The 60,948-nt window shown below is 47.7% G+C and overlaps 1 protein-coding gene and 2 pseudogenes across 6 annotated transcripts; 1 reads left to right on the forward strand and 2 right to left on the reverse strand.

The window, feature by feature from the left end:
• Positions 1–12,064: 12,064 nt before the first annotated feature.
• On the reverse strand, positions 12,065–12,418 carry LOC308530641 (selenoprotein H-like; annotated as a pseudogene). The gene has a single exon. The product of its transcript is annotated as a selenoprotein H-like (transcript).
• Positions 12,419–19,396: 6,978 nt separating this feature from the next.
• Positions 19,397–20,442, reverse strand: LOC308530642 (cytochrome b-c1 complex subunit 2, mitochondrial-like; annotated as a pseudogene). Its single transcript has one exon. The product of its transcript is annotated as a cytochrome b-c1 complex subunit 2, mitochondrial-like (transcript).
• Positions 20,443–30,930: 10,488 nt separating this feature from the next.
• Positions 30,931–60,626, forward strand: IGFL1 (IGF like family member 1). 4 transcript variants are annotated; one of them, XM_081108498.1, is made up of 6 exons: positions 30,931–31,199; positions 35,133–35,259; positions 58,850–59,007; positions 59,566–59,619; positions 59,729–59,990; positions 60,268–60,626. In XM_081108498.1, the coding sequence occupies exons 3-6, from the start codon at positions 58,983–58,985 to the stop codon at positions 60,275–60,277; spliced, it is 351 nt and encodes a 116-aa protein (XP_080964624.1). In that variant the 5' UTR covers positions 30,931–31,199; positions 35,133–35,259; positions 58,850–58,982; the 3' UTR covers positions 60,278–60,626. The 4 variants fall into 4 exon arrangements, with proteins under 4 accessions (XP_080964624.1, XP_080964623.1, XP_080964622.1 ...); XM_081108499.1 differs by lacking the exons at positions 30,931–31,199; positions 35,133–35,259 and adding an exon at positions 56,590–56,836 and having other exon boundaries at positions 60,268–60,624; XM_081108496.1 differs by lacking the exons at positions 58,850–59,007; positions 59,566–59,619; positions 59,729–59,990; positions 60,268–60,626 and adding exons at positions 31,606–31,707; positions 38,601–41,038 and having other exon boundaries at positions 30,953–31,199.
• Positions 60,627–60,948: the final 322 nt, after the last annotated feature.

Here is a 60,948-nt window from a genome sequence, read left to right on the forward strand (position 1 = left end):
TGAAGGGTCCCGGGTTTGATTCCGGTCAAGGGCGTATGCACAGGTTGCGGGCTCGATCCCCAGTAATGGGGTGTGCAGGAGGCAGCCAATCAATGATTCTCTCTCATCATGGATGTTTCTATCTCTCCCTCTCCCTTCCTCTCTGAAATCAATAAAAATGTATTTTTTTTAAAAAAAAAAAAGTCAATTGCCTATTCACGTGAGGGTCTATTTGTAGAATCTCAGTTCCATTATGTTTTTGGTCATCATTAGGCCAGTCCACACTGCTCTCACCTATGGTAGCTTTAGAGTGAGTTTTAAAATGGGGACGTTTACATTCTGCAACGTTTTCTTCTTTTTTAAGCTTTTGTTAGCTATTTTGGGCCCCTACATTTCCTGATGAATTAGTATAGTATCGGGTAGCCACTTTCTGCAGGATAGAGAGCTGGCTTTTGATAGGGATTATGGTAAATCTGTAGATCAATTTGTAGTTACTTCCATTTTAACAGTATTAAATCACCTGATCCAGGAACATGGAAAAATAGTATTATTTCATAAAATATGTCACATGACATCATTTAAATAGCCTTTTGTGTGGTAAGAATGTAATAAACTATTCCCAGTTCTCGTTTTCTGTTGTGGTCAAGAAGGTGTTAATATGTAAATTAATTTAGGACATAAATCACCTTGTCCAGGATAGTTGCATTGTATGTTCCCGAGTCTTCACTCTGCTCTGTATTTTCCTCCAATTCACTCTCAGGGAAGTTCTTGTGATGACCTCTGTCCCCAGAGCCTGTCCTGGGATCCAGCTGTTAGGTTGCGTTCTAGGTTCCTGCTTATTCTTTGGCTCCTCCTCCTTGTTGAGGCAGCTTCACTCCACTTTCCCAGCTCACCGACAGGCTGAGAGGATCTGGGGGAAACGTTTAAGGTCATTGTCCACCCGTGTTCTGGTGTATCACTGTCACCTCCCAATTGTGTGTCCCTAAGTCACTCCTAGAGGAGGGAGTTGGGATCTCTCTTTACTGAGACCTGGGGCTGAGTTCAGGTTGTGGTGAGAGTCCGCATCAGCTGAACCTGTGCATAATGTGGCCACTTCCAAGAAACTTGCCCAAGGCCGGGACACCCATTCACCCCAGTGCCCCACCTGGGGCCTCCCCCACCCCGCCTGGTATGTAATTGTAGCAGGTGAATCAGAAAAGGAAACCCGGGGTTTCCACCTGTCACAGGCTTCCCCAGCCTGCATTCCTGACCTGCTTGGAGCAGAGATGACATTCCTCACATTCTTGTCTGTCCCCAGGGAGGGGCTCCCTGAAGCCAGGTGGAAAGAACACCCCAGTCCTGCCAGGAGGAGGCTCAGCCTGTTCAGCTGCTGGGCCACAGGAGGCAGGGGAATGACTCATTTCCTTCTGTGCTTCTCTATGGTTTTGCTGAATATGGTCCAGTGTTTTTAATATACATTTTTTATTGATTTCAAAGAGAAAAGGAGAGGGAGAGAGAGAGATAGAAACATCAATGATGACAGAGAATCATTGATTGCCTGCCCCCTGCATGCTGGATGGAGCCCACAACCGGAAATGTGCCCTGACCAGGAATCACACCATGACCTCCTGGTTCAGAGGTGGACACTCAACCACTGACCCACACCGGCCGGGCCAGTCCAAAGGTTTTTAAATAAAAAAATGTCAGTCTTTTCAGTTTGACAGTGTTGTCTCGGGCATGTCTGAGTCAGCATGGAGCACGTTCCTCCTGCCAGAGAACGGATCAGCCGCCACCCCTGTACTAGAGCCCCTGGAGCTGACATGGGGTGAGTGTTTCTGTTTGCTGGCAGGAGCCCGTTAAGCAGGAAAGGATGTGGGGAGCCCCTCCAGGTGGTGATCAGGAAAGCCCTGCTGCCGGGACTGCCCTCGGCCAGAAGCCCAGAAGCACCTCCCTGCAGCAGCAAGCACAGGGCAGGCCTGAGCCCTGGGAGTCCCCCTGCATTCCTGACATGCTTGGAGCAGAGATGACATTCCTCACATTCTTGCCTGTTCCCAGGGAGGGGCCCCCTGAAGCCAGGTGGAAAGAACACCCCAATGTTGCCAGGAGGGAGGCTCAGCCTGTGTAGCTGCTGGGCCCCAGGGAAGCCAGCCGGGAAGCCTGTGACAGGCGGGAACCCGGTTTCCTTCTCTGACTCACCTTCCAGAAGCACAGTCCTGCCAGCAGCACCTGGAGCTGGGGGGACGTCTCACCTGGGGTGTGTCCAGCAGAGCCTCACACCGGGCGGCTCCCCTTTCCGGAGGGGCTGGGCCTGGGCCTGAGGGAGACCCTGGGTGGTGCTGGGTGTGTGAGTCCAGCCCAGACCGTGCCTGGGACTGCACAGGGCCTCGCGCCAGGGTCTTCCTTCCACAGAGGGAGCTGGGCAGAGGGTGTCAATACCTCCTATTTCCCACAAGACCCCGAGTGTCCTCTGGTCTTTGGAAGGTACAGTGCCCCCAACTACTGGGCCCTTGGCTGTGGCCATGGCAGTGCTGTCCCTGACATCACAGAGCTTAAGTCCAGTAGAGGTGGCCGACTGGCCCCAGATGGGGACCACTGACACTGGGCAGAGGAAGCTGCTATAGAACTTTTGTTAGTGGTGGTGTTAAGCTCAGATTTCAGGATCCCCAAAAGACCACCAGGGAGCCAGCCGAGTCCGATGCAAAAGCAAAAGAGTCTTTATTCGAGCTAGCTCGAGCTCCCCATCCACCACACTCGCTGATGCAGCGGCAGGAGGCAGAGAGAGAGAGCTCTGTGGGGAGAGGGGTTTTATAGGGGGGTTGGAGTAAGGGGAGGAGAGAGGACTGTGGGCCCTGCCGATTGGCCAGGCCCAAGTCTGGGTCTTGTTACACAGGGTGTGGTTGTGTCTATGGCACACACTTCCCTTGATTATCATTGGTTAATTTAAAGAAATCCTAGGTGTGGCTAGCAGAGGCTTGGGCTTCTGGGAAGAAGCTCCTTGCTGAGCACATGGCTAATGGCTGCTGCCCAAAAATGGAGGATACAGGCTAAGATGGAGGGCGTAGCCCTCGTCCTTTCAGTGGTGGTGGCTTTGGGTGCCTAATGACCCTGGCTGGATGCAGGGAAACCCCTCAGGCAGGAAAGTATATGAATATCAGGAGGAATGACACAGCACTAATTTATGCACGATGAGGTTTGTTATGCTCACAGGAGACAACAATAGGACTCCCCAAAGGAGAAGGGCTCTGGTTTCCTCTGAAGTGAAGTAAAGGAGAAGCATGGTGCGGGGGGGTGGGGGGGGAGAGCATTGTGGGGGGGTGTTACCATTGGCTTCTATTTTGGCTGGGAGTTGGGCAGGTCTTGCTTTTTATGGTTGAACTTCCCTTGGGGTGAGGGGAGGCAGCCCAGAGGGCTTCCTAAGGGCTGACCCAGATGTAGGGCTGAAGGAGGGGGCATGGGCCCTGAAAGCTGCCAATCAAACATCCAGCAGGGAGTCTGCCTCTTGATTCCAGGGAGTGAAAGGGGCTCTGTAAAGAGTGTTTGTTATTCCCTTTTTGATATCCCTGTATGAATCTGAGCTCGCTCTCAAAATGGTCTATATAGTGACAAGTAGGCCTGGGGGGGTGTGGGGGGGGGTGGCTCTAGATAGTATTTCTTCCAGGTGTCTATTATTTGTCTGCCAAAGATCATTTCCTCTTATTCTTCTTTTAATCCTCACGCAAAAATATTTTTTCCATGCATTTTTTTTTTTTACAGAGACTGGGTTGGGGGGGGGGGAGATAAACACGGATGTGAGAGAGACACATGGATTGGTTGCCTCCAGCAGGCGCCCTCTGACCTGGAATGGAACCCCAGACCCTTCCTCTGGGTGCCGATGCTCTAACCACTGAGAGAAACAAGCCAGGGCTTCTTATTTTTAAGATTTTATTTGAGACACACTGACTCCATGTGCCAGGGAACGAAATCTCAAATGCTCTTATTTTGAAACACACTGCACTAGAAGGAAGAGAGGCCCACGTCCTCTTCTTGTTGTTGTTGTTGTTGATTTTGTTAATACTCACCCGAGGATATTTGTCCACTGACTTTTAGAGAGAGTGGAAGGGAGGGAAGGAGACAGAGAGGAAAACATCAATATGAGAGCGACCCATCGATCTGTTGCCTTCCGCCCATGGGATCGAGCCTACAACCGTGGTGCACGCCCTTGGCAGGAATCAAACCCGAGACCCTTCAGTCCACAGACTGCGGCTCTGTCCACTGAGCCAAACAGGTGGGGCCACGTCCTCTCTGACGGTGCAGAGTTGGACCCACATTCCCATAGAAACAAGACAACTGCTTAGGTACAGTCCACAGAATAAAATCAGTTAACTGAGCAGTGTTGATGGGAATCTATGCACATTTAAAGTGAATTCAAACACTTTTTTTTATACTCACTGGAGGATATTCTTCCATTGATTTTTAGAGAGAGTGGAAGAGAGAGGGAAAGACAGAGAGAAACATTGACGTGAGATGAATACATCAATAGGATGCCTCCTGCACCTGCCCCGACCAGGTTCCTGGCCAGGGAGGAGCCTGCAACTGAAGTACGTGCTCTTGACCAAAATCAAACCCGGGACCTTTAGGTCCTCTAGCTGACGCTCTGTCCATTGAGCCAAAGCGGCCAGGGCCCAAATACTTTTTATTTCCTAATAAAGTCTTTTAAATTGTTCCCCTTTTTAGTAGTCCTCTTTTTTTGTGTGACTTTTTTACAGCAAAATTGCCTTAAGGCCAATTAGTTAGGGGGCAAAAATATTTGCAGTAAAAAACGGTTGCAGCAAGATGTCTGTGCAGAAACACCAGGCACGTCATTTCTTGACGCCACGGGAGGAGACAGAGGGAGGGTTCAAACCTGGGCCCTCCGACCCCAAGGCCTCAGGCTGGTGAGTGAGAGGCTCTCAGTGTCCACACCTCCTGGGACCAGCCACTGCCCTCCAACCATCAGAGCCCCCTGACCTCCTGCCCTGGCCCAGAGTCTGACTCAGCTGTTCTGGGAGACCAGGCTCCAGGCTCGGCAACTCCAGCTCCAAACATGCCCCAGGGGACAGGCTGCTCTCTCACCTGGCTCCCTGCTCCACCTCACCCTCTTCCTGGCACACACCCCGGCTGGTGCCAAGCCTGCTCCCAGCCTCCCCAGGGGAGTTGGCTTGCATTTAGAACCACCAAGGTTCTCAGCATCCTCATTCCCTTTGGATTCTGAAAGAATTGTCAGCTAATGAGGTGGCCACAGAGGGGGCAGGAGAGTGTGTGGGGTCCCAGTGAGGGGGCGGTGTCTGGGGAAAGAGATACCCTTGGGGCAGCAGGACATGGGAGCCATGGAGGGTTCTGTGAGTGTCTGTGGGCCCACTGATAGAAGGGGGTGTCTGAGGGGCTGCCGGATGGGGGTGAGGAATGCAGGGGTGGGCAGGGAGGCTGGCGGGTGTTAGAGGGCATCAGGTTTATGCTGGCCTTAGGAAACAGATTCCATTTTCTGCGACAGTTCGTATAAGATTGCTGCTTGGTTATTGGTGCCCTGGGTTCTTGCAATCTTCCAGGATAGACATCAAGGGAGGTCACCCAAAACCGATACAGACAAAGGTTTATTTAAGCTTCTGCACCAGGAAGTCAGCACTACAAAGGGAGAGGAGACAGGCTGCTTCCCATCAGAGCCTGGGGAGAATGGTGAAGAGGCTGAGGCGGGAAAAGTGCCTGCAAGTATGCAGAGCAGGGGCTGTGGGCCCTGGAACTACATGCTTCTTCTTGCCTGGCGCGTCCTATTAGCATGTTAGAGCCCCACCCAGGGTGTGTGTTTTAGTATTTAAATGAGGGACGGTCACCAAAAGGACAGTGTTTGTTGCATGATGAGCTGAGCCCTGAAGTGGATCCTGTAGAGGGCAGGCTCCTTCAGGTCAGTCCCTGGTTGGCTGTTTGTCCTAAGGGGAGAGCGGGCCTGAGGGGAGCAGCCTGCCTGCCTCAGTGTTATTCTTAAGCCTTTGTAAGAGTTCACCGATGAGGCCAGTGGGCCTGGAGTTTTCTTGATGAGAAGTATTTAAACGTGGCCTGAATGTCCTATCCCCTATTTAAGAAACTATAGACATTTTTTTTTTTTCTTAATCCTCAACCCAAGGAGAGTGTGAGCAGGAGAAAGAGAGACATGGATGTGAGAGACCCATCCATTGGTTGCCTCCTGCACCAATGGTGATGGAGCCAGCAGCCCAGGTACATTCCCTGGACCAGGAAATTGGCATTTCTTCCTGCCTTCTGCCCCTCACTGGCTTCCCCTTTTGTCCAGGACGAATAGGCTGAGCCTCCCTCCTGGCAACAGGACACGGTATTGGTCTCCAGAAGGCTCTCCCCGGGGAAAGCAGGAGTTGGGTGGAGAACCAGCTGAGGGGGAAAGAGGCCGGTGAGCAGGATGTCACTGAGGAGGGGGGGGGCTGGGACTCCAGGGCCACATGCCAGCCTGCACAGGCAGCCTGCTCCCTGCCACAGCCAACAGGGAGCCCCCAGTCCACCTTCAGGTTTCTGGCCTGATCTCTGCTACCTGCAGCAGGGCATTAGGGGACCATGACCTGGATGGGCACCCAGACCCTTCCTTGCTCTTAGAAGGAGGCTGACAAGTTCCCTGGCAGGTGGATGTGCAGGCTCATACTGGGGCTCCAGAGGTGCCCAGAGCAACACTGTACAACAGGGAAACTTCAAAAATTTAAAAATTAGAGCCTATGCAGCAAAAGCATAGAGAAGTCCCCAAGGACATGAGCCATCCCTTCCCTTGTGGGTGGGGCCACCACAATTAGGTACCAGGTGTGGTTGGGACCCTGGGGTGGCACGGTGCCCCGTCCATGGACACGGGTCTTTGAGGTGGCACATTATGCACAAGTTCAGATGATGTCCACACTCACTATAAACTGAACACAGACCCAGCTCTGTCCAGAGATTTCCACTCCCTCCTCCCAGGAGGACATAAAGAAATACAAGAACGAGGTGACGGTGATGCCGGAGTGACAGGTAGATGATGGCCCTGAGTGTGTCCCCTCACCCTCTCAGGCCTGTCCGTGAGCGTAGAGAGGGGAGTGGTGCTGCCTGGACAAGGAGGAGGAGCCACAGACACAGATACATTGGGATCCATCAGAGTTAAAGCTTTCACTTCAAAGGCACCATCAATGGAGTGAGCTCAGCTGGTGTAGCTTAGTGCACGGAGCGTCTTCCCCTAGACCAGTGGTCGGCAAACTCATTAGTCCACAGAGCCAAATATCAACAGTACAACGATTGAAATTTCTTTTGAGAGCCAAATTTTTAAACTTAAACTATATAGGTAGGTACATTGTTATTAACTTGATTAGGGTACTCCTAAGCTGGCCTTTGCTAAAAACGTCCTCAATCTGACTGAGGTGCATTCGCTGAAGTCGACCCCTTCCAACTCTTCCATCCACACTCATCTTGTGTACTTGTTTTGTCCATCTCCTTTCGTTCATCCTCTCTATATGTCCAAATCATCTCAACATTCCTTTCTCAATCCTCGACACCACATCTTCTTTCACTCCACAACGTTCCCTAAAATTAACTTAATGAACTTTACTTAAAGTTTTAAGTCAACTTCGCACTGTATGTGCGCGCCCGCAAGTGGTGTTTTGTGGAAGAGCCACACTCAAGGGGCCAAAGAGACGCATGTGGCTCGCGAGCCGCGGTTTGCCGACCACTGCCCTGGACCAAGAGGTTCCGGGTTTGATTCTCATTCAGGGCACATGCCCGGGTTGCAGGTTTGACCTACAGTAGGAGGCGTGCAGGAGGCAGCCAATCAATATGTATATCTCATCGATGTTTCTATCTCTCTGTCCTTCTCCCTTCCTCTCTGAAATCAATAAAAATATATATTTAAAAAAATGGAAGTGAAAAGCCAACTCCCAGTATGAAAGAAAATATTTGCAGATCATATGCCTGATAAGGGAACTGTATCCAGAATATAGTAAAAACCCTTCCCAGTCAACAATAAAAAGCCAAACAACCAAGTAAAAAGTGGGCAAAGGATTTCAAGACATTTCCCCAAACATGACAAACAAACAGACGCAGAACCCATGACGAGATGATCCACACGCTGAGTCATTAGGGAAAGTGAATCAAAACCACAAACCTCTTCACGCCCACAGGTACAAGTGTGCATTCATAGCACAATTACTCTTAACACCTCAGGTTGGAAAGGACCCAAATGCCTATAAGCTGGTGAATGGTGATGTGCGGGTCTCCGCTGTGGATGCCACAGGGTGGGAACGCCTGGGGCCCTGGCCTGGGCCCTTTGTCCTTGTGGCCAGTCCCGCAGGCATTTCCTCGATGGCAGTCCCGTTGTGGCTGGACCAGCCCTCGGAGTTATTGTGATTGCAGGACACACCTCCGCAGCAGCCATTAGAGAATCTTAAGAACAGGATTTATTACTCCCAGATCCCGGAGGGCACACGGCAGGCCAGAGGGCCGCACAGCAAGTGGAGAGCGGGGAGGAGGGTGGACCTGCGGGTCTGCCTTTATTAGGGTCCAGGGGTGGAGTGTCTAGGTTTGGAGGGCTCACTGTTTATTGGTGAATTTATGCGATAAGAGCAGGAAAGAGAGCACAGGAAGGGAGGCACAGGGGTCACCAAGCTGTCAGTTACCAAGGTTACCCAGGACTTTCCACAGGGGATCCTCATGGGTGTGAACTGTCCGGTTCCTTATCTGCGTGTTTTGCTGGTAGTTGCCTCCTACCCCTGGCAATTTGTTCTTTGTAGATGACTGTGATTTGGATGACATTTACATCTACATTTACAATCATTAACATTACAGTCAGAACACTAATGCCGGGCACTTGCACCACAATGAATGAACAGGATGTGCTGTGTCCAGACAATGGAATATATTGTCACTAAAAAGAAGTGGAACACTGATACCTGCGACAACATGGATGAACCTTGAGAACCTTACACTCCATGAAAGACACAAATGACCATCCAGCACATGATCCCACTTAAATAAAACGTCCAGAATAGGCAAATCCATAGAGACAGGAAGCAGATCAGTTGATGGGAAGGAGCAGGGGAAAGGGTCATGAGGGTGATTGTGAATGGGTCTGGGCTTTCTTGTTGGGCTGATGGGAATGTTTTGGAATTAGTGGTGGTGGTTACACTACATTATAAATACACTAGAGGCCTGATGCACGAAATTCTTGCACTGCGGGGAGGGGGGAAGGGGGGTTCCCTCAGCCCGACCTGCGTCCTCTCACAGTCAGTGATCCCTCTTGTAGTCTGGGACCCCTGGCTCCTTACTGCCCACCTGCTGGCTGCTCCTTAGCCCTGCTGCAGAGGCAGGAGAGGTTCCGGGCACGGCCGCTGCACTGGCCAGCCATGAGCCTGGCTTCTGGCTGAGGGCACTCCCCTGTGGGAGCGCACTGACCACCAGGGGGCAGCTCCTGCATTGAGCATCTGCCCCCTGGTGGTCAGTTCACGTCATAGCGTCTGGTCGTTCAGTGGTTCAGTCAATTTGCATATTAGGCTTTTATTATATAGGATAGACATTTACAATCCACTGATTAAAATAATCCAATCAGAAATTCTGTTATGTGAATTTTACTTTAAAATATTAATGATAAAAGATGAAAACTATGCACTGGGAAAAAAGAACAGCGGTAGATTTATTAGCTACATGGCTGTCATTGAAGTACCGTGGAGTCAGGCAGCCCCTTCGATTTGCTGGCCCTAAAAAAACGCCCGAGTTACCAGGAGCACCTGTGCAGGAATTTTTTAAAACTGGGCTGTGCTGGCTGAGTGGTTCAGTTGGCTACAACCTGCTCCCAATCTGCTAAGGTTTTATGTTTGATCCTGGATCAGGGCACATACAAGAATCAATCAATGAATGCATAAATAAGTAGAACAATAAACCTTCCTTTTCTGTCCCCTCTCTTCCTTCCTTCCTTCCTTCCTTCCTTCCTTCCTTCCTTCCTTCCTTCCCTTATCCTTTCTCTAAAATCAGTGTGTGTGGGGGGGGGGGGGCACACTGGGATAATGGTGTATGCAATATGTACCTTAGTTTTTTTTCCCCTTTAGCATTATGATGTGAACATTTTCCATGTCAGTAGAGTATTTGAAATATATTATTAAAAAAGACATTGGATTACAATCTTTTTTTTCTCATGTTTTTATTTATTTTTTATTTTTATTTTTTTATTGCTTAAAGTATTACAAAGGGTATTACATATGTCTCCTTTTTTCCCCCACCATTGACAATCCCCTGGCCTCCCCTACCCCCCCAGTGTCTTATGTCCATTGGTTATGCTTAAATGCATGCATATAAGTCCTTCGGTTGATCTCTTACCCCCTGCTTCTGCCCCCCTACCCTCCCTGGCCTTCCCGCTGCAGTTTGACAGTCTGTTCGAGGCAGCTCTGCCTCTGTATCTAGTTTTGTTCATAAATTTATAATGGTCTTTATTATCCATGAATGAGTGAGATCATGCGGTATTTTTTCTTCATTGACTGGCTTATTTCACTTAGCATAATGCTCTCCAGTTCCATCCATGTCCTTGCAAATGGTAAGAGTTCCTTCTTTTTTACAGCAGCATAGTATTCCATCGTGTAGATGTACCACAGTTTTCTAATCCACTCATGTATTGATGGGCACTTAGGCTGTTTCCAGAACTTAGCTATGGTGAATTGTGCTGCTATGAACACATGGGTGCATATATCCTTTCTCATTGGTGTTTCTGGTTTCTTGGGATATATTCCTAGAAGTGGGATCACAGGGTCAAATGGGAGTTCCATTTTTAGTTTTTTGAGGAAACTCCATACTCTCTTCCATAGTGGCTGCACCAGTCTGCATTCCCACCAGCAGTGCACGAGTGTTCCTTTTTCTCCACATCCTCTCCAGCACTTGTCGTTTGTTGATTTGTTGATGATAGCCAGTCTGACAGGTGTGAGATGGTACCTCATTGTTGTTTTGATTTGCATCTCTCGGATGATTAGTGACTTTGAGCATGTTTTCATATGTCTCTTGGCTTTCTGAATGTCCCCTTTTGAAAGGTGTCTATTTAGATCCTTTTCCCATTTTTTGATTGGATTGTTTATCTTCCTTTTGTTAAGTTGTATGAGCTCCCTGTAGATTCTGGAGATTAGGCCTTTATCAGATATGACATTGGCAAATATGTTTTCCCATGCAGTGGGCTTTCTTGTTGTTTTGTTGATGGTTTCGTTTGCTGTGCAGAAGCTTTTTATTTTGATGTAGTCCCATTTGTTCCTTTTCTCTTTAGTTTCAAGTGCCCTAGGAGCTGTGCCAGTGAAGAAATTGCTTCGACATATGTCTGAGATTTTGTTGCCTTTCAATTCTTGTAGAAATTTTATGGTTTCTCGTCGTACATTTAAGTCCTTTATCCATTTTGAGTTTATTTTTGTGTGTGGTGTAAGTTGGTGGTCTAGTTTCATTTTCTTGCATGTATCTGTCCAATTTTCCCAACACCATTTATTGAAGAGACTATCTTGACTCCATTGTATGTTCTTGCCTCCTTTGTCAAATATTAATTGAGCATATTGGTTCGGGCCGACTTCAGGGCTCTCTATTCTATTCCATTGATTTATATGTCTGTTCTTGTGCCAGTACCAGGCAGTTTTGAGAACAGTGGCTTTGTAATACAGCTTGATATCTGGTATTGAGATCCCACCTACTTTGTTCTTTCTCAAGATCGCTGCAGCTATTCGGGGTCTTTTTTTTTCCAGATGAATTTTTGGAGAGTTCATTCTAGATCTGTGAAATATGCCGTTGGTATTTTAATTGGATTACAATCTTGAGACATGCAGGCACTGCACTAATTTTCTGCCATTAGAAAGTCTGAGATGAATCTATGGGTCCTCTCCCAGAAATATATATATTTTTTATTAGTCAAGAACTTTATTTCAACTTTTATTAAACCAAATCCAAGAACTTTTCAATGCCTCACTAGAGTGTTGCCTCACAACTGAACCCTCAGTTCTGCAGGGGAAGAGACTGTAGCTTCAGGCACATACCTGGAGTTTGGCCCTGTCCTGTCATACATGTCCCAACATCACCGGGAACAGACAGCTCAGCGTGGGGATTTCAGCCAAGCCTCCTACGGAAGGAACCTCTTCAGCTTCTCCACGACTTTCTGCGGCTCAGGGAACTTGAGTTTGCGTGGGGGCCCCTTCTTAACCCCCGTCCAGAGCTCCGCACCCCTGCAGCAGCGTCGCCTGGAAGCTGCCCCTCCGGGCTTGGAGGGGTCACCTTCACCGGGAGCTCCGGGGCCTCCAGGGCAGCGCCTGGCTCAGGACCGCGGCGTCGCGCCCGCACACGCATCAACTCCTGCAATGCCCGATAAGGACCGTCCCTCCTCCACCTCCTTCTGGCCGCCAGCCAGCCTCTCCTGCTTCTCAGCTGCCGCCATCACCGCCGCCTCTGCCTTCCGCTTCCTCCCGCGGGGAGCCATGGTGCCTGGAAGCCGCCGGGAACAGGGTGGAGCCGCGGCCACGGAGCAGAGGACACCCCTCTGGGAGCTCCAAACCTCAGGCCACTCCGCTCCCAGAACAAAACCGCCCGCAAATAGCGCAAAGCCTGGCCCACCCAGAAATATTTTTAAACTGCCCTCACCGGCTTGGCTCAGTGGATAGAGCCTTGGCCTGCGGACTGCAGGGTCCCAGGTTCGATTCTGGCCAAGCCAAGGGCACATGCCTGGGTTGCAGGCTCCATCCACAGTAGGGGGTGTGCAGGAGGCAGCCAATCAATGATCCTCTCTCATCATTGATGTTTCTATCTCTTCTCCCTTCCTCTCTGAAATCAGGAAAGAAATATATTTTTAAGAAAGGAAATATGTTTAAACTAAAAAGGCAAAATAATCAAAGTTATTTATATGTGCAAGCTAAAACAGAGGAAAAAATGTTTACTTTTCAACAAGCACTGACACATTTCATTTATTCCAGGCATGTTTTGAAATCCTTTACAAATATCGATTCATTCGATCTGGTTTTCGTAGTCATTTTACAAAGGGGGAAACTGAGGCACCGAGGCAGTCCTCACTCCCAGAATCACACACGTGAGCGCAGGGGCAGGGTCTGCCCTGGGCACTCCAGCTGCAGAGTTCCTGCTCCCCCAGCACCTGCTGCCCCCATCATGTCCCTGCAGACATGCTCTTCCGGCACAGAACCTTCTGGAAGGTCACACTGGCACTGCTGATGGTGTGTTTCTAGAGGAGAGGGAGGCAGCGGCTGAGGATGGGGAGGAGCTTTGCCTTACATGGTGTTTATTCCCCAGCTGCTTATATTTACAACGTGGGGGGGGGGGGGGGTGAGGGGAGGGCAGGTTCCTCTGAGCCCGGTTTGGGGAGACCCCTCTCAGTGACCCAGAAGTCCCGGCTTTTCTGTCCAATTTTCATATGATTGCTTCCAAATAAAATTAATACACGGAAAGTAGTTTTAATATCCTTCACAGTTTAAAGAGTCTGGAGAGGACAGGCATTTGCGACCTCTGTCCAGGGTCCTGGACATGCCCCGTCCAGGCCAATTCGCTCCCCTCCAGGCTGGGGGTCCAGGTGCCCACGGTCCCCTGTGACCCTCACCGCGTGTCCTGGGTGCCGCGCCTCCCTGAGCCCGTCCCTCTTTAGGGAAATCTGACCTCACACACCGCAGAGCCCGACCCCTGTGACCGCGGGTCCCGCCCGTGTCTGTGGCTGGCTGAGCCCAGGAGCTCAGGAAGGAGGTTCCACCCGCGGTTTGGATGAAAGTCAATTGGAAATGCTGGCAGCGCTTTGGACGCCTCCCAGACCGTCTCTTGGAGGCAAGTCAGTTCTTCCCGTGAGAGTTCCAGCCTCCCACACCACAGCTCACTGGCCGGCGGGGACACGTGGAGAGCCCAGCCCTGGGGTTGGGGTGCAGGGGAGGCACCTTTTCCTTGCCCAGCGCCAGGGACTCCTCCCTGGTCTCACTCACAGCGCCTGCCCGCCCTGCGCCCGCCTCCCGCCAGGGGGCGAGCTGCCCTCACCTCCCTCTGCTGGGCCAGGCAGGGGGTGGGGGACAGATTCAGCGCCAAAGCCCCTCCCTCCCTGTGGCCGCGCCCCCCTCCCTGTCCTCAGCCCTCCTGAGGTGGAAAGGAGAACTGGATCCCGGTGACCCGGATGCAAATGTTATTCAGCGAAACCGCAGATCATGGGGAACACCTGACATTTTTCCTACATGGGAGACGTGGACACTCCTTGTGACCCCGGGGAGCCAGAGAAGGGACCCCCTGTCCATCATTTATGACCCTTCCCAGCCGTTCATGAGCCAGGACAGAACAAGTAAAACTGCAAATTTATTAAGTTCCCTGTGTTTGGTACCGGGTGAAGAAAGGAGCCCAAGGTCATGGGGTTCTGCTTCATGGTATCAGCTGTAGGGTTTAGGACCCTCGGACCTCCATCAGCAAAACAATCTCTCAGATTGTCCAGAATCAGAGAAAGGGGACCGGTCACCACTTAGGACAGCGTTAGAGGGCTAGAGGAGCCAGCATAAGACGGGCACGTTGACTCTGAGAGTCTCCTGTCCCCACATGTCCCCTGCAGTCCCGGAGCTCAGTCAACACCAGGCCCCGTCTCCAGGCTCAGTGAGGAGCAGAATCTGCAGTCATCTGGTCACCCGTCCTCGGTCATCTGACACTGCGGAGAGAGAAGACCAGAAATGCAGGGACAGACGGTTATGGACAGAGGAGTGGAAAAGAGAGACACAGAAGGACAGCAAAGAGGATGAGAGAGAAATAAAAAACAAAGGGGAGAGAAACAAGGAGAGAAAAAGGGAGAGATTGACTAGAGCAGGTAGACAGGGGTAGGGGACAGCCAGAACAGGACAGGACGGTTGTGTCATGGACAGTCCGGGTTTCCACAGCCTCCCCAGTCCCCAACAAGCCCTATTCCTGTGAAGGAGACAGGATCTTACCTGGAACAAACCCTGTCACCCGGGAATGGGCCCAAGGAACACGCCTGGCCTCTCACTTTTACCACGAAGGTCTCCTGGGGTCTGAATGACCAGGGACAGCACTGCTCGAAGCAGATCCTGAAGGTGCAGTTTCCACACTTCCGGGAAGTACTCAAGGGCACCACAGCATTGTCATAGCAACAGTGCTGCTGGGGGTCGTAGAACCTGTCCCCACATCTTGAGTGTGACTGGCACAGCATCAGGTGAGCACCCGTGGGGGACACTGGAGGAGACAGAGCTGGTGTGGCCCAGATGGCAGGGCAGGCAGGGCAAAGCAGGGGCCCTCTGGATGCCACCCACCACCCGAGTGTCCCTGTCCCTCCTGCACTCACCTGGGGCTCCCTGTGAACAGAGGAGGCTGATGATGCAGAGAGCAGCCCAGACAGCTGTGGGGGAGGAGCTGGATGAGGTGCGGCTGAAGGGGCAGCCATGGGTCCACCTCAGGGAGCCCTGCCTGGGGCAGAGGAAGGTCTGGGGGGGGGGTCTCTGTTCTGACTGAGGCTCAGGGAATGGATAGGGGCTGCCAGGGTGGGATCTGGTCACCTGTGTTCGGGAGTCCTGGGATTATGGACCTGTGGAATGTGAGGGGTGCTGGCAAGGTTCTTGGGAGAAATGAGTTTAGGATTCAGGGGGATGTGGGTGGTCAATGGGCAGGCATTGAGAGCAGGAGGCCCAGGTGCACTCAGGGAGCTGAGCTGATGGGTTGCTATGGAGATGACCCACCTGAAAGTCTAGCAGACTGGGTTTGGGGTGGGAAAGTGGGGTAAGGGTGGCATTGGGCATGAGTTTCAGAACCGAATCTGAGATGTGGATGGAGATGATATTGGGGAGATGGATCGGTAAGGCCTGGTGCTAAGGAGGAGAAGTAGGTTGAGGTAGGGATGGGGCGGTGGCTGAGAATGGAGCTGGGCTCCAAGGGAATTGGGGTTGGGTCCTCCTTACCCAGGATGTAGCATCGGGGAGTCATGGCTCTGGGTTGGCTGCAGCGGAATCAGGACAAGGTCTGCAGTTCCCGCAGGTGCTTTTATGTCTCTGATAAGGGAGGTGATGTCATCGGGCTCCTGCCTCCTGGCCAGGCCTGCAGAGACTCGCTGGGCCCTTGGGTCAGGATTATCCAGGCATCATCTCTGGCACCATGGAATCCTCTGAGAGCCAGGAGAGGAAGGACCCCCCCCCCCCATGATACTTTCCCCAAATGCCTCCCACGCAGGCCCAGCACCAGGGCCTCCTCAGCAAGCAGGACACGCCTCAGAGCCACCCCCACTCTTCCAGGATGAATCCACCAAACAGCTTTTCCATCACATCCTATGAGTCTTCTACTTTCCCCACTGTCTTTCCCACATTGCTAACCTCTTACATCCTTGGGGTTGGCGTTGGGTGGGTGGTACACTCAGCTCCCTGACCTCTCAGCCCTGACCAGGAGCTGCTCACTAAACCACAGCTCAGCTTGTTCCGGTGAAAGTGATGCGTTTTTACACCTGGAAATTCCAGGTTGAACAAGGTTGGGGAAAGGAGGGAAAACGTAGGGAGGAAGCTGGGGTGGCTCATCAAACAGAACCAGGGGAATGGCCTGGGAGGAACCCTACTTCTTACTCCCCCAGTCCTCTTGCTGGCCTCCTTCTCTGTGTCTTCATTAGTGTCATTCATAGCGGAGCACAGGTCCACTCAGCACCTTATATGGCCCAGGCTGTGTTTCTGACACAGGTGAGGCAGGGGTGGGAAGGCTATTCAAAAGTCTCAATTTTCATGGAGTTCATGAGAGGCCAGACGGCAAGAGGACAAGAGGGAGGGGAGGGAGAGGCAGGGGGTAGAAATCTTAGTTTGGTCTTGTGTTCAATGTCATTATCAGTATTACTGGTCCGTAAAGTTCTGTGAGAGAAATTCCACCATCTTCAGTAGATTCTCCAAGGCTTTGACCTTAGCATCATGTTCAGAGGAAGATGGATGTGTGATTTCCCCGAAAAGAAAGAGTGACACTGGGGTCAGGATGTGAACACAGCAGGTGAGAACGAATGTCTCCCCTGAGGGACACTGAGTTCTGTGAGCTCAGGTCCCATGCAGTGAGGACTGGGAGCCCCTCCCCCAGCTCCTACAGGAATTCATCCTCAGGGACACCCCAGCCCCATTCCAACAAGAACAAGGTTCTCTTCGGGGCCTGGGAAGGGCGACCTGCCACTCCTGTAGGCTGATGACCTGCCACTCCTGTAGGCTGACGTACCATCTACACCTTCTTCCCGAGTTTGAAAAGTTTCTGCCTCCCTGGTCTCTGCCCAAGGGAACTTGCAGCACTCACTCTCCCAGACACCTTCCACCTGGAGCCCAGGCCCAGATGAGGCTCCTCCAATAAGTGCGCCCATTTCAGACTGAAAGAAGGTGAAGATCCACCCATTTCCTGACACAGCTCCAGGCAGCCTGGGACCCAGGCCAATGGCCTCTGCCCAAATCTGGGTTGCCTGCAGGGTGAGAAAGGAAACTTTCTCTGGGGAACGTTTCAGATTGTGTCTGAATAGACACAGCACAGCCCACACTCCTGATCACACAGCTGAGTCACTAAAAGGCAGGGAGGGGGAGGGACATCAGGGCAGAACAGAGGTCTGGGAGGCTGTGCTGATGAGAAGACAGCTGCTCCTGAGATCTGTGGACACTCAGCCAGGAACTCAACAGCATTGAGGCTCTGGGGTGCGAGTGTGGGGTTTGCACCCTGCAGGGGCCCTTCTCAAGGCATCAGAGAAGCCTTAGCACACAGCCCTGTCCACTCCGACCAACAGCTCCCGCAGAGACCCCCTTCCTACTGTGTCCACCGTGGGACCTTACTCTCTGGGGACAGCTCTGTCTTCTGCGTGAGAGCCACCTCAGTGAGGCAGGATTGGGCCTGTCTTGGTTGAAGCTGCCATTAGATGTTGGGATCCTGCCTCTGCCAGTGGCTAGAAAAGGTTCTGGCTCTCTTGGTTATCAAGTGTGAGATCCTGACCTCCAACAGCCATTTGTTTTACTTTCTCATCCTGCTCCCTGGATGCAAGCAGGACACTGACCCACTGTCCTACTGGTCAGGGACACAGGCTGGACAGGACCCGGGATGCCTGAATCCCAGTGCAGGAGCCTCCAAGCCCCCCTGGCGCAGGCCCTCTGGGAAGGAATGCAGGCTCTGCTCAGAGACGCCCTGGATGAGACCCAGGTTGCTGCTGCGGGTCTCCTGGTTGAGACTGGCAGAGCTGGGTGCCTGCATTGAAGCCCAGGAGGACACTGGCATTTCCTTCTCTCACCTGCTTCCCTCCTGGCATCCCCTTTGCCCCAGGAATTAATGATTATCTCTCCAATTAGCATCTGGGTGTTATTTCCATATGGCCTCAGGGATCCCTTCCCAGAGCACAGGCAGGAGTGTGGTGGTTTGGGGTGTATAGAAAGAATGCCAGGTGTGTAGTAGGAGGAGGATGGGGGCTCCCCAGGGACAGAAGGTCCTCCTCTTCTGGTTGGTGAGGAAGCTGTGTCACTCCTTGGCTCCAATCCCATCATCAGGATTTAGTGACTAACTTCTCTCCCTGCAAAGGGACTTCTGGTGACCAAAGGACGGATGGCAGAATGGATGATCTACCCGCCCACCCCGCAAGCCAGCCCTGAGGGTCCCTCCCAGTAAAACAGTGAAGTAAGGGCCTACTTGTCATGGCCTGAGGGGCTGGAGGAGCCGGCTCTAGGCTGTGACTCCCTGAACAGCACTGCTGATGTGACTCGGGAGTCAATTTACAGCCCTAGCAGCCTTTGGCCTTTCAAAGCTATTGCCGGGACTTGGGGTTGCTGCTGAGGAGTCACCTGGTGACTGCATTGGTGTGCTGCCCAGAGCTTCAAATTCATCCCAGCTGCAAGGCCATCTGGGAAAGGCAGGCAGAAGCTCTGCAGCCTCTGCAGACAGGGAGAGGCTGCAGAGTGGGAGGGATGGGCGCCACACTCCTTGTACACCTTGCATGGTCCTCATCGCCTTCAAATTTTTACAGCTCCTGTTACAGCCCAAAGTGTCTCCCGTGGCTCAGCCTGTGTGTCCCACAGCTGCAGGCCTCCCGCTTTCCCCCACTTTCTGTTCCTCCACATCAGTGTCTGTGCCCCTCCTCATCCATGTGCTCCAGGGATCGTGCACGATGGTCCTTGCCTGTCTCCCTACTCTCACTCTGTCTTTTTAACACTTAGAATGTTTATGGACTTTAGGTCAGCTGGGAACAATCACCTGCATTTATACTGTGTAGTGTTGTTTTTAAAAAATATATATTTTTACTAGAGGCGTAGTGCACGAAATTCGTGCACAGGTAGAGTCCCTAGGCCTGGCCAGCAAGCTGGTGCAGTGCCTTAATACTTTTTAAGATGTTTCTCCTCATTGAAAAGAAAGATAACTGGTACATTATAGACTTGTGAGTTCCATGTGTTCGCTGCTCTGGGTTGAGAAAGTGTCCAGCTCTTTCTTGGGACGCATTTCAGTATTACAGCTCATCAACAGAAGGTGCATGCCCCAAGTTTCCACCAGCTGCACTGGTCCTTGCCTTCTGGCCAGAAACTGACTTCTTCCCAGCATTTGTGGCATCAGCCTCAGCTGCCTGGGAAATCAGGGGCTGCGGTTGGTTACATGTAGGAAGCAGCAAGGAGAGTCTAGGCCAGACTTCACCCAGGACGCCCTCGGGCGGCGCCTCTGCCATTAGGTCCCCAGCTTCCAGCTGGTCCTTGGCAGCTTGGACATCACTCTTGGAAAGTTTTCTGGAACAACTGTTTTTGCTTGGTTGTAAGCAGCCTTGATAACATCTCCAGCAGCTGCTGCCTGGGAGGTAGTGTAAATCCCAGAGTCCAGCATCCGAGTAACTGGCATTCAAAGGGGAAAGGTCAAGTGGCTGGTGAATCCCCTTGGCAACAGCTTGGGACAAAGGGCTGGTGGCACTGCTGCCCCCTTGACCTGTGGCCCAGCGCCGAGGCCACGCTGGAGGCCACTAAATGCGTTTCCCTCTGCACTTCCTGCGGCGGCACTTTCTGCTACAAAAGCAGCACTGAGGAGACTGTCTCCATTCTGTTCTCTGATTTCACCTCCATGGTGTCTCGCCTCTGCACCAGATAAGCCAAGCCCTCCCTTCATGTGCAGGAACCTTTCAGCAACTTGCTTCTGACAGGTGGCTCACACCAAGTCCAAGCACAGCCATTCCTAACCAGAAAAATGTTTCTGAACCTGGTAATTCAACTCGTCTGGTGCCATGTTTCCAATCCTATAATCCAAGCAATACAAGGAACTAGCCAGGCATTTCAGTGAGCTGCGGCATGCAAATTTTCCATGATAGGAGCCTGTGGGTTCTGAAAAGCCAGCCACAGCTGTGTCCATCCTTAGCTGAGACTGGAGGGCCGCTACCTCCCACCAATGACACCCAGGTGCTGTGGGGACACCGAGCAGGAACTCCATTGGAATATTGATGTCATCCCCCCACGCACTCCACAGTTTCCCTGTTGAAGTCACTGTGAGTTTACCCACCAACTGCGTCAATTCCATGGTTTATTGTGAAATATGCCGCACCTTTTTTAGTCAGACCGGATGCAAGAGGAAGCCAGTGGGAGGTTCCTGAGTTGTCAAGTTCCTGGGACCCACTGCCTGTTTTAATGAACAAACCAACTCTTGATGCAGGAGCATCGTTTGCCAGAGAAGCAATCACTAAACCATTTGCTGATTTGATGAACTCAAGGCTGAGGATGTGGAGGCACTCCTGTCGGGCAGTTGCAGCTTTCACTTTGGCAGCAGCTTTGAGGCAGTAAAATCTCTAGACAGATGTCACATGATCTTGCTTATATGTGAAATCAAATAAAGAAAATAAACTGACGAACAAGGTAGGTCCAGAGGCATTGATGCATGGAACAGACTGACAGGTCTCAGAGGGGAGTGTGAGGAGGGGACAGGAAGTGATTAACCTAGGAAATTTTTTTTAAATATGTCTTTATTGATATCAGAGAGGAAGGGAGAGGGAGAGAAAGATAGAAACTTCAATGATGAGAGAGAATCATTGATCAGCTGCTTCCTGCAACTCCCAGACTGGGGATCAAGCCCACAACCCAGGCATGTGCCCTGACCGGGAATCACACCCTAATCGCCTGGTTCATAGGTCAACGCTCAACCACTGAGCCATGCCGCCTGGGCATAACCCAGGAATTTATATGCGTATATGCATAGTCCATGGGCACAGGCCATAGTGAGGGGAAGGCCTGGGGTGGTGCAGGGGCTGGTTGGGGGGTGGGGGGAAGGTGGCTGGTGAATCCCCTTGGCAAGAGCTTGGTACAGAGAGCTGGTGGCATTGCTGCCCCCTTGACCTGTGGCCCAGCGTCGAGGCCATGCCACAGGACTTTGTAATACTGTCAGTGATAGAACCAAAAGAATATTATTGTAGATTCAGTTTCACCTTCTCAGCCTCCACTCCGCACAAGCAGGCTGGAAGCAGAATCACACTCTAAAGTGAAGATACTCATAGAAGGTAACATTCCAGCAACAGAAATAATGACACGGATCACAGTGCTCAGCACCAGAGGTGTGGACAGCTCCTTCTGCTCTCTGGACACAGGCACCCCATCCAGATGTTCTTACTCTTCATGTTTACATGTGTGGTAAAATTCACATAGCATGGCTTACCATTTAACCAATGTAAGTTCAGTGGCATCCAGTGCATTCAAGATGCTGTGTAACCATCACCAGAATGTCTTCAACACTCCCTACACCCCCACACCCATTGAGCCATCATCGCCCATTCCACCCCCCTCCCAGTCCCTAGAAACCATTAATCTGCTCTCAGTATCCATGTCTCTCCCTATTTTGGATTTTTCAAATGGATGGAAAGCTACAATATGTGCTGTGTGTCTGGCTTCTTTCACTTATCTCAAAGTTCCCAGGATTCATCCATGCTATCCATGGATCAGTCCTTCATTTCTCATGAGAAATAACATTTTATTATATGTACATACCACCTTTATTTTCACTATTTACTAATTGATGGACATTTGCGATGGTTCCATCTTTTGACTCTTGTGATTAATGCTACTATGAACATTTGTGAACAAGTCATTTTTGAACAACTGTTTAATTTATTTGGGTTCTGTTCCCAAAAGTAGAATTGCTCGTTCACATGCTAATTTTATGTGTAACTTTGGGAGGAACAAGGAGTTTTCCACTGTGCTTGTACCATTTTACATTCACACTAACAACATATGAGGTTTGCAATTTCCCACACCCTGATCAACACTTTTGTTCTATTTTAAGGATTATCATCATTATAGTAAAGTTGTAAGCCCTAGTAGTTCTGATTTGAATTCCCAATTCAAAAATCACTTAGAGGAGAATGATTCAAGATGGTGACATAGAAAGGTCCTAAACTTACCTCCTCCCATGGACACTATAGTTAGTTAAGAAATGCACAAAAGAATATGAAACATCAAAAACATAAAACATGTGGGGGGGTAAAAAGAGGGCTTTAGAATGTGCTTAAATTTAATTGCTATCTACTTAAAATAGACACGTACAACTCGGCAGTTGTGGCTCAGTGTTTGAGCATCGACCTATGAACCAGGAGGTCACGGGTCCATCCCCAGTCAGGGCACATGCCTGGGTTGCAGGCTCAATCCTCAGTAGGAGGCAAGCAGGAGGCAGCCGATCAATGATACTCTCTCATCATTGATGTTTCTATTTCTATCTACTCCCTTCCTCTCTGAAAGCAATAAAAATACATTTTTTAAAAATAGACAGGTATACATATAGGCTGATATGTGTGAGCCTCATGATAATCACAAAACAAATCCTATAGTAGATACACAAACGATAATGAATGTGAAATCTAAATAAAATGCTAAACACTTGTCATTAAACCAGACAAAAAGAGAGCAATAGACGAAGGAAGAGATAGGAACCACAAAGCAACCAGAAAGCAATGAACAAAATGGCAAAAAGTACATCCATAAGGGCTTAATGCCCTCTCATCCCCCAGTAATAAAGCCACTTGAGCAGAAAGGAGGGCATCGGATACAGCTTGGAGCCATCCCCACTTTCCCAAATGGAAAGAGCAAAATATGCTTTATCCACCCAACCCCACAAGCTGTCTACTTTCCCCAATTCTTTTGCAAATTTCAAACTCTCCTGAGGGAGCGTGCCGAAAGCCTGTCCTACCTCACACTCCCAACCTAAGGACCAGTGTGCAGTCACTGCTCACCTGGCCCCAGTGGGTGTTATTCAGGTGGAAGATACATTGGAATGGGGTGCCTATGTCCAGAGAGCACAAGAAACCATCCACACCATTTCATTGTTTCTGTCCCTGGAATGCGGCTTTCCCTGAGTATCTCCACTGTATCATGTGATTCTGACTCCTGCCTGCTTGTGCAGAGTGGAAGCTGACAGACAGTGACTATAGATTTGGAAACTCTAATTTGAATAAGTGAGCAAAATGAGAAATTTGCCAGGTTCCTGGGGTCTCTCCTGAATCCAAGACGGGAACTCAAATTCGAGAAGGACGCTAGGTCTACTTCTGTTTTGTTTTTAGTTGTCATTTATTCAAGGACACACAGCTTGTACATCTCAGGCAGTTGCAGGCTCTGAGATTCATGCTGAGCCTGCCCTGCAAAGGTCGCTGTTTTCCTTTGGTTCCCAGAGAGGGAGAGCGAGAAGGGTAGGGTCAGGAAGAGGAGAGGAGACTCTGAATGAGAGAATGGGAGAAGTTGTGCAGGACACTTGGTAAGCAATTGATGACTTAGAAGTGATTGATGTAACCCATGGCATTGTCATACTTATTTGTATCACTGATATTCTGGAAAAAAATTCCAAAGACTCTCCTGTAGATCATGACCCTGTAGGAGTGACGGCAACAGGACCAGTGAAAGGTTTCCACTGTCTCCTCCACAGGAATTCATCTTCCTTCTGCTGAATATGTTTGCTCATGGGGAGAGGTTTGTCCTCTGAGAGAGCCACATGGGAACAGGAGGGAGGGCGCCGCTCCCCTGAGGGAGGCTGACGATGCACTCTTTGCTGCCTATCTTTCTGTGTGAGCTGCATGATGATGCACTATTTTTTGCTAATAGATGCAGCCAAATCAGTAATATCAGTAAGGATCTGTGCGCTGGTCCAACTGGCTCAACCAGGCAGGGTTGGGTCCTATGTGTGTAGGATGGAGAGGCGGAGAAGATGAGGCTGGGAAAGAGACTGTTCTGCACAGAGAGGCTCTTAGGCCTCCCCAGCCTATGAGATCCAGACTTCAGCTGAACAAAAGCATTACAGGGGGGCCAGGGAGGCTGCCTGGAGGAGGAGAGGTTCGAACTTCAGGCACCAATTCCCAGAAAGTCGGTATGTCAGGACAGACATGTTGAGTTAGATACACCCTGGACACAGTGCTTTCATTCATTCATCCACTCCTTCATCCATCCACTTATTAATTAATCCATTCAACATTCCCTGAGCACCTGCTCTGTTATCAGCCCTTTGCTGTTGATGCTGGGGACCCAGTGGTGACTTAGTCCCAGACCCTGTCCTTCTGGCTCTCACATCATTGGTGGACACAGACCACCCCAAACAATAGTGACCCAGAGTTTGAAGGGCTGGGAAGGGGGACCAAGGGCATCAAGGATGGCTTCCTGGAGGAGGGCACATCTGAGCTGTAATTTTAAGAGTGAGAAAGAACTGTGACTATTTCAGTGGGGTTCAGCCCTGGGAGAGCAGAGGGCAGGGCTGGGTCAGTCACCCTGTGGCCTTGATGAGGATTCTGGACTCATCCGAGTGCATTGGGAGCCACAGCCGTGTCCTAAGCAGGGGATGGAAGTGGTGAGATGTGAGTCTGTGGAAGATCCCAGTGTCTGTCTCCTGTGAGGGAGTGGACAGGAGGCAGGAGACCCTGGAGAAGGCATCTGAAAGCAGAAATACCAGAGTCTAAATGCCTGTGCTCTCCCAAGGGGTGGGGGCAGCATGCTCCTCTCCCTGCTCTTCAGACCCCCCCTCTATTACACCTGCGGGGTAGACAAGTCTTCCCCAAACTGTGAGTCATGGCACTCTTTCAGGCTGTAAAACCAATGAGTTTGTCAAAACAGATACTTTAAAAATTAAAATATAGTTTATTGAAAATAGAATATTAAGCATTCCTGGGTAATTCTGTCTGTTTTTGAACTGTCTATTCGTGACAAAATGATGTACATCTATTTTTCCTAGTGAGTCATGTACAGATATAGTAAACATGAGGGTGGAAAGGCTCAGACTTGCAGTCTCCTTTCCAGACTTAACTGTCTCCCCCCAAAAATAAAAGGGTTCAGCTCTCACGTCTTCAGTCCCAGGCACTTCCTGTGGGAATCAAAGGTCGGCTCTGCACCGTCTAGGTGTCTCTATCAAAAACAGTGATAAGGTTGGCCCGGATGCCATCCAGACCTAGAGAGGAACAGGTTCCCTGGGGCAGAGTTGGGGTTGGCGTCTCTCAGCCCAGCCCGCCCTCCTGGCCTTAGATCCTGGACTCTGTAGCAGCTGAGTCAGGACTTGGGTGGGAAAATGGAGGGATCAGGGCAGGGCAGGGGGTCTCGTAGGCTGTGCTGGTGAAATGGGCATTGAGGGCCAGTCCATGGACACTTGGAGCCCCTGACTGAACAGTGATGAGGGTTTGGGGTCAGACAGTCCTGGGTTAGAATCCTTACACTTCCTCAAAGGGTGCAATAGGCTACTTACAAGATTGGCTGTTCATCTTTCTGCATAAGAGGAAGATTTGATTTTTCGTGTGACTGACAGCTTTGAGCCCCAGCACACTCCCACTGCACATATGAGCTGCACAAGTGAACACAGGTCAAACCCTTCACCCAGCCCACATACAGGAACCTAACTCTGGACCAAGTCCTTAGGCAAAAAACCCAAAATAACAAAAAAACAAGCAAACAAAAACGGTCAACGTCATCCCCACTTCATGTCTGTTCACACCTGTTTCACACAAGAAAGAACATGAACCTTTCCCCTCAGGGTAATGTTGTTGCTGTTCTTTGGATCAAAGATAAGCATGACTTCATCTCCAGTGGTGCCCGTGTGCCATTCTGTCATCCAGGCAGGCACCTGTGCAGTAGAGAACGCAAAGCCCCTATAAACAATCCCCAACAAGCTGCCTCTACATCCCCCATCTCTGTGCTGCCCCTTCTGGGTTGTCCGTCTGGGATGGGTCTGGCATCTCTACTGGACCTAGAGCCCCATGGGGACGGGACCAGGGCTGCCTCGGTCACCACCATGTTCCCAGTTGTTCCCACTGCAAAGGATGCTCAGGGTCCCATGGGGAGCAGGAGTCTATGGAGACCCCATTGGCTGAATTCTCTCCACCAAATTTTCTCAGGAAGATCCTGGCATGAGGCCTCACTGCCGGTCACAGACACAGTGATGTTGTATCTATTTTCCTAGTGAGTCACCTGTCCCAGGCTCAGCCCCTCTGGAAAGGGCAAGTGGACCCTGATTTCAGGCTCCCCTGGAACCAACCCCAGAGAAGACATTCCCACAGCTCCCTGTGGTGCTGGGAGAGCCGTGAATATGAAATGTGAAGCAGACAAAATGCTGCATTTTGTAATGTCACAGGCTTCCCTTCACCAGCAGGTGTAAAGAGTCTGGCTTTCCTTCTGGGTGATAGGGTGTTATTTCCATCTGGCCTCAGGGAACTCCTTCCAGGGAACAGGCATAAATTTGGTGGGACTTCCTGTTTTCAAAAAGAATGTTGTGCACTTGACTGGGAATCTAACCCCAAACACATTGAAGCCGGGGCGGATACTCTGACCACACAGTCACACAGGCCAGGGCTAGGCCAGTACATGTGAAGGTAATTGACCTTTAAGATCTTACCGTGGGTCTTCTGTCTTAATGTGTACAATTCTATGGGTGATGGTCACTGGTTTTAGGACCGTAGAGGTTACAAAGTGACTGCTACAGAATCACTAACTTCAGCGGGATTGGAGAATCCTGTAGCCAGCTACATGGAATTGGTCTCCTCTATACGTGCATCCAGAAACGTTTCTGTGAAAAAGACTGGAGATCCACATCTGAGGATCTCCAGGCATGTTTACCTTCTGTGTTCAAACTCATTGTCTTTGAAAATAATCAAAGGGTTTTGTGCATTTCGGTACCCTCTTCGATCTTTACCTGATGATCAGAGTGCCCAGACAGGAAATCAAAGGTAAAGGAAAGTGGCATCTATAGACCAGGGATGTAGCTTTTGTGACCCAGTCAGAGGATAGGAGAACCTGGATTGAATAGAAAGATGCCAAGTGAAGTGTTGGACATACAAAATTTTACTTTGACATTTTGAACCATTTTACAAACGTTTTAATTAGTAAAGACCACATTTCAAGTGTAGTATTTGATGAGTCTTGACATAGGCATGAAACTGAAACTATCACCATGGTCATAGTATTGCCCATGGCTGTCACTGTGAATTTGCTTCGTGTCTTTTTATAATTTCTCTCTCTCTTTTCAATAGTAAAGGCATTTATGTGCTCTTGTCTCCAACCCCAAATTACTCCTTTCTTTATTCATCTATTCAAGGGACATAATAGCTGAGCGGTTGGGCAATAAAAGGCCTCCAAGCCCAGCCAGAGTGGCACAGTGGATTGAGCATCATCTTATGCACCAAGAGATCACTGGTTCCATTCCCAGTCAGGACACATGCCTGGTGTGGGTCTTGATTCCCAGCAGGAGGTGTGCCAGGGGTGGGGGAAGGGGGGTAGTCAATGTGTTTCACTGTCACAGAAATATTTCTCTTCCTCTCACTCTAATAAATAAATAAATAAATAAATAAATAAATAAATAAATAAATCACTAAAAAGTCTTTAAAAATATTTAAGGAAAAGAACAAGATTCAAAGATATTCAATAGCAGTGATTGGTAGCGTATGTGTCAATAAGTTTGGTAACACAGCTTGTTTTTGCTAATTTTGGGGGTTGGGGGGACTTTTCTCTAACGTGTTATTGAAGAGGAGGGCAGCTTTTGCCCTGGCAGGTGTGGCTCAGTTGGTTGAGCGCCACCCTGTGCACCCAAAGTCCACAGTTCCAGTCCCCATCAGGCCCCATGCCCAGTTTTCAGGTTTGTTCCATTTCCAGTTGGGGTGTGTGGGTGGGTGAGAGAGGCAACCCATTGATGTTTCTCTCTCCCTCTCTCTAAATAATATATGTATGTGTGTATCTGTCTATATCCATATCCATATCCATATCCATATCCATACCTATATCTATATCTCCAGGCATCACTTGTGTTTCAGCTTCATGCCCAGAGAAGCAGAAAGGCCAGACATGGCTATGTAATGGCTGCAATGACTCATGACCCTCTACCCTGACTCCAACCAATCAGTGGAGACCACAAATAAAAACAGGACAAAAGACCCAGGCAGCTCTTGCTTTCTCTGGAGCATACAAACCCAGTTCCTGCTTCTTCCAGGGACAAACCTTTACTCTCTTCCTCCTAAGCTCCAAGGGCCCTTTTCTTGCCTCTGTAACTTCTTTCCTCAGCCCGCACAGCCCATCTGTCTTACTTAGTCTATCTCCCTAACGTTCTAAATAAACTCACTATGATTTGAGTCCTTGGCTTTGAATTGTTTTTTCAGCCAAATTAAAAAGCCAAGGTTCTGAACCAAGGTCAAATCGCCAGTAACAATTGGTGTGGTTTTGCCACCAACAGCTCTAGCAAGTTAATTTAACCTGAGGAGGCTGTTATAGGAACCTTTGATTTATAGTATTTTAAAATTATTATTTCTAGCCCTAACCAGTTTGGCTCAGTGGATAGTATGTTGGCCTGTGGACTGAAGGGTCCCAGGTTCAATTCTGGTCAAGGGCATGTACCTTGGTTGCAGGCACATCCCCAGTAGGAGGTGTGCAGGAGGCAGCTGATTGATGTTTCTCTCTCATCGATGTTTCTAACTCTCTATCCCTCTCCCTTCCTCTCTGTAAAAAATCAATTAAAAATATTTTAAAAATTATTATTTCTAAATTTTTACTTTTTGATTTTAAAGAGAGGGAGAGGAAGAAACATTGATTTTTGTTGTTGTTGCTGTCCTACTTTGTATTTTTAATCCTCACCCCAGGATATGTTTATTGATATTTAGAGAGAGGAAAGGATAGAAAAACATTGATTGGTTGATGCCCTATGTGCCCCTACTGGAGATCAAACCTGCAACCCAGGTATGTGCCCTGAGAATCGAACCTGCAAACTTTTGGGTACAGGTTGATACTCCAACCACCTGAGCCACTCAGCCAGGGCTTGTTCCACATATTGATGCATTCATTGGCAGATTCTTGTATGTGCCCTGACCGGAAATCAAAACCACAACCTTGGCATATTGGGATGACACTCTAACCAACTGAGGTACCCAGCCAAAGTTAAATTTTTTTTAATTTTTAAATATATTTTATTGATTTTTTTATAGAGAAGAAGGGAGAGGGATATAGAGTTAAAAACATCAATGAGAGAGAAACATTGATCAGCTGCCTCCTGCACACCTCCTACTGGGGATGTGCCCACAACCAAGGTACATGCCCTTGACCAGAATCGAACCTGGGACCCCACAGTTTGCAGGCTGATGCTCTATCCACTGAGCCAAAATGGTCAGGGATAAAGTTAAATTTTTATTTATTGACTTGAGAGAATGAGAGAGTGAAAAAGAGAAATATCAATTTGTTGTTCCATTTATTTATGCATTCATTGAGTGATGCTTGTATATGCCCTGATCAGAGATCTAACCCATAACCTTGGCATACCAAGGTCACACTCAAATAATTGACATTATGGGGCTATAATTGATTTATAGTGTTAAAAAACAAAATTCAGTGGAGTAAATTTAAATATGTAATTGCTTTAACAGATTCATAAATGGGAACCAATCCATCTAGCAAATTAAACAGTATATTCAGAATTGTAAAAAAGGGAACATTTTTATTGGTAAAAACGTATACGGTGGGGATTAAGAAGCTAAAAAAGTGACTTATTTCGGACAATTACCTCCACCTAGGGGAAAAAGAGGGTCTTATTTAAAACGTTTTACACGAGGCAGATAATTTACTAAACTTAACACAGTATTGTTTTATTTTTTTTTTAGAAAGGGCACCTTTTCTATAAGAAAAAGACCTGGAAAATTTTTTATCATAACGTTACCTATTTTTTCTATGGGGGGTTGGAAAAAGTTCATGAGACATAATTCCATTCCTGGTGCTTGACCAGAAAACATTAAACTGGATGCTTAAGATTGTTTCTGGAAATGGTGGAAACTACAATTATATCAGGTATTAAACTAGGCTTTCAGCATGGGTGATGCCATTTGGGGCCTGTGGCTTTCTGTTTAAAAATAGCCTTTTATGCCAAAACCGGTTTGGCTCAGTGGATAGAGCATCGGCCTGAGGACTGAAAGGTCCCGGGTTCGATTCCGGTCAAGGGCATGTACCTGGGTTGCGGGCACATCCCCAGTAGGAGATGTGCAGGAGGCAGCTGATCGATGTTTCTAACTCTCTATCTCTCTCCCTTCCTGTCTGTAAATAATCAATAAAATATATTAAAAAAAAATAGCCTTTTGTGTCCAGCTGGTGGTGTTCAGCATGGACCCTAGAGTCAGGAGTCACAGTTCAATTCCTGGTCAGGGCACATGCCTGGGTTGTGGGCTCTATCCCCAGTTGAGGGCATGCAGCAGGCAATGGATCAATGATTCTCTCTCATCATTGACGTGCCTCTCTCTGAAGCACAGATAACATCTGGACTTTGAATTGGCATCTAAGGGGCGGGGGTGGCACAGTCTTGTGGTTCTGAGCCCCTAAACCAATCTCCAGGTAGATAGGTCAGAATTGAGTTTTTGCAGCCATTAACCAGGAGCAAATACTTCCCTCCAGGGAACAGCAAACTTCCGAGTTGTTCACAACGGAGAACAATGTGCCCTCTGCAGCTCTGGGAACTACATTACCCAGAAGACCGAGTGCTAGTTGAGCGAATGACACATCAGGCCGAAAGCATTTCCGTTGGATTTCCAGGATTTGGGGCGGGACTTCCGGTTGCATCTTGCAGACGGTGAAACTTGCTGGTTGGTCGGTGACCGTCGGCCCTTTGCATTGCAATGTGGGTTTTGAGGTGACAGAAGGGAGAAGGCGCCAAGGAGTTGCGGTCCCTGCCGCACAGAGCGGGTGTGAGGTCGGCGACCCCGCGAGTGACCCGCTTCAGGGCCGGGACCGAGGCCCCTCCTCGCCCGCCTCCTCCGCCCGCTCCGCCCGCAGAGTCCGATGGCGGCGGCCGCTCGGAGGCGCCCGGCCGCGGTAAGTGCGTCCCCGGGCCTCCCCGCCTCTCCCACCCAACCCTGCAGCCCCGGGGCGGGCACCCGTTCCCTCCTGCAGCCCAGGCCCCGCGTCTGTACCGCGAGGCGTTGGAGGGTGACCCCTGGTGTGACGGGGGTGGGAGGGGGTGAGGGGCCGAGGGACCGCCGGGGAGCAGCGCGGGGCCACTGACCCAGGCGGACGCGGAATCCTGGGGTCCGTCCTCCCTGCGCCCTAAACAGTCTGGGTCGGGGTCCCGTCTCGTCTGGGAGGCAGAGGGTCTGGGTGCCTTCATTCTGAGGGCCCTTGGGGCCGTGGGAGGGGGTGAACCGTGGGGACAGGGGCTGTGTTTGGGTTTGAAAAGGTTTTTCTTTTTTTAAAAAAACATATTTTATTGATTTTTTTACAGAGAGGAAGGGAGAGGGATAGAGAATTAGAAACATCGATGAGAGAGAAACATGGATCATCTGCCTCCTGCACACCTCCTACTGGGGATGTGCCCGCAACCAAGGTACGTGCCCTTGACCGGAATCGAACCCGGGGCCCTTCAGTCCGCAGGCGGAGGCTCTATCAAACCGGTTAGGGCTGAAAAGGTTTTTCAATCGGGCGGATGTTGTAGCAGAATGCCCACCCTCACCCCCCATTTTCCTTTTCACTGAGCGTGAACAGACTAGAGTGGGGTTTGGAGGAAAAAGGGGGCCCCATGCTAACCCCACAAGCTCAGGGAAGGCCTGCATGGCTGTTGCAGAAATTAATTACCAGGCGACGGGAAAACACGGGTGCTCGGAAGGTTCAGGAAAAAGCCTTCATTTGCAGATGCACCAGTGCGGTGACCCAGGGGAGTCATTCTCCAAGCCCAGGTGATGCATGTGGAGGAAGCTTTCCTTTTACCCCCTTAGTTTCTTTGTCCCCCAAATATGGACCCGGCTTCTGGACTTTTCGGGGGCTTTGCAGTCCCCTCCCCCTCACCCCTTGGGATGGGAGAAGTGAGATAACACCCAAAGGCCAGGCTTGGCTGGTGCCAGCGCTGCCACCCCCTCTGGGGTTGTTTATAGTTCATGGTTTGTGGCCTCTGTAAAATGGGAGTATTCCGGGAAACAGGTTCTGCAAGGCTGGACAAGCTTCACAGATAAGATTGGGTCTTAATTATAGCAAGAATGTGCATCGGAGTGCTGGTTGCTGGCACAGATTAAGATGGCTAGCCCCCCAATTGTCTTATATGCCTCCTCATGGCCGTCTAGCAAACTGTAAGTCATAAAGGAACCACAAAGGACGGTCTGAAATTAAAACTTTAAAGGAGGATTAAAAATGGCGGCGGAGTTAGTGGATGCTTCACGGACATGCCCCCGGGAACATACTGGAATGACAACTAAAATACAGAATAAATTCCGGAATAATCGATGGAAAACTTGCAGGGGAGAGCCCTGAGATTGAAAGTGGCAACCCAGAGACTGAAAAACACACACACACACACACACACACACACACACACACAAACTTTAACTAAAAGCAGTTTATAGTAGGTAGTCATGCCCTAGGCCAGTCTCTTCCCTGACAAAGGTCAGCCTTTACCTTAAGTGAGCCTATTATCTTTTTGTATCTAAGAAAACCTGCCTGTGAACTGTCAGGGTAACTTGTAACTTAACCTTCCAGCCCCCTCAGGGCATAGCCAAATGCACTTGGGCTCCAGGACTGAGGCCATAAATTCCTTCATTGTTATTGTTATAATGTTTACTAGAGGCCCGGTGCACAAAATTTGTGCATGGGACGGGGGGTCCCTCAGCCCAGCCTGCACCCTCTCGCAATCCAGGACCCCTCGGACATCCCTCTCACAATCCATGACCACTGGCTCCTAACTGCTGGCCTGCCTGCCTTCCTGATCACCCCTAACCACTCTGCCTGCCTGCCTGATCACCCCTTAACACTTGCCTGCCTGACAGATTGCCCCTAACTGCCTCTGCCTCGGCCCTACTGCCGTAGTTTAGTCTAGAAGGATGTCTGGAATGACATCCAGAAGTTAGTTTGGTCTAATTAGCATATTACACTTTTATTATTATAGATTATTGACTGTTAATTATCCTGCACCCACCTAAGTAAAAGAATTAAGTGTCTTTTACTTTTTTTAAATATATTTGTATTGATTTCAGAGAGAAAGGAAGAGAGAGATAGAAGCATCAATGATGAGAGAGAATCATTGATCGCCTGCCTCTGCTATGCCACCACTAGGGATTGAGCTCCCAACCCAGGGAATGTGCCCTAGGCTGGAATCGAATCCAGGACCCTTCAGTGCACAGGCCAATGCTCTATCCACTGAGCAAAACCAGCTAAGGCTCATTTTACTTTTTACTAGTTACCGGTTAATAATGCGGATTTTTTTCAATAGATGGAGTTACACATATGTTGATATATATGCGATTTGATATGTATGCTATTTTGTTGTATTGACAACAAGCTTCCAAACTTCATATGTCAGATTTGCTGAAGGTGTTAACATCATGGATATTTTTATGCTTAAAAATGTCGAATTTTGTGCCAAAAAAAAAGAGTATTTGCAGGAAGTTTTAATTCATTACTTTATTTTGGAGAAAAGTGCTGCTGAAAGTTATCGTATACTTCGGGAAGCTTATGGTGAACATGCTCCATCTCAGGATACTTGTGAACGCTGGTTTAAACGCTTTAAAAGTGATGATTTCGATGTGAAAAACAAAGAACATCCAGGTCAATTGATCGTAAAATGCTTTGATCGTAAAACGACCAGAATGGGCCAGAAGACATGGCAAAGTAATTTTGTTTCATGACAACGCACCATCACACACTTCAAAACCAGTTAAAGACACATTAAAGGAGCTTGCCTGGGAAGTATTAACCCACCCGCCGTATTCACCAGACCTTGCTGTTTCAGATCACCACTTATTCCGATCGATGGCACACGCGCTTTCTGAGCAGCACTTCAAAACGTATAAAGAAGTGGAAAATTGGGTCTCTGAATGGTTTGCCTCAAAACAAGAAAAGTTCTGTTGGGACAATATCCACAAATTACCTGAAAGATGGGGGAAATGTGTAGCTGGCAATGGACATTACTTTGAATAGAGCACTTTTGATGTTTCTCTTGAAATTACCGTGTTTTCTTTGATTACAAAATCCGCATTATTAACCGGTACACCTAGTATATCCAATTTCAGCGGTTTCTCCAGCTTTGCTTTCTCCTGTCTCCCTAGTCCATAACCAGTGGGTTTCATGTAACTGACTTACATCTCCTCCTTGGATGATAATGTATAAAACAAGGTGCAAAATTGCCATTCTCCGGAGCATTATCCTAGTCCATTGAGATTCTGCTTTCCCGCAATTGTAGATAGTTTGGCTCCAATAAACTCACGGAAGTTCTTTACATGTTTGAATGATTTTTACCTTAGCAGGGGTGATGGGGACAGTGAGGAGCAGGGAGTTGATTCCTTGCCCAAGGTCACAGAGCTGGAAAGGGGCATACTAAGGATAGAGACTCTGCAGGTCACCAGACTGCGGGGCTGGGCGGGGTTACAGCGGAGACCTGCTCACCTGGAGCTGATCGGATGTTGGGGCTGACGGTCCTGGGTACCTGGTGTGTGGTTTGGAGCCCACGTTTTGCTGTGTCCTGCAGGAATGATCTGGGACATCCCAGTGGGTTTGCGTGGCATTAGTGATGGAGCCCTTCTGGCATGGCCCAGAGCTTAGATGGCATTTATCTGCCTCGCCACCCCTTCCCCTTCTCCTGCCTGTTGCTGAGGGTGATAAGAGTGACTTATGGGACTGAGCTGAGAGAGCAGGCAGCACTGCACCAAGGCCAGAGGTCTGCTATGAATGGCGGGGGGGTTGCCTGGAGGTGGTTGGTTGTGGCGAAGAGTAGGATTGTGGGTTCTCAGACAGGCTATTACTGACTCAGTGTATTCATTCTGACAGGTTGGTGTGACCTTTGAGGATGTCGCCGTGTACTTCTACGGGACAGAATGGCAGCTTCTTGACGAGGCTCAGAGAGGCCTATACCTCGATGTGATGCTGGAGAATTTTGCTCTCATATCCTCACTGGGTAAGAATATCACTCTGCCCTGGCTGGTTTGGCTCAATGGATAGAGCGTCGGTCTGCGGACTGAGGGGTCCCAGGTTCGAATCCGGCCAAGGACACATGCCTGGGTTGCGGGCTCGATCCCCAGTAGGGGGCGTGCAGGAGGCAGCCAATCAATGATTCTCTCTCATCATTGATAATTTGCAAAGCTTATAGTGGAATCTTGACAATTTTCTAGATGTTGTGTCTGTATGTCATCTGCCAACATCTCTGATGATGGTTTGTAGTTCATAGTGTCAGCTGTACTGTCTTTTATTTCTGCTTTGATTTATTTGAGTGTTGTTTCTCTTGGTTCAATGTAGCTAACGTTTAGCCAGTTTTGTGCATGTTATCAAAAAAAACTGCTGGTCCTGGCCTGTTTTGCTCAGCGGTTAAAGCATCGACCCAGGGACCCAAGGGTGTCGGGTTCAATTCCAGGTCAAGGGCATGTGCCTGGGTTGTGGATTCCCTCCCCATCCCCCATGGGGCACATGTGGGAGGAAACCAGTCTGTGTGTCTCACATCTGTGTTTCTGTCTCCACTCTCCTCCTCCCTTCCTCCCTTCTACTGTCTCTGAAGCAATGGAAAAATAAGCTCCAGAGAGGATTACAAAGAAAAAAATAAGTACACAAATTAAAAAAAACAGCCCTTAGTTATGCTATTCCTCTTTTTGCCTTTCCTATTTCTATTTTATATATGTCAGTTCTAACATTGATCACTTCCTTTGCTAGCCTTGGGTTTACTTTCGTGATGTGTTTTTAATTTCCTGTGGAGCAGGGTTAGGCTGCTGTGTGTTTCAGATTTGTCTTAATACAGGCTTTATCTGTATACAATTTACTCTTGGGCTTGCATCTCCTGCTCCCCATTCATAAGCTTTGGGAAGTTGTCTTTCTGTACACATTGCCTCCAGATGTTTGTGGGGTTTTTCATATATATTTTATATGTTTTTATTGGTTTTGAGAGAGAGGAAGGAAGAGGACTGGAGAGATAGAAACATCAATGATAAGGAAACATCGATCGGCTACCTCCTGGTTGCACCATAGAAGGGATTGAAGCCCACAACCTGGGCATGTGCCCTGACCAGGAATACAACCAGTGACATTTTGGTTCCTGGGTTTATGCTCAACCTCTGAGCAACACTGGCCGGTGCCTCTAGATTGCTTTAAGGTCTTTTTTTTAATTTCACTGACCCACTGGTTGTTTAAGAGTGTGTTATATTTAATTTCAACATATTTGTGAATTTCCAGCTTTCTTGAAACTGGAATTGATTTCTATTTTCTTATATTGTGATCAGGTAAGAATCTTAAAGTGATTTCTTCTGAAAGTTTGAGACTTCTCTTTTGACCTACCATTGCGGCAGATAAGAAACTACAGAACTTCTTGGGCATGTGCGATAGTGCAACTGAGACAAGAAAATTAAACAACCTCAAACATTTTGGACAACATAACAGCCAGCTTGTGAATCTAAGAGCTATTTTCCCCAGATAAGAACATGTGAAAATAAATAGTTTACACCTCCCTCTCTAATCAGAGAATTCACAGCTCAAACCCCCCTGGTCTGCGAAAATAGAGAACAGGGATCCAATAAATGGCATTTGCGCCAGTAACCCAAGGATAGATAACGTTAACCAAATGATAAAGTCAGACGAACAAATAACAAAAACCCCATTAGAACCAGACAGACTCAAGATAAGAAATAAAACATTAAACAGAACAAAAGACAAACCCAAACTTCCTTGTACACTAATTCTAAACCATTAGCATATTACAAATGCACCTGAAAAACTGATGAATATTCTTATGAAACCTTCCCCTGAGATGCTTGCCCTCAGGAACAATGAGAGAGAGAGAGAGAGAGAGAGAGAGAGAGAGAGAGAGAGAGAGAGAGAGGGAGAACCTTCGGGACAGTGCTGATCTGGTAGATCAGTTGGTTTGAGCATTGATCCAATGTATCTAGGTTGTGGGTTAGATCTCTGATAAGAGCACATAAAAGAAGCAACCACTGCATGCATAATTAAGTGGAACAACAAATGATGACTCTTTCTACATTTTATCTTTCTCTAAAGTCAATAAAGAAAAATTAAAAAAGAAGAGGTCCTCAGGGCAGAGACTCAATGCCAGCTCACTCTAGGCTATGCCCATGCCCCTTTCCTAGCTTAAACTTTTAACTTTTCTCTAAACTTTAAGGGTTCTCACTGGACATTCAACCAGAGGAGCAACTGGCAGCAGCAGCTCACCCCAGGCTTACACCTGATCTTATCTACATGTTCCCCTTGTCTCTGACATCCCGGTGACCTATCAGCAGCCCTGCCTTGACTCACTGCTTTCCTGCAACCTTTCTAAGGGGCCAAAGCTCCCCTGTTGCTTCTTCTACTCAAAGTTCTTTCTTTGTTTCTATGTCCCTAGCTTTAACAGATACACTCTCAAAATCACCTGGACTCCTGTTGACAAATCTTTCCTACTCAAATTCAAGAACCCACCCAGTAGAGTCTGGCCTGAGGGAGACCTGCTGCACCCTGGTCCCTTTTGGTAACAACTTCGTTACGTAGAGAATGTTTCATGTGTGGCTTGACAAGAATGCCTCTTCTGCATTTGGATGGAATGTTTTGTGTATATATACAGGATTAGAGTTGCTCTAAAATGTAGTCAAACTACAGTAATTCCATATTTATTTCAGACAGGATGAGCTAGCCTTTGTGAAAGGGGAATATTGAAGTTCTCTACTAACATATATTTTTTCTGCTTTCGGATCATTTATTATTTGCTTAATGTTCTTAGTTATTCTGTCCTTGTGAGCATATTACTTAAAGTTGTTAAGCTCTTGATTTTTCTTATATTCTTGGGGTAGGTTGTGGCCAAGGGGATTTTTATTGGAATTCCTGCCGACATCCTCTATAGGGTCCTCTGATTTGTCACGTTCGGTGTTGCAGGGGCCGCTGTGGTTCCTAAGAACAAAGTTCCACCACAGAACACGCCACTAGGGGCACATAGTGCAAGCTCTGCAGGTAACAGGCATTTTCAATCCTTGTGTTTTGAACCATGCCATTTCCACAGAGGTTTGCTCGCCAGTCAGCCTTTCCTCTTCCTCTCTTTACTGCTGTCCAGTATTGGTCCAGGCACATATCTTTATATTTACTTCAAACATCATCTGCTCTTTTTCAGATAATTTTTATTGGCTTGTGTACATTCCCATGTGCCCTGACTGGAAATCGAACTGTGGCCTCCTGGTTCATAAGCCACCCTCAACCACTGAGCCACCATGGCCCAACGAGATTACTTTGGCTGTGGGGTCAACATGTAATTCACCAGTGCTTCCTTTTGTTCAGGTTGCTGCTGTGGAACATGGGATCTGGAGGCATCCCTTGAACAGAACGTTTCTGTAAGAGTGTCACAGGCAAAGAAGACCAAAGTACCTTTGTCTTCCCAGAACAGCCACCCCTGTGAGAGTTGTGGTCCGGTCTTACGGGACATTTTCCAGTTGGTTGAGCAGCAGGAAACACAACACAGCCCGAAACTGTTGAGGTGCGGTGCGTGTGCAAAGCCATTTTATTTCAGTGCAAAGTGTCACCAGGACCGTGAGCAGCACAGGAGAGGCGAGCGTTTGATAAGAGGTGTGGACAGAGCCTCACCTGCGAAGAGCTGCACATTCAGTGTGTCCCAGACGCCCAGTCAGAAGGGTGGACACAGCATCCTTACTGCCTCGGGGCAACTTCAGCCACAGGCTACTCATACCACAGTCAAACCAAGTGAAAGCTCAAAGGCTGGGGTTATATGTCAAAACAGAAGGAATTACCATACCAAGAAGGAATGTAAAAAAGTGATTGGCTGCAATGACACTCTTGTTCCAGACCATGCTGGCCATGCGGGAAGGCAGTGTCTTGTGGGCCCTGAAAGTAAAAAAGGTCTTAGAGGAATCTCTGGTTTTCGTTATCAGAACGTTCACTCATTGGAAAAGTCGTACGAGTGCCGTGAATGTGGGAAGTCCTTTAGAAGAAAGGATAACCTGAATGAACATGAGAGGATTCACACTGGAGAAAAGCCTTATGAGTGTGGAGAATGTGGGCTGTCCTTCAGCCAGAAGTGGAGCCTGAATCAACACCAAAGGAGTCACACTGGAGAAAAGCCGTATGAGTGCCGTGAATGTGGGAAATCTTTTACCTATTGCTCTGGACTCCGCGGTCATCGGTCTGTTCACACTGGAGCAAGGCCGTATGAGTGTAGCGAATGTGGGAAATGTTTTACCACAAAATCCTACCTTCATGTTCATCAGAGAATTCACTCTGGTGAAAAGCGTTACAAGTGCAGTGAATGTGGGAAATCTTTTACCTACTGCTCTGGACTCCGTGGTCATCAGTCTGTTCACACTGGAGCCAGGCCGTATGAGTGTAGTGAATGTGGGAAATGTTTTACCACAAAATCCTACCTTCATGTTCATCAGAGAATTCACTCGGGTGAAAGGCGTTATGAGTGCGGAGAATGTGGGAAATCTTTTATGTGTAACTCGAAACTCCGTTATCATCAGAGAGTTCACACTGGAGAGAAGCCGCACGAGTGCAGTGAATGTGGGAAGTCTTTTGTCCATAGCTCTAGCCTCCGTTGTCATCAGAGAGTTCATACTGGAGAAAAGCCGTATGAGTGCAGTGATTGTGGGAAATCTTTTGCCTTTAGCTCTCAACTCCGTTGTCATCAGAGAGTTCACAGGACAAAGACCTTATGAGTGCAGTGATTGTGGGAAATCTTTTGCCTGTTGCACTGGACTTTGTTGTCACCAGAGAGTTCACACTGGAGAAAGACCTTATGAGTGCCATGAATGTGGGTAATCTTTTATTATGATCTCTCATCTTCATAAACCTCGAATTTCACACAGGAGAAAGGCTTTTTCAGTGTTGTGAATGTGGGTAATCTTTTAGTAAAAATTCTGTCCTCTGGAAACATGAGAGTACACATTAGAGCAGTGGTTCTCAACCTTCCTAATGCTGCGACCCTTTAATACAGTTCCTCATGTTGTGGTGACCCCCAACCATAAAATTATTTTCACTGCTACTTCATAACTGTAATTTTGCTACTGTAAACAATATGTAATTATATATGTGTTTTCCGACAGTCTTAGGCGACCCCTGTGAAAAGGTTGTTTGACCCCCAAAGGGGTCGCTTCCCACAGGTTGAGAACCGCTGCATTAGAGGGAGTTTTTAGGTTTGTAGGGAATGTAGTTACTTTGTTCAGTGTTAGCAGCACTGCGGGAAATTTAGGCTTCAGTGGTCTGACTTTCATCTCATAAATCCCATCCTCAAAAGTAGGGAGATTTTCCATAATTTTAATTATGTGGGAAGCATGTGTACTTACATTCTACCTTCTAACCCTCCCAGGGCTTAGGTCACTGAAAATTTCTGTGACAGAATCCATTTCACCTGAGCCAACACTGAGCAAGTCCCCACACTTTTCATCAGTCACCGTCCTCATGTCCTCGGGGAAGCTGACTTTGTTCCCTTTTCAGTTGGAGGAAATTAGGAGTAACCTGGGCCCCTAGGAGATCTGCACTTCATTTACTCTGACTATTTGGGGCATGGGCCTGACCCATTTTGACCCCAGAGAACATTTTCTGAGTTCAGCTGGCATCGTCCAGAAAAAATTTTTTCAGAGACACGCTTGCCCTAGATACCTCTGGTGAATATTTCCATTGTTGCTGTCACCCAAAGACTGGTTGGGTGTTTTTTTAAAAAACTGGTTAGTTTTTTATAATAATAAAGGCCTTTTTGTTTAAGTCCTCTATAACTTTGGATGTTTTCTTTGTGGTTTAGGTTATAAGCATATTTGGGCTCTACAAGCATGAGGAAGTGAACAATTTTTTACGAGGCTCTCAACCTTTCACTGCCTCTGAGGGTTGAGTATGGTGGGGAAATTAGTTCACAACTTTCCGCCAAATTTGCATTGCTACCCACATCATTCTAGGAAAAACTGCAGGGTTTCCTGGTACTCATGTGAAGCCTGAAAGCTATGCATTTTAGAAGACTCAGACATCACTTTCAAAACCTAGCTAAGGTGACAACTTCACCTGCTTCTAGGATCAGCATGAATTTTGTTTTTCGCACGGTATGACAGACAGTATTTTTGTTGTTAATCTTCACCCGAGGATATTTTTTCCATTGATTTCTAGAGAGAGTAGAAGCAAGGGAGGGAGATTGAAAAACAGAGAGAGAGAGAGAGAAACATCAGTGTGAAACAGAGACCCATTCATTGGTTGCCTCCTGCATGCGCCCCAACCTGGGCCAGGAATTGAACCTGAGACACATTGAAGCGTGGGTGGACTTTCTCATTACAGACAGAGCCACACCAGTCAGGGGTATGTGAGTACATTTGAAGGGAATTGCTCTTTTACGATCTTCCAACAGGCCATCTGTCTTTTTTTTTTTTTTTTCCAGAGAGGAAGGAAGAGGGAGAGAGAGAAACACCAATGATGAGAGAGAATCATTGATCAACTGCCTTCCCCACGCCCCATTCCTCACCAGGAATTGAATCATGACCTCGTGGTTCTTAAGTCAGCTCTCAACCCCTGAGCCTTGTTTTTTCATCTGTCTCAATGTCTACAATTCCATGGGTGATGATCACTGGTTTTAGGACCATAGTTCTTACAGAATGCCTTCTACACAATCACTAGCTTAATTGGGATTGGAGAAGCTTGCAGCCAGCTAGATGGAATCGGCCTCTTCTCTAGGTGCTTCCAGAAACGTTTCTGTGAAAAAGACTGCAAGCCCAGTGTGTTCACACATCTGAGGATCTCCAGGCATGTTTATCTTCTGTGCTCAAAGTCACTGGTATTGAAAATAATCAAAGGGTTTTGTGCATTTCTGTACCCTCTTAGGTCTTTACCTGATGATCAGAGTGCCCAGGCAGGAAATCAAAGGTACAGGAAAGTATCTGAAATCAAAGGTACAGGAAAGTATCTATAGACCAGGGATGTACTTTTGTGACCCAGCCAGTATTTCTGTTGATTTTGGTGAAAATTCTTCATTGTTTGGTATAGTTGATGTCACTAAGACAAGATTTGACTTCCAGAGGATATGAGAACCTGAATTGAATAGAGAGATGCCAAACCTATTTTCTAAGAAGTGTTGGACACAAAATTTAAAAGAAATTTTTGAACCATTTTTTAAAAGTTTTAATTAGTAAAGAACATATTTCAAGTAAACTATTTGATGAGTCTTGACATATGCATGAAACTGAAACCATCCCGGTGATCATAGTATTGCCCATATCTGTCACTGTGACTTGACTTTGTCTTTTTATAATTTCTCTCTTTGCACTAGGAAAGACATCTGTGTGTTCTTGTCTCCAACTCCAAATTACTCCCCTCTTTACTAATCTATACAAGGGACATAGTAGCTGAGCTTGATGGGCAATAAAATGTCTCCAAGCCTGGCCAGTTTTGCACAGTGGATTGAGCATCGTCCTATACACCAAGAGGTCACTGGTTTCATTCCTGGTCAGGGCACATGCCCAGTTTGGGTCTTGATTCCCAGTAGGGTGCCTGCAGGAGGCATCTGATGATGTTTCACTCTCACATCAATATTTCTCTTCCTCTCTAAAGAAAAAAAATCACTAAAAAGTCTTTTAAAATATTTAAGGAAAAGAAAAACATTCAAATAAATCAAATAGCAATGATTGGTAGCGTATCTGTCAACGGGTTTGATAAAAAAAAAAATCTTGTTTTAGCTAATTTTGTGAGTGCTTTCCTCTAAGGTGTTCTGTAAGAGGAGGGCAGCTTTTGTCCTGGCAGGTGTGGCTCAGCTGGTTGAGCGCCATGAGCACCATAAAGTGGACAGTTCGGCTCCTAGTTAGGGCACATGCCCAGGCTTCAGGTTTGTTCAATCCCCGATTGGGGTGCATGGTGTGTGGGAGAGGCAACCTATTGATGTTTCTCCCTCTCTCCCTAAATGATATATATAAAATCAGACATCAATTCTGTATCAGTGTTAGGCCCAGAGAAGCAGCATGGCCTGGTGTGGCTATGTAATGGTTGCGATGACTCATGACCCTCTGTCCTGGAGACCACGAATTGATCTCAAAAAAGGACTTGAAGACCCAGGCAGCTCTTGCTTTCTCTGGAGCACACGAACCCACTTCCTGCTTCGTCCATGGGCGAACCTTTACTCTCTTCCTCCTAAGCTGCAAGGGCCCTTCTTTTGCTTCTATAACTTCTTTCCTCAGCCTGCACAGCCCATCTGGCTAACTTAGTCTATCTCCCTAACTCTCTAAATAAACTCACTATGATTTGAGATCCTTGGCCCTGAATATTTTTCTTAACCGAACTCAAAAACCAAGGTTGCTGAACCAAGGTCTAATTGCTAGTAACAACTGGTGTCCTTTTGCCTCCAATAGCTCTAGCAAGCTAATTTAACCTGAGGAAGACACTCTAGAAATCTCTGATTTATAGTATTTTAAAAATTTTTATTTCTAAATTTTTATCTATTCTAAAAAGTGAGAAAAGGGAGAGAAAGAAACATTGATTTGTTGTTACTGTTCCACTTTTTTTTTTTTAAATCCTCACCCAAGGATATGTTTATTGATTTTTAGAGAGAGGAAGGGAGAGAGAAACATTGATTGATTGACCTCCCCTATGTGCCCCAACTGGGGATCAAACCTCCAATCCAGGTATGTGCCCTGACCGGGTAGCAAACCCGCAAACTTTTGGTGTATGGGACGGTGCTTCAACCAACTGAGCCACTCATCCAGGGCTTGTTCCACTTATTGATTCATTGCTAGATTCTTGTATGTGCCCTGATCAGAGATCAAACCCACACCCTTGGGGTACTGGGATGATGCTCTAACCAGCTGAGGTGCCCAGACAAACTAAATTTTATTTATTGGCATTAGAGAGTGACAGAGAGAGAAGGAAATATTAACCTGTGGTTCCATTTATTTATGCATTTACGCTCAGTCTTTTTTTTTTTTTAATATATTTTATTGATTTTTTTTTACAGAGAGGAAGGGAGAGGGATAGAGAGTTAGAAACATCGATGAGAGAGAAACATCGAGCAGCTGCCTCCTGCACACCACCTACTGGGGATGAGCCTGCAACCAAGGTACATGCCCTTGACCAGAATCGAACCTGGGACCCTTCAGTCCGCAGGCCAACGCTCTATCCACTGAGCCAAACCGGTTAGGGCTACGCTCAGTCTTAATGAGAGCAGCATCACCCGTCAGCTCTGTGGTTTTTCCAGGGGAACATTTGAGTCTGAGCTCTAATTTGTTTGCCTCTTTGAGCCTTTGATAATTTGGGCTGGGTCCCCTCACCTTCAGCCACCTTTTGGGTGACAGATTTTGATTCACCCATTGAGGTGAATTTGATACCTCGGTTTGTGTCTCAGAGTGTTGCTGGACATGGCTGTGACATTCACTCTGCAGGACAGGGGACAACAGGATGTGAATTTTGGGACGTCGTACTCAGAAGTGATGCTGGAGATCAGCAGAATCAGGGTCTCATTGGGTGCGTGCTCGCCTCTCACCCATGAAAAGGCCCCAGGGCTTATGTTCTTCTGTTCTCTATGTCCACAGTGGCTGTATGCAGCAAAGGTGCTCACCATGTCTTTCCTGCCGCCCAGACCATATGATGAGCCCATGATGTTTCTTGCACCAAATTTCTCTGGGTTGGATTTTTCTAAAAAACCCTAACCTAGACCCCAGTGCACAGCATACTTGCAAAACTGACATCCTTACCCCTCATTCGTTAGTAGAGATACACATCCACTATTTAGGATATATATAACCTCCATAAGAAAAATGTAGATTATTTTAAAGAGAATAATAACCATGGTCACAGCAAAAGTCCCCTAAAGATAGACCTCATGTCAGATCAGTTGCAGCTACAGTTCAAACTTTCATCTTTAAATTATAACATCAGCCTCATTTTTTAGCTTTGAGATCCTTTACAAGCATGATTATGTTGCTTTTTTGTATTTTACAATATTTTATTGACCTCCTAATTATATCTTTTCACTAAATGCAGTGGGAAGTTTTGATACCCACCTTTATCAAAAACATCTCACATACACACACACACACACACACACACACACACACAAAACCAACTCAGGAAGATACTGCTACAGAATCCATTTACAACTCATGCTCTGATAATGTCAAAAATATCTACCCAACAATTGTCCTGAAGATGCAAAAATTCACTCAGGAAACACACTGTCTTCGGGCTCTTTAGTTTATGGGCAGCCAAGTTCTTAGAATGGGCATCAGAAGACCCAGGGCATTTGCTCAGAGATGAGAGTCAGAATACTTCAGACAGGTGTGGAGGAGAACTGGAGGGGAGATATTAGGCAGCCCTAGAGCAGGTGGTGGTGTGAGACCATGCCTTTTAGCTCCTCGGAATATCGACCACCTGGCCCTGGGGCAATATTTTTGTTCCAACTCCAGGAAATAATTGTTTCCCTCCCTAACATTTCTCACTGAATTTTCTGAGATATGTCCTATTCTGAACTCCTAAGAATATAGCATGTATCAGGAAATGGAGATTGTGTATCTCTATGTTTGCATTGGGTGCAAGATGGCTGCAATGTTGGCATCTGTGAAGGCTTGGAAAGTGGGCATTGTGCTTGGGATAAAGATTTTGGATCCCAGGATCTCACAGCCTTGCTAAGAAATGATCATTTCACATGTAAGTGCAGTGACAGTGTCAGCATGGGGACTGCAAATTCTTTTCTGGAAGTAAATTAGATCAGAAGGCAGCGAGGTATTAATGTTGGTTAATGGCGGTATACAATGAGCATTATGTAAATAGCTTGGAGAGAAGAGGCCCATGAAGCCTGACAACAGGTAAGTCTTGATATGTGGAAAATAAAGGATACCAGGTTCTCAGAGATGAGAGAATGAACATGAGCTGTGGCCCTGCTGGAACCTTGGCTTCCATGAAGTTCTTGTGTCTAAAAAGCATGAGTCCTCCTGACCTGGTAACCAAGTTGGTTAGAGCTTCATTCTCATGCACTGAGGTGGGTTTGATCCCTCCAATGAATTCATAAGGGGATGTAGCAACAAGTTGAAGTTTTTTTTTCTCTTTCTCTCTCTCTCTCATCTCTTCCTCTCTATCTCTAACACAATTTTCAAAAAATTTATATAAATTGTGAGTCCTTTTCATCATGGTAACTTGAGGGAAAAATAGTGGGCTGAGAAAGAGTAATGTGAAAGGAGAAAAATTTAGAATTGTGGAAGTAAAGTCGGCATGTTTCATTGCTTCAACAATCATTTCCTAATTATCTCATCTGCTTCAGAGACTCACTACATTCTTTGTCATATATCCACGGATAAAGAAGTGTGTTCTCAGGCAGGCTTGTTCCAAGCCTTTGTTGAAGGAGTAGCCAGTAAGTAAAAAATATATATATTTTGTGTTATAGTAAATTATAAGGAGACAGGTGTGAAAATATAAAAGGAGCAGCACCCAGGAATAACAAGTATGGAATCCTGAGGATTTTAAGAGCTCACGGTGAAGAGAGAGGAGAAAGGGATTTTAATTACATTTGGAAGATGATCCCAGACAAAAAATACTTTGAAAAATGTTCTTTTTTAAAAAAAATATATTTTTACTGATTCAGAGAGGAAGGGAGAGAGATAGAGAGATAGAAACATCAGTGATGAGAAGAATCACCGATTGGCTGAAAAATATTCTTGTGCCAGGAGCTTACGTGGAGTGTTAGACCAGGCCTGGAACCACAGTGCCAGCAGCAGGATGCTGGAGACTATTTTTGTATTTTAAATTTATGTTACTAGAGGCCCGTTACATGAAGAGATTTGTGCAATAGGCCTTCCTTCCCCTGGCTGCCGACACCAATTTTCCTCCGGCACCTGGGACCCAGGCCTTCGCTCCGGCCACAGCCGAGAAGCCAAGCCTGGAGGCCTCTCCGCTCCGACCACAGCAGAGAAACCAAGCCTCTTCAGTCTTCAGTCGTCTTCAGGCTTCACTAGGGCCCGAACCTTCAGTCTTGGCTCCACGCCTGCATACACAAATTAACAGTCATCTTTGTTGGGTTAATTTGCACACTCATCCTGATTGGCTGGTGGGTGTGGTGGAGTAACACCAATTTGCATGTTTCTCTTTTATTAGTGTAGATTGTTGACAGTATAACAGATGTCTCCCACACCCGCCTCATGCCCTCCACTCTGCCCCACCTCTACCACCACACCCATTCCATCTGAGTTTTATCAAACTGTTCCATGCGTGCATGTATCTGAATATATTTTATCAGTTTATTTTGTTCACATATAAGCAAGATGATGTGATATTTTTTATCTGACTGGCTTATTTCACTTAACATAATAATCTCCAGGTCCATCTATGCTACTAAGAAATCCTTTTTTACAGCTCATACTATTCCCGTGTACAAATATACCTTCGCTTTTTCCCCACTCATCTACTGATGGACATGGGCTGTTTCCAGATCTTAGCTATTGAAAATAGTGCTGCTGTAAACACAGGGATGCATATATTCTTTCTTACTGGTGTTTCAGGATTCTTAAGAAATATCCCCAGAAATGGGATTGCTGGGTCAAACGGCGGCTGAGGAGAAGGGGCAGACCCCTCAGTGTCAGAGGGCCCATCCTCCAGTGTCTGATTGGGTGGAACAGTGCCCTTGGCTCCACCTGTGGACCTCAAGCTTGAAGGCTGGTCTCTGCTACATGCAGAGGCCATTCCTTACAGGCCAACACCCGGATGCTCAGGCCGGATCCCTTCCTGCCTCAAATGCTCTGCAGCAGTAGCAGGAACATCAGGAAACAGAAAGCACTCAAACTACTCTAAATAGAAGGAATGAGAGCTGACCAATTCCATGCCAGGGCTGCATGGCTGGCTCCATGCCAGGACCCCATAAATGACCTGAAACAATACCTCTGAATTGGGAACCTTAAAAAGAAATGTAAGTGGAACTATTTGACATACATAATGCAGAAGTATCCCAAACACAAGGGTACTCTTGCCTTCAAATGTGAATGGAGAATTTCAGTAGAAGATCTACCATGTCTGGAGGTTAGGACGATTGAGTGTTACTTTTCTTGGGGACACTTCCCTGGCGTGGCCACATTGTGCACAGGCCCAGGTGACATGCACTCTCCCCATCACCTGGTGTGAAGAGTAATGGTAAGAAACCCAAGGCAGATGAAGACCTTGGAGATATCACCCCAAATCCTCTGGAGTCAATAGGTAAACTTAGTTCATTATTGTTATTTTTAAAATATTTTTTTTTATTGATTTCAGAGAGGAAGAAAGAGAACCATCAATGATTAGAGAGAATCATTGATTGGCTGCCTCCTGCATGCCCCCCCCCCCACACACACACTGGGTATTGAGCACACAATAGGGCATGTGCCCTTGACCAGAATTGAACCCGAGACACTTCAGTCCGCAGACCAATGCTCTATCCAGTGAGCCAAACCAGCTAGGGCTAAATCTAGTTCATTATTAACCTAAGTCTCACTACTGTCTCACTGGACATGGTATATTTGTTTTTATTGATTTGAGAGAGAGGGGAAGGGAGATGGAGAAAGAGAGGGGCGTCAGGACGGTGACGCTGGGAGCGCCCAGCTGCGGGTGCTAACGGCGGATGGAAAGCATTGGGGACAATGTGGGTTACAGAGTAGCATTCAGATAACCAGAGTTGTTTTTGTTTTGTTTTAAATATGCTTTATTGATTTTTTACAGAGAGGAAGGGAGAGGGATAGAGAGCTAGAAACATCGATGAGGGAGAAACATCGATCAGCCGCCTCCTGCACACCCCCTCCTGGGGATGAGCCCGCAACCAAGGTACATGCCCTTGACCAGAATCGAACCCAGGACCTTTCAGTCCACAGGCCAACGCTCTATCCACTGAGCCAAACCGGCTAGGGCAACTAGAGTTGTTTTATTGCTTTTTTAAAATAAAGGAATATATGTATAGTTGTGCAAGTGTAGGAAATACTTTTGAACTATAGATCTCAACAAGTTCACGTACTTTTAAGTTGTGAAACATGATCTCTTTCCATATTGACTGATGTTCATATATTTCCTTTTGTACATTAGATGAGTTTTACATTAAAACTTCATTTCAAGAAACAAAATATTTTTCACACAATATCATTTAAAACATTTAACATCAGAACTGTTATGTCAAACAGGGATTGGAGATTTCATCAGCAGTGTAATTTTGAATATATCTGTTTTTGCCTGCTGTCATTTGATTGCTTCCTTTTTTCGTAAAATATGGGATTTTTACATATTTTGGTCAAAAAAAGTAATTTTATTTTCTAATATTATTTAAATTTGTAGCCAAAGCCGGTTTGGCTCAGTGGATAGACCGTTGGCCTGCGGACTGAAGGGTCCCAGGTTCGATTCCGGTCAAGGGCATGTACCTGGGTTTCAGGCAGCTTCCCCAGTGGGAGATGTGCAGGAGGCAGCTGATCGATGTTTCTCTCTCATCAATGTTTCTAACTCTCTATCTCTCTCCCTTCCTCTCTGTAAAAAATCAATAAAATATATATAAAAAATAAATAAATAAATAAATAAATAAATAAATAAATAAATAAATAAATTTGTATGGGGGGTGGGGGTACCAGATTACTTTATTTGAAGGAATGGTACAAATGAAAACATAAGGGGATGATTTAGTACTAATCTTTGTGTTTTTTTATTCTTACATTTTTTCCATTTTGGAACAGCTGATGGTTTCCATTGTTTGACATATGTAAAAAAATGCTCTCTGTAAATCTTAGTAGCACAAAAATAAAATGAAAAGCAAAGCTTCTCTCCCATTCTAGCATTGAATACACTATAATTTCTGGTGTGACCTTCCAGAATTTTCTGTTTATAAAAGCATGTCTGCATGGACATGATGGAAGCAGGAGTACACGAGAGCAGGTATTCTGTCCCTGGAGGGCCCAGGTGAGGCTCTGACCTTGCCCCTTCCTATGTGACCTTGGGTGTGTGGTGCCTTCTGTGCCTCAGTTTCCTCCATGTAAAATGGTGATGAAAACCAGACCAAATGAGCCGTAGCTGGTTTAGCTCAGTGGATAGAGCATGAGCTTGTGGACTGAAAGGTCCTGGGTTTGATTCCAGTCAAGGGAACATCCCCAAGTTGCGGGCTTGATCCCCAGAGTGTGGCCCAGAGTGTGGGGGAGGACGGGCGGGGGGGGGGGGGGGCGTGCAAGAGGCAGCCCATCAATAATTCTCTCTCATTATTGATGTTTCTATCTCTCTGTCCCTCTCCCTCTCCCTCCCTGAAATTAATAAAAAATATATATATTTTAAAAAACCCAGACCAAATGAATCTTTATTTTTAAAGGACTATAAACAATGCCTGAAATATGTTGAACATTGTATGAGCAGTGTAAACTTTTTGCTGTTTGTTTTACCTTTCATATATAAATACCTCACACTTTTCCTTTTCTGACATAGTAGTTTGAAATGTTTTTGTATGAGAAACCATAAAATCGTTTCAGACTTTCTAATGGCAGAGTATTATCACAAGAACTACTTAGCCAACATCCTTATCTTATCATAGATGTCAAAGATATTTTAATGACATGGAAAATGTTCACAATATAATGTTAAAGAAAACAAACCAGGGTACAGAAAATGTGCATGCACCAGGCACCCGGTTTTTAAGAATGTGCACGTGTGCTCACATTGGTTCAGTTTCCCTGTAGGGCCACTGAGTGTTATGGACTTGAAACCCGATGGCAGTGCCCAATACATCGGGCACTGCATGGTTTGGTTTGGTTTGGTTTCAACGCTCAGATTATTTTATTTTTTATCTTTCTATTGCTGTAACAGTCACATAATGTACGATCTACCCTTTCAACTTTTTAAAAAAGTTTACAACCCAATTTTTTTAAAGTATATTTACAATATTGTGCAACCGTCACTACCATCTAATTCCAGAAAATTTCCATCATCCCCAAGAGAAATCCCATGACTAAGAGCAACCATTGCCAATTCTCCCTTTCACAATCCTCTGGCAACCATTCATCGTCTTTCTGTCTCTAAGGGTTTGTCTTTTCTGGATATAAACTGAGTAGAATCATGCAATTTGCTCTTCTGTGTTATAAGAATAAAATATTTTGGTTTCTACTTAACTGTTATGGCCATAAAGGCATTGTTATTTAACCCATGGAGGGCATAAAGTAGTAATGATGATCCTGTCAAAGATAGCTGTACCTTCCTTTGGTTGGGGTTCAACAATCTCTTTTTTCCAGAACATTCACTCTAAGGACATGAAGTCCCCCTTCATGTCCGCCTCTCTCTTCCATTGGAAAGCCCTGGAATCCAGCTCTCAGGTGGAGCTCTAGCCACTTAGCTGTTCTTTGGCTCCTCCCCTTGTCCAATTTGCACTACAGATGACCCTTGAATAACGTGGGATTTAAAGGTGCGGACCCTCCTGCAGTTGAAAATTCACACATAACTTTTGACTCCCCCAAAACTTCAGTCCTCCGAATCTAGGAGGGATTGGTTCCAGGACTCCCAGTGGATACCAAAACCCATGCATGGTCAAGTCCCTTATATAAAATGGCTAGAAAAATGCACACTATTGTCCCCCAACACAGGCGGATTCCAGCAGTGGATGGAAAATACTATTTTCAATCCACAGATCTTTGAATCTTCCGATGGGGATCCCAGGGATATGAGGAATGACTATATTTATTGAAAAACATCAATGCATAAGTGGACCCCCATAGTTTAACCCACTTTGTTCAAGGGTCAACTGTTCTCTCTGCTTCCCCCCTAACCCCCTCAGGTTTGTTTAGTCCAGTTTAATGATATCCAGGCTACCAAGTCAGCTTCTGTCTCATCGGGTGGCGAGTCTCTGCCCTTCAGCACTGGTCTCTGTGTCTCTCGCGCTGTGTTCACCACATTGGGCATTCCTCCCAGTGCCTCCCACCCCAGTCCTGCTAATTCCCTTCAGGCCAGGTGCAACTTTAATGGGGTATAACTTCTTCAATTTTCTGTCCTTTAAAACTCATTGAGGTTCTGCCAACAACCTGTATTAATAGTGTCGTCTCTCACAAAATACACTATGTCCAGGTGATGGTAGTGGTACTCAGGTTACACTACCACATCTGCCAAATGTTTCAAGAGCATTTTTTGTGAGGTCTCCAATGTCATCATCTGCCTGTGTTCCTTACAATATCTGTTCACTCCTAATTGTGTTCCTATGTCCCTCTGGGACGAGGAAGTTGGAACTGGGTAATGGAGAGAGTGAAATTCACCTGGGCCTGTGCACATGTGGCCACTTTAGAGAAGTGTCCCCCCAAAAAGTAACACTCAGTCATCCCAGCATGCAGACGTAGTAGATCTACTGAAGTCTAGTATCTAATAAGAAATTCTCCATTCACATTTGAAGGCAAGAGTACCCTTGTGTTTGGGATACTTCTGTATTATGTATGCTGAACAGTTTCCACTTACATTTCTCACTAAAAAATGTGAAGTTTCTAGTTCACAACCGTTCTTACAGGTCATTTGTGGGAGCCTGGCATGGTGTTGGTCAGACCCCAATCCTGTAGTAAAGCTCCTTCTATTTAGAGTAGTTTGAGTGCTTTCTGTTTCCTGATGTTCCTGCTACTGCTGCAGAGCATTTGAGGCAGGAAGCGATCCGGCCTGAGCATCCGGGTGTTGGCCTGTAAGGAATGGCCTCTCTGCATGTAGCAGAGACTAGCCTTCAAGCTTGAGGTCCACAGGTGGAGCCAAGGGCACTGTTCCACCCAATCAAACACTGGAGGGCCCTCTGACACTGAGGGGTCTGCCCCTCCTCCTCAGCCACATCCCACATACCTGACATTCTTTAGGAAAACAGGAAATTCCACCAAATTTCTGCCTGTTCCCTGGAAGGAGTTCCCTGAGGCCAGATGGAAATAACACCCTATCACCCAGGAGGAAATCCAGCCTCTTTACACCTGCTGGTAAAGGAAGTCTGTGACATTTCAGAATGCAGCATTTTGTCTGCTTCACATTTCATATTCACGGCTCCCCCAGCACCACAGGGAGCTGTGGGAATGTCTTCTCTGGGTTGGTTCCAGGGGAGCCTGGAATCAGGGCCCACTTGCCCTTTCCAGAGGGGCTGAGCCTGGGACAGGTGACTCACTAGGAAAATAGCTATTACATCACTGTGTCTGTGACTGGCAGTGAGGCCTCGTGCCAGGATCTTCCTGAGAAAACTGAGCGGAGAGAATTCAGCCAATGGGGTCTCCATAGACTCCTGCTCCCCATGGGACCCCGAGCATCCTTTGCAGTGGGAACAACTGGGAACATGGTGGTGACCGGGGCAGCCCTTGCCCGTCCCCATGGGGCTCTAGGTCCAGTGGAGATGCCAGACCCATCCCAGACGGACAGCCCAGAAGGGGCAGCACAGAGATGGGGGAGGTAGAGGCAGCTTGTTGGGGATTGTTTATAGGGGCTTTGCGTTCTCTACTGCACAGGTGCCTGCCTGGATGACAGAATGGCACACGGGCACCACTGAAGATGAAGTCATGCTTATCTTTGATCCAAAGAACAGCAACAACATTACCCTGAGGGGAAGGGTTCATGTTCTTTCTTGTGTGAAACAGGTATGAATAGGCATGAAGTGGAGATGTTGACTTTCGCCATTTGGGGGGGGGGGGGGGGTTTTGCCTAAGGCCTGGGGCCAGAGTTAGGTTCCTGTATGTGGGCTGGGTGAAGGGTTTGACCTGTGTTCACTTGTGCAGCTCATATGTGCAGTGGGAGTGTGGCGGGGCTCAAAGCTGTCAGTCACACGAAAAACCAAATCTTCCTCTTATGCAGAAAGATGAACAGCCAATCTTGTAAGTAGCCTATTGCACCCTTTGAGGAAGTGTAATGGTTCAAACCCAGGACTATCTGACCCGAAACCCTCATCACTGTTCAGTCAGGGGCTCCAAGTGTTCATGGACTGGCCCTCAATGCCCATTTCACCAGCACAGCCTACGAGACCCCCTGCCCTGCCCTGATCCCTCCATTTTCCCACCCAAGTCCTGACTCAGCTGCTACAGAGTCCAGGATCTAAGGCCAGGAGGGCGGGCTGGGCTGAGAGACACCAACCCCAACTCTGCCCCAGGGAACCTGCTCCTCTCTAGGTCTGGATGGCATCCGGGCCAACCTTTCCACTCTTCTTGGTAGAGACACCTAGTTGGGTGCGGAGCCGACCTTTGATCCCCGCCCCCTCCCCCCTTTTTTTTACAAGACATGATGGGACAGTTAAGTCTGGAAAGGAGACTGCAAGTCTGTGCCCGGAGCCTTTCCATTCTCGTGTTTACTAAGTATCTGTACGTGACTCACTGGGAAAAATAGGTGCTACATCATTTTGTCAACTTATAGACAGTTCAAAAACAGAATTAACCAGGAATCGTTCACATTCTATTTTCAATAAACTCTATGTTACTTTTTAGAGTATCTGTTTTGACAAACTCATTGGTTTTACAGCCTGAGAGAGTGACATGACTCACAGATTGGGGAATACTTGTCTACCCGGCAGGTTTAATAGAGGTGGGTGGGGGGGATCTGAAGAGCAGGGAGAGGAGCATGCTGCCCCCACCCCTTGGGAGAGCACAGACATTTAGACTCTGGTATTTCTGCTTTCAGATGCCTCCTCCCGGGTCTTCTGCCTCCTGTCCACTCCCTCACAGGAGACAGACACTGGGATCTTCCACAGACTCATATCTCACCACTTCCATCCCCTGCTTAGGACCCGGCTGTGGCTCCCAATGCATTCAGATGGAGTCCAGAATCCTCATCAAGGCCACAGGGTGACTGGCCCAGCCCCGCCCTCTGCTCTCCCAGGGCTGAACCCCACTGAAATAGTCACAGTTCTTGCTCACTCTTAAAATCACAGCTCAGATGTGCCCTCGTCCAGGAAGCCACCCTTGATGCCCTTGGTCCCCCTTCCCAGCCCTTCAAACTCTGGGTCATTATTGTGTGGGGTGGTGTGTGTCCACCAATGGATGTGAGAACAAGAAGGACAGGTCCTGGGACTAAGTCACCACTGGGTCCCCAGCATGAACTAGCAAAGAGCTGATAACAGAGCAGGTGCTCAGGGAATATTATGGATTAATTAATAAGTGGATGGATGAAGGAGTGGATGAATGAATGAAAGCACTGTGTCCAGGGTTTATCTAACTCAACATGTCTGTCCTGACATACCGACTTTCTGGGAATTGGTGCCTGAAGTTCAAACCTCTCCTCCTCCAGGCAGCCTCCCTGTCCTCCCGTAATGCTTTTGTTCAGCTGAAGCCTGGATCTCATAGGCTGGGGAGGCCTAAGGGCCCCTCTGTGCAGAATAAGCTCTCTGCATCATCTGATTACAGCATCATGTCCCCTGCTCCCCCATCCCACGCACAAGGGTCCAATCCAGGCTAGAAATCCAGGCTGCCTACATCTAGACACTGCCTGGAGTGTGCCAGTTGGACCTGGGCACCGAGCTTTCTTTATTACTGATTTTAATACTTACTGATATTACTGATTTGGCTGCATCTACTAGAACAAACAGATATCGCATCATGCAGCTAACACACGGTTTCAAAAGAAAGTTAAAGAAAGATAAGCAATAAAGTGTACCGTCAGCCTCCCTCAGGGGAGCAGCTCCCTCCCTCCTGATCCCAGGTGGCTCTCTCAGAGGACAAACCTCTCCCCTTCCCCACAGATCAAGCATATTCAGGACAAAGAAGATGAGTTTCTTTGAAGGAAACAGTGGAAACCTTTCACTGGTCCTGTTGCCATCACTTTTACAGGGTCATGATCTACGGGAGAGTCTTTGGAATTTTTGTCCAGAGTGTCAGTGATATAAATAACTATGACAATGCCATGGGTTACATCAATCACTTCTAAGTCATCAATTCCTCACTTACCAAGTGTCCTGCACAACTTCTCCCATTCTCTCATTCAGAGTGTCCTCTCCTCTTCCTGCCCCTCCCCTTCTCTCTCGGCTTCTCTGCGAACCAAATAAAGAGTGACCTTTGCAGGGCAGCCTCAGCATGAATCTCAGAGCGTGCAATTGTGCCTGAGATGTACAAGCTGTGTGTCCTTGAATAAATGACAACTGAAAACAAAACAGAAGTAGACATAGCGTCCTTTTGGCATTTGAGTTCCTGTCTTGGTTTCAGGAGGGACCCCAGAAACCTGGCAGGTTTCTCATTTTGTCCACTTATTCAAAGTAGAATTTCCAAATCTACACTAATAATCTACACGAATAAAAGAGAAATATGTAATTTGGTCATTACTCCGCTACACCCACCAGCCAATCAGGATGAGTATGCAAATTAACCCAAGAAAGCTAGTGGGTTAATTTGCATACACAGGCACAGAGCAAAGACTGAAGGCTCTGGCCGAGCAAAGACTGAAGTTGACTGAAGACTAAAGAGGCTTGGCTTCTCCGCTGCGGCCAGACCAAAGGCCTGGGTCCTGGGTGCCGGAGGAAAACCGGTGCCGACAGCCAGAGGAAGGAAGGCCTATTGGGCGAGTCTTCGTGCAACGGGCCTCTAGTATATAAATAAAAGGTCACTGACTATGACGGTCTCTTCCACCTGAATAACACCCACCGTGGTCAGGTGAGCAGTGACTACTCCCTGGTCCTTAGGTTGGGAGTGTGAGGTAGGACAGGTTGTTGATGAGCTCCCTCAGGAGAGTCTGAAATTTACAAAAAAGAACTTGGGGGAAGGAGAAGACTTGTGGGGTGAGGTGGCTAAGGCATGATCTGCTCTTTCAACCTGGGAAAGTGGGGATGGCTCCAAGGTGTATCCAATGCCCCCCTTTTTGCTCCAGTGGCTTTATTACTGGGGGGTGTGAAGGCATTAAGCCCTTATGGATGTGCTTTTTGCCATTTGGTTCATTGCTTTCTGGTTGCTTTGTGGTTCCTCTCTGTTCCTTCTTTTCCAGTTCTCTTCTGGTTTGATTACCTTTTTAGTGGTATGATTTGATTTCATTCTCATTATCTTTTGTGTACCCACTGTATGTTTTTGTTTTGAGGGTTTCATGAGGCTCACATGTATTAGCCCATATGTATATCAGTCTGTGTTAAGTAAGTAGCAAGTTAAGTTCGAATGCGCTTTAAATTCCCTCCCCACATACTTATTCCCCTCCCCCATGTTTTATGGTTTTGATGTCTCGTATATTTTGTGTGAGTGTGTGTATTTCATAGCTAACTGCTGTGTCCATAGAAGGAGATGAGTTTAGATCTTTTATGTGTCATCAGCCTGAGTCATTCTCCTCTAAGTCATTTTGAAAGGGAACTTGAATACAGAACTTCTAGGACATACAACTTCAAATTTACTTGAATGATGATGAGGCAAGGGGGTGGAGGAATTGTAAACTTCATACTTTGCTAGTGTGAATGTAATGTGGGACAAAACTGGAAAACTGTTTCTCCAGAAATCAGCATAGAATTAGCATGTGAACAAGCAAGTTTACTCCTTGGCATAGAACCCAAATAAATGAAACAGTTGTTCAAAAATCTCTTGTGCACGAGTGTTCATAGCAACCTTATTCGCAAGAGTCAAAAGATGGAACCATCACAAATGTCCATCAGTTAGTAAATGGTAAAAATAAAGGTGGTATGTACATATAATAAAATGTTATTTCTCATGAGAAATGAAGTACTGATCCATGGATAGCATGGATGAATCCTGGGAAATTTGAGATAAGTGAAAGAAGCCAGACACACATCACATATTGTAGCTTTCCATCCATATGGAAAATCCAAAATAGGGAGAGACATGGATACTGAGAGCAGATTAATGGTTTCTAGGGACTGGGAGGGGGGCGGAATGGGCGAGGATGGCTCAATGGGTGTGGGGGTGTAGGGGGTGTTGAAGACATTCTGGTGATGGTTACACAGCACCTTGAATGCACTGGATGCCACTGAACCTACATTGGTTAAATGGTAAGCCATGCTATGTGAATTTTACCACACATGTAAACATGAAGAGTAAGAACATCTGGATGGGGTGCCTGTGTCCAGAGAGCAGACGGAGCTGTCCACACCTCTGGAGCTGACCACTGTGATCCGAGTCATATTTCTGTTGCTGGAATGTTACCTTCTATGAGTATCTTCACTTTAGATCCTGATTCTGGCCTCTACCTGCATGTGCAGAGGATACGCTGGTCTGTTCAACTAAATCTAAAACCCTTCGGTTTCATGAGCCACCCCACGTATTTCCTCCTTTCCCCAACCTTGCTCAACCTAGAATTTCCAAGAATAAAAACTCATCACTTTCACCTCAGTACTCTGAACTGTGGTTTACTGAGCAGCTCCTGGTCAGAGCTGTGAGATCAGGGAGCTGAGGGCACACCCCTCACGCATAAGGATGTAAGAGGTTAGCAATGTGCGAAAGACAGTGGGGAAAGTAAAAGACTTAAAAGATGAAATGGAAAAGCTGTTTAGTGGATTCATCCTGGAAGAGTGGGGGTGGCTCTGAGGTGTGTCCTGCTTGCTGAGGAGGCCCTGGTGCTGGGCCTGCGTGGGAGGCATTTGGGGAAAGTATCATGAAGAGCGGGGGGCGGGGTCCTGGCTCTCAGAGGATTCCATGGTGCCAGAGATGATGCCTGGATAATCCTGACCCAAGGGCCCAGCGAGTCTCTGCAGGCATGGCCAGAAGGCAGGAGCTTCGATGACATCACCGCCCTTATCAGAGATATAAAAGCACCTGCTGGGAACTGCAGACCTTCTTCTGATTCTGCTGCAGCCAACCCAGAGCCATGACTCCCAGATGCTACATCCTGGGTAAGAAGGACCCAACCCCAATTCCCTCGAAGCCCAGCTCCATTCTCAGCCACCGCCCCATCCCTACCTCAACCTACTTCTCCTCCTTAGCACCAGGCCTTACCGATCCATCTCCCCAATATCATCTCCATCCACATCTCAGATTCAGTTCTGAAACTCATGCCCAGTGCCACCCTTACCCCACTTTCCCACCCCAAACCCAGTCTGCTAGACTTTCATGTGGATTATCTCCATAGCAACCCATCAGCTCAGCCCCCTGAGTACACCTGGGCCTACTGCTCTCAACTCCTGCCCATTGACCACCCACATCCCCCTGAATCCTAAACACATTTCTCCCAAGAACCCTTCCAGCACCCCCCACATTCCACAGGTCCATAATCCCAGGACTCCTGAACACAGGTGACCAGATCCCACCCTGGAAGCCCCTATCCTTTCCCTGAGCCTCAGTCAGAACAGAGACCCCCGCCCCCCAGACCTTCCTCTGCCCCAGGCAGGGCTCCCTGAGGTGGACCCATGGCTGCCCCTTCAGCCGCACCTCATCCAGCTCCTCCCCCACAGCTGTCTGGGCTGCTCTCTGCATCATCAGCCTCCTCTGTTCACAGGGAGCCCCAGGTGAGTGCAGGAGGGGCAGGGACACTCGGGTGGTGGGTGGCATCCAGAGGGCCCCTGCTTTGCCCTGCCTGCCCTGCCATCTGGGCCACACCAGCTCTGTCTCCTCCAGTGTCCCCCACGGGTGCTCACCTGATGCTGTGCCAGTCACACTCAAGATGTGGGGACAGGTTCTACGACCCCCAGCAGCACTGTTGCTATGACAATGCTGTGGTGCCCTTGAGTACTTCCCGGAAGTGTGGAAACTGCACCTTCAGGATCTGCTTCGAGCAGTGCTGTCCCTGGTCATTCAGACCCCAGGAGACCTTCGTGGTAAAAGTGAGAGGCCAGGCGTGTTCCTTGGGCCCATTCCCGGGTGACAGGGTTTGTTCCAGGTAAGATCCTGCCCCCTTCACAGGAATAGGGCTTGTTGGGGACTGGGGAGGCTGTGGAAACCCGGACTGTCCATGACACAACCGTCCTGTCCTGTTCTGGCTGTCCCCTCCCCCTGTCCACCTGCTCTAGTCAATCTCCCCCTTTTTCTCTCCTTGTTTCTCTCCCCTTTGGTTTTTATTTCTCTCTCATCCTCTTTGCTGTCCTTCTGTGTCTCACTTTTCCACTCCTCTGTCCATAACCGTCTGTCCCTGCATTTCTGGTCTTCTCTCTCCGCAGTGTCAGATGACCGAGGACGGGTGACCAGATGACTGCAGATTCTGCTCCTCACTGAGCCTGGAGACGGGGCCTGGTGTTGACTGAGCTCCGGGACTGCAGGGGACATGTGGGGACAGGAGACTCTCAGAGTCAACGTGCCCGTCTTATGCTGGCTCCTCTAGCCCTCTAACTCTGTCCTCAGTGGTGACCGGTCCCCTTTCTATGATTCTGGACAATCGTGAGAGTTTGTTTTGCTGATGGAGGTCCGAGGGGCCCAACCCTACAGCTAATACCATGAAGCAGAACCCCATGACCTTCGGCTCCTTTCTCACCTGGCACCAAACACCTGGCACTTAATAAATTTGCAGTTTTACCTGTTCTGTCCCGGCTCATGAACGGTTGGGAAGGGTCTTAAGTGGTGGACAGGGGGTCCTTTCTCTGGCTCCCCGGGGTCACAAGGAGTGTCCACGTCTCCCATGTAAGAACAAATGTCAGGTGTTCCCCATGATCTGCGGTTTCACTGTATAACATTTGCATCCTGGTCACCGGGATCCAGTTCTTGTTTCCACCTCACCAGGGCTGAGGACAGGGAGGGGGGCGCGGCCACAGGGAGGGAGGGGCTTTGGCCCTGAATCTGTCCCCCACCCCCTGCCTGGCCCAGGAGAGGGAGGTGAGGGCAGCTCGCCCCCTGGCGGGAGGCGG

This window comes from Myotis nattereri (assembly GCF_964212035.1).
Source record: "Myotis nattereri genome assembly, chromosome: 15".
NCBI classification, from domain to species: domain Eukaryota; kingdom Metazoa; phylum Chordata; class Mammalia; order Chiroptera; family Vespertilionidae; genus Myotis; species Myotis nattereri.

What these genes read in the sequence shown, in the direction of transcription:
- IGFL1 (XM_081108496.1), top strand. Translation starts at nt 31,167, where the DNA reads ATGGCGGCGGCCGCTCGGAGGCGCCCGGCCGCG. An exon ending in GGGATGTGCCCGCAACCAAG is followed by an intron (nt 31,708 to 35,132) that starts GTACGTGCCCTT and finishes TCATTCTGACAG; the next exon opens with GTTGGTGTGACCTTTGAGGA. An exon ending in TGCTCTCATATCCTCACTGG is followed by an intron (nt 35,260 to 38,600) that starts GTAAGAATATCA and finishes CCTTTTGTTCAG; the next exon opens with GTTGCTGCTGTGGAACATGG.